The 72,089-nt window shown below is 40.5% G+C and overlaps 1 long non-coding RNA gene across 1 annotated transcript; it reads left to right on the plus strand.

Moving 5' to 3' along the window:
- The first annotated feature begins 2,128 nt into the window (after nt 1-2,128).
- LOC306936826 lies at nt 2,129-34,667 on the plus strand. The gene is made up of 3 exons (XR_013791545.1): nt 2,129-2,607; nt 33,474-33,656; nt 33,931-34,667. It is a non-coding gene; the product is annotated as an uncharacterized lncRNA (long non-coding RNA).
- The last annotated feature ends 37,422 nt before the right edge of the window (nt 34,668-72,089 follow it).

Below are 72,089 nucleotides of genomic sequence, written 5' to 3' on the forward strand. Positions count from 1 at the left end.
AGCACTGATCCATTTCCGGTCGCCCTAGCCGACTGCCGCATCCGTCGTTGCTTAAAGTCGCTATTGTCTTTCTCAAGGACACCTAAAGATGGAGTGCTGTGATCATCAGGTACTAGGATTATACTAGAAGGAAGATGTTTTTCACTAAAGTCTTCAGAAAGTGTTAAAAGTATGTTTCTATGTGGCCACACCCACCAGTTCATATAAGTACACCTGGTTTTCACCTTAGCACCGCCCACCTGGGTTATGATGTCACTAAAAAATTATGTATTTCGACTTGGCCTTTTGACTCAAAGGCTTTCAGTTTTCAGGAAGAAACCAAAAATTCACAGGGAAGACATATTTGAATATTAACCACACCTGGGGGTCCATTACTATTAGAGTAATGTTAACGCCATAGACACATACAAAACAGAAAAAGTTGAACAATCACGGCACTCCATCTTTAAGTATAAAATAATATACACCATGGGAATACAGAATGGTTGATGTGAAATAAATCTATCACTCTGTATCCTTTACATTACATGCCACGACTTTTAACTCCCTGTTTTTTGTTTAGTTTCTTTTTTTGTTGCTGTGAATCAAAGCAACAAAAATTGCTTTGATTCAGTTTTATCTCACGTTGACTTTAGCTTTGCTTGTTGTTTGTTAGCTTCTCTTCCCCAAGACCATGCAGGCAGTCAACCTTTCTGAGGGCGATGTTCAGAGCGAGACAGACAGACAGATAGACAGTCACTGCAGAGAGAGAGAGAGAGAGCAGCTTGATTTCATTTGCAGGGTACATGTGCTGTGCTGCGGGGGGGTTCTGTAGGTCAGCATCCGTCTGACAGCTTGGAGATTGATAACTGAGATCTCTCCCAGACGGAGAAGTGTTGAACAACATGAGCAGTGATCCAAGGCCCAGTGGGGCGGGGGACATGCGTATGGGTGTGTGACTGCGTGCGTGCGTGCGTGCGTGCGTGCGTGCGTGCGTGCGTGCGTGCGTGCGTGCGTGCGTGCGTGCATCCCTTGGCGGAATGCCATCATGTCACAATCCCTTTTGTCACATTGCACCATCATAGGTCAGCATGGGCAACTGTTGCCCCGGGGGCCACATGCGGCCCCCCGCCATCAAGAGCTGCCCTCAGATCAGCAAATTAACATTCTTTTATGTATAGCATTTATTTATTTAAGCTGCCCTGAGAGCAGAATTCAAAAGCTGCCCTCAGAGCAGCACATGAACATGGTTGTATGTATAGGTTTATGCTGCTCAGAGCTGCTCTGAGGGCAGCTTTTGAATGCTGCTCAGACTCAGGGCAGCTTAAACGCTATCGGCATACATAAAACCATGTTAATTTGCTGCTCTGAGGGCAGCTTTTGAATTCTGCTCTCAGGTCAGCTTAAATGCTATACATATTGATTTGGGGCCCTACGGATGAAAACTAAATGAATATCAACATTCTAATACTGTCCAATCTTCAAAAAACCTATGTGTTTTGAGTAGACACTCATGCTTTCTAAGGTGTGATTTGGGGCCCTAAGGATGAATACAAAATTAATATCAACATACTAATACTGTCCAATAATTAGATAGGGAGGAGGTGACAATTATGACAGGCAGTTTCTGCTGTCAAAATATGACTCCACAGTCAAAAACACTGTGTTTGAAATAGACACTCATGCTTTCTACGGTGTGATTTGGGGCCCTAAGGATGAATACAAAATGAATATCAACATCCCTATTATATTGTCATTTCCGGAATGATTACTTGACTCTAAGTCAAAGGACCATTTCACCAATTTTTAACATAACTTCATATGGTGGTATCATTTCCAGTGGTGGAAAAGGTACTCACATTTTGTACTCGAGTAAAAGTATCAGTGCCGCAATATAGCAATACTCTGTTACAAGTAAAAGTCCAGAATTAAATATGTACTTGAGTAAAAGTACAAAAGTATTGTTATGAAAATTTACTTTAAAACTTTAAAGTAGCATATCTTATTTCTCCATGCTGTCTAAATGGCAGCCTCTGGTGGACACATGTGTTTGCAATCACCACTTAACTCATTGGCCAATAACAGTGTGGCTGTGCCATATATAAGCAGCAACTCAGTCTCCCTCAGTGCACAGCAGTCACCACACTCTTTGCGTCACCACACTTTCCACCTCAGAGGAAAGCCTGCATGTTCATCTGGGTTCCTAAATTGCTGTGTGATCAGGTCTAGGCATGGTTTAGACCGGGTGATATTTAAAAAAAAAAAAAACTCTTGTTCCCAGCGTCGCTTTGTTTTGGTCGCCCTGTTTGTTTTTAGTCTCGCCAGTTGCCAACTTGCTACGAGTTGGAATCAAAGATGGACATACCAAACACAACTTAAAACTATACCCTCCAAGAAGTACTTGAAGAAACTGATTTCTACGCCATATCAAGGCTTTTATTGATGCCCTCGCTTGATCGCTGTGAATTATTTTGGGTAATTCTGATTCCGGTTTGGGGGTCCCGGCTTGATGACTACAAACCAGACAACATGACGTGAAGTTTTCATCCACTCCCGACCGGATCATAAACCTGAAAAAGGAATGGTATCCCAGGCTATCCCAGCACTCAATTCTCCAGCCACGAACATGTAAGCCTTTGTTAAGTTCTGTATTAACTTGAATGTATGTATGTTCTGTGCTTTGTTTGCTATATTTAATAGTACCAAAAGTAGGTATAGTAGAAGTGGTTAATGTAAAAACACATCCTATCACACCCTAGCCGCAATTTGCAATTCTTTTATAATGGGATGAATCTAGAGTTGCAATACCCTCCATTGACTCCCCACTCATCCAATTTGGGTTGCTGCCTTAAACAACTCACCAACATTGCAGCTGTAGTCCAAGCTTGAATTATCCTCTTTCAATCTGCCGAGCTTGTTTTTCATAAAAATCCACCGTTATGAGCTACTTTCTGTCAAGAAATTCTGTGCAGGTGATTCTTTTTCCAAGTGCTGGAGTTTGGAAGCACTCGTCGTATGTCACTGAACGGCCCTGCGTACCACCTGTTTTGAATTTGCACAAAATGCATGAGGCAGCAGCGCGACCCGTTAACAAAAACGAGTGCTTCCAAACTGCAACACTTAGAAAAAGAATCACCTGCAGAGGATGTCTTGGACAGAAATTAGCTCAAAACATCTCTACGGTGGATTTTTATGAAAAACAAGCTTGGCAGATTGAAAGAGGATAATTCAAGCTTGGACTACAGCTGCAATGTTGGAGAGTTTAACGTCATTTAAGACAAGCAGATCGCAAACCAAATTGGATGAGTGGGGAGTCAATGGAGGGTATTGCAACTCTAGATTCATCCCATTATAAAAAAATCTAGCGTTGCAAATTGCGGCTATGGCGACCCCACTATAGTAACTCTGTTGAAGACCCCTTGAGTAGCATTAATAAAATAAAAACAGGAAATATGAGGTGTGTATCTAATAGCAACTCCAATGGACAATATCCAGTCACAGTATGGTCAGGCACCATGAGGCTTTCGTTAATTTAATGTATTGGTCGGTAGGTCGGTCAGAACTTATATCTGGGGGTGGGGGCTGCATGCCATATAGAGAGTATGCACATGCATGATTTTCCCATCAGGACACGCCCCCCTCATCTAGACTGAGTGGCAAAACATTGAGCAGCATGGAGTGTTGTTGTTTGGAAGCGCTTGTTGGAAATCACTCAACCGTCCTGCGTACCTCCTGTTTCTAAATGTCACATAATGCAGGAGGCAGCAAAATGTTGTGTTATTGAAAACAAGCACTTCCAAACTCTGACACTTAGAAAAATATTCAAATGCAGGGCATTTCTTGACAGAAAGTAGCTCATAACGTTTCTATGGTGGATTTTTATGAAACAAAAACTTTGCAGATAGAAAGAGGGTAATTCAAGCTTTTCGTACAGCTGCAATGTTGGTGAGTTTAACATTGTTTAATGCAATCAGACAGGACTTTTCTGTGTGGATGAATGGGCTGTCAAGGCCAGAAAGTAGTTTTTTGCCACTCAATGGGCGTTCCCGCATAACTGCAGGTACGATGATGTCACACGCATACCCTCTATTGTGTCCTAGGCTCAATATTTGTCACCTTCACATTCGTGTGTGTGTGTGTGTGTGTGTGTGTGTGTGTGTGTGTGTGTGTGTGTGTGTGTGTGTGTGTGTGTGTGTGTGTGTGTGTGTGTGTGTGTGTGTGTGTGTGTGTGTGTGTGTGTGTGTGTGTGTGTGTGTGTGTGTGTGTGTGTGTGTGTGTGTGTGTGTGTGTGTGTGTGTGTGTGTGTGTGTGTGCCTCAGAACTTGAGGCCAATCCTCCATTGAACAATTGTATAGTAGTGTACTTAAACCCTACTTTGTTTACGTCAAATAAAAAAAACACCTTAAGACCATAGGGATGCGAGCGTTCATGTGAACGCGTGTGCAGAATGAATGACGTATTCCCCTTGCTGTGGTTGTTCTAGGGTTGATGAGAGGGCAGTGCAGTGACCCTTTGAGCCAACACAGCTCAACAGACTTTCTAGTGACAGCATCCTGAATGTGCTTGCAATTACAAGGGACGCCATGCATGCACAAGACTGTTGTTGTGACAGCCAGAGGCCATTCCATCAAATTAGGATAACATTGTCCGGACCTGTCAGTAAACGCACAGGCTTGTCCTCACCCGATTAACCCCTTTATACAGTATTACGCCGAAAGTTAGCATCTATGGACAATCTATGGATTATATTATAGTGAATTATTCTGGTGATACCGGCCGACACTTTGCTTTAGTTTAGAGAAAGCTATGGGTGTATTTTTATGCTCTCAGAATTAAATGAATGAAGACTCTAGTCTGCAGTGTATCTTTATGTTTTAACTTTGTGTATTGTGAAGACGGAGTGCTGACCGAAACCAACGACTTGAATTGTCCCCCTCAAAAAAAGGCTGTAGCCGTTTTAATAATGGTGTGAGACAGTTCCTGGCAAGCAAAACTGTACAGTATTGCCAGTTCGCCTCCTTTAATTTCTGTTTTCTGAATCGGTGTAGTCAAACTATAGTGCTGGTATCGTGTCTATGGGGCTGTTTGAATTTGGCATAGCCATTTTAATTAATTTTACCACTCACCTGGTCTGAGAAAAGGTGGGCGGACAGTTCCTGGCAAGCAAGCTGTAAAGTATTGCTGAAAACATTCCTGTAACCAAGGTCTCCAAGAGGTGGTTGAGGTTGAGGTATAGTAGCTGTGTGTCTTTCCGTAGCCTGGACTTCTGTTGTCTCTGTGGGGCAGGCACGTGTTCGAGAGTGTTAGAGAGACAGGAGCTGAAATAGGCACTTTTGGCCCAAAATAGCAGATCTACAAGCTCACAACGCGTCACAGCGCGACGCGTTGAGAGCTTGTAGATCAGCTATTTTCGGGGCGCAACCCTGCACTCTTTATCTACTGGACATGCGGTGTACGGCATGGATTTCGAAACAAATTAGTTCAAGAGACTGTCTCCTGGATGCTGCCTTCCGGTATGGCATGCAAAGGAGAGGAGGGCATTTGCATTTCTTTCACCATAGTAAATGCTGCATTCGTGGTCTGGAGGGCAGTTGTTTTACAGACGAGTAAAAGGGCAGCGGCTGAAGCCCCCTTTGATATCTATGTGTGCACGTCCCTGCTGTGAGAACGGACTTGAGCAGAGAGCGTCGACTCTGTATCGCTTCGTAATTGCTTTGTAGTGTATCACTCTGATAAGATTCTCTCAGTAGCCCATCTTTATGGTCAATGTGACGTCACGCTGCTGTCCGTTGTTGTGCTACAAGCTATGCTAGCTTGTAGATCTGCTTGTAGACCAGCTATTTCCCAGCTATTTTACAGAGTTTACATAGGTTGAAGTGGTTAATGTATACCGTGTGTGTATTTTGTAATAATAATTCAAATCTACAAAGTAACTAGGTAGTAGGCCTTTTTTTATTTTTTTTATCCTTTATTTATCCAGGGTAGTAGCTGAGCACAAGTGCTCATTTTCAGCAACGCCCTGCACATAGAAACAGACACACCTGGGAGCTGACCAGTACAACCACAGTCTTATACTGTTGGCCACTAAGCAGATCCAGGGGGAGCAGTTGGGGGTTCAGTGCCTTGCTCAAGGGCACTTCAGTGGTGTTGGGTGAGTGATGACAATCACTTCCCCACCCAGATTTTTCCTGCCCGTCCGGGGAATCGAACCGGCAACCTTTCGGCAACAAGGGCGCTCCTCTAACCCTTAGGCCACCGCTGCCCCAAAATTGCAGTGGAGTAAAAGTACACTATTTGCCTCTGAGATGTAGTGGAGTAAAAGTATCGAAAATTAAAGTAAAAGTATCTATAAATTGTACTCAAGTACAGTACCTTGAGTACATATATTGACTTATACTTGGTTACTTGGATACTCGGTCCACCACTGCTCTGAAAACGCTCGTGGGCCACCTATCTGACACAAGGAGTGGACAAACCAGATGTGTGTGTCAATCTATATGCATTATTTGTATTGACACATTATAGGAGCCATATTGTGCTCTGAATGAAAATGCCGCAATTCCCCAATACTATTCCAAAGGAGCAAAATGGTTGTAGAAATCATAGTTAAAAAAAATGAATGTTATGTTCATGTTATGAATCCTCTTAATCATGATGCATGGTTTCATGAGCAGAAAAGCTAATAAGAATATAAAGCCAGATGCCCTCCTAAGCTGTTCCACCATTATTTATTTACGAATGAACATTGTCTGACACTGCTAATATGTCCCAGGGCTCGCGAGAATGACCTAATGTATTTATAATTCTTGGTCTGGGTTTCTTTATTACCTGTCAAATCTATAGGAGTAATAGTGAATCATGTGTTTCATTTCTATTTCTTTCATTCCTGCCATGATTCAACGCAGAGAATCCTCTCATGAAATATGAAAAGCAGAATCTGACTATATTATGGGTAATATTTGAGCCTGTGTGCAGATGCCAGGAGCCAAATGAAGCCATTTGTTCTCGTTGTTACCTGAAGTTAATGTATTATTAATGCTAGAATAAAACTTTTTAGATGAAATGTATTTCTGTACATACACATTTCTAGCATTCAGTTCAACATTGATTTCCAAAATGTGTATCTTAACTTAAAGCACTGGTTCCCAAACAGTGGGAACAAAAGAGGGACAGTTAAGGTGGTTGCACACTGGAAGCGTTTTTCGGAAAACCGATGGAGAAACGCCGCAAAAAAAATCGTGCCCGGTGTGTAGGGACCTTTAGTGCCGGTGGAATATAAAAAATCACACCTGTGTGAACTGAGTGGTGCAAATCCCAGCCCCCCCCCCCCCCCCCCCCCCCCCCCCCCCCACTCTCTCTCTCTCACTCTCTCTCTCTCTCATTAGCAGGCAACAGCGCAGCACTATCTCTCTCTCTCTGTTTCTGGCACTTTTGGTACCAATTGGTACTGGTACTCATTAACGTCACACACAAACATAGTCACACACGTAGTTGAACACATAGTCACACACATAGTTAGTTGAACACGGACATTGCTGTTCCTTGGAGTGGTTGCACCACTCAAAAAAAAGTAACAAGCTCATTAAATACAGTACTAATTAAAATGCAAATGGCATGTGCTCTTTTTTTTAAAGATATTTTTTGGGCTTTTTGCCTAATGTATTGATAGATTATAGTAGTTTGACAGGAAAGGAGGAGATAGATGGGCGAAGACACGCAGCAAAGGTCGTCGGGATCGGGACTCGAACCCGCGACACGCTGTCAGGCTAGGATTACCAGCCTAGGTGCCTGGACCGCTCGGCCAGCCCAGGCCACATGTGCTCTTCTAAATGATGCTGCCGTTTCTTCTGCACATATTTAGATCATATCAATATCATACTGTCAATGCAACCTACAGTTGAAGGCCATCGATATTGTCCTTTTCTTTTTGCTGAGTTTTGCGTGATCTGCACAAAAGGACAGTTAACCCATTTTGGGCGGGAACCCCTTTTGGTGTTTTAAACATTATGTTATAATTTAGCTATTGAAAAATAGCAGATCTACAAGCTCATAGCGCGCCACCGAGTGGCGCGCTACGAGCTTGTAGGTCTGCTATTTTTGAAAAATCGTGAAAATATTTATTTCAGAAAACTGGAGGATTTAGAAGGATTTTTTTTAAATGTTGAGGTCAGGCCTAAATGGGTCAAATGATAAGGGACAATATCGGTGTCACCCAACTGTATAGAGCTCTGGAGGGGAGTGAAACGAATACTTTAATAAGCTGCAGGAGTGCTTTCCAAAAGGAATGCATCTGCTGTGTCCTTGCAGTGCAGTGCTGTCTACTAGGCCTATAGGGAGGATGTGTTGCTGTGTCCTTGCAGTGCAGTGCTGTCTACTAGGCCTATAGGGAGGATGTGTTGCTGTGTCCTTGCAGTGCAGTGCTGTCTACTAGGCCTATAGGGAGGATGTGTTGCTGTGTCCTTGCAGTGCAGTGCTGTCTACTAGGCCTATAGGGAGGATGTGTTGCTGTGTCCTTGCAGTGCAGTGCTGTCTACTAGGCCTATAGGGAGGATGTGTTGCTGTGTCCTTTCAGTGCAGTGCTGTCTACTAGGCCTATAGGGAGGATGTGTTGCTGTGTCCTTGCAGTGCAGTGCTGTCTACTAGGCCTATAGGGAGGATGTGTTGCTGTGTCCTTTCAGTGCAGTGCTGTCTACTAGGCCTATAGGGAGGATGTGTTGCTGTGTCCTTTCAGTGCAGTGCTGTCTACTAGGCCTATAGGGAGGATGTGTTGCTGTGTCCTTGCAGTGCAGTGCTGTCTACTAGGCCTATAGGGAGGATGTGTTGCTGTGTCCTTGCAGTGCAGTGCTGTCTACTAGGCCTATAGGGAGGATGTGTTGCTGTGTCCTTGCAGTGCAGTGCTGTCTACTAGGCCTATAGGGAGGATGTGTTGCTTCGTTGCAGTGCAGTGCTGTCTACTAGGCCTATAGGGAGGATGTGTTGCTTCGTTGCAGTGCAGTGCTGTCTACTAGGCCTATAGGGAGGATGTGTTGCTTCGTTGCAGTGCAGTGCTGTCTACTAGGCCTATAGGGAGGATGTGTTGCTTCGTATTTCTACCCTGTGCAAATAAATGTGCTCACCGATATCTTTTACGACCACACAAAATACATCAATGAGACAAAATAATCCAGAACTTTTCTTTTTTTTGAGTGGTGTAAACCACTCCAACAACTTTGTACCCGTGTCTGTTCGTACCAAAAAAATCACACCCGTGTGAACTGAGTGGTGTAAGTTCTTATATAGACTGATCAACTGTGGTCTGACGTAATGAAATCACACCTGTGTGAACTGGGTGACCATAGCAACCATGCTAATTTTTTGGTACGAACAGACACATAAACTAACAAAGCCAGTTGTAGGAGTGGTTTACACCACTCAAAAATGAGCACGGTTGCTATGGTTAGTATGTGACGTCACTATATAAGACCTTACACCACTCAGTTCACACGGGTGTGATTTTTATCCTTTACACAAGTGCTCATTTTCAGCAACGCCCTGCACATAGAAACACACAGACACACATTAAAACCTGGGAGCTGACCAGTACAACCACAGTCTTATACTGTTGGCCACTAAGCAGCTCCAGGGGGAGCAGTTGGGGGTTCGGTGCCTTGCTCAAGGGCACTTCAGCGGTGTTGGGTGAGTGATGACAATCACTTCCCCACCCAGATTTGTCCTGCCCGTCCGGGGAATCGAACCGGCAACCTTTCAGCAACAAGGGCGCTCCTCTAACCCTTAGGCCACCGCTGCCCCAGAACACTCATACATACAGGACAATCTGAGTTCTCTCTGACTCTCCAGTTAATATTATTGGTGCCATTTCTGTTTAACCATGCCGAGTGAAAATTAGCAGGTGAATAGATTGCATTTTGGTGAATCACAATCCGCAGTAACCTGCTGTAGCCCTCTTGCGTCATATCCATGATAGGGCTTTAAGCAACTAGTCGACTAGTAAATCCACTAGTCAACCTTGTTGGTACTAGTTGACTAGTTTTTTATTATTTTTTTTCTTTAGTTTTTGTAGGCCTCAAGATCAGCTAGAATGCTATATTATAGTCACCAATGTACACAGTTTTTAAATGTACAAATTATTAAAATTATTCTTTTTACATACTTGGTAGTTAAACAACTAGTCGACTAGTAAACCAGGCAACTAGTCAACTAGTAAAAATCACTAGAAGTGAAAGCCCTAATCCATGACAAGTTAAATAAGAAAGGCACAAAAAAAAAAGAGAAAAGAAATCTTCCTCTTCCCTATACTACTGTATATACCACTAATTAACAGTAGGAAGAAGCCATATGACGTTCCCCAGACTCTGCTCTTCCTGGGCTGCTAACACCGATGAGAATATTAATGAACCCATGCAGAATGAATTATAGATCATGTTTTACTCTGAGGAATAATGTGAGAGGTTGATTACATGGTGTAAGGATGTGGCGTTCATTCACTTTAAAGCTCTTTTTATCCCAGACGCATCATAATCTAACTCACTAGTGTACACACGACGGCACTGTAATGAGCATCTTAAACCTTGCTCACCCAGCTGCTGCGTGATGTGTCTGTGGAACTAGGCTTTTCACCTTCAGCATGGCCGGCCTTCAACGCTGCCTTCTCTCAACAGTAAGCAATGCCTGTTGCTCTTTAATTATAGCAATTAATACATGGGACCACAGCAGTGCCAAGGTTGCAGGGGTTTTCAGATCTTAACACTTAAGAAAAAGTAATAATCCCACAACCATATAGTAATACTCTACAAGAAGTCCTGCAGTATTCAACATTTTTTCTTGAGTAAAATTGCCCTGGGTATTACCTGGGTTACATCATCTTCTGGGGACAAATCCTGCCTAGGGCACTGCTCGACATGAAAAGGTTTGAGCATCACTGATATACAATATAGCGCCATAAGGTTTTCATAAAACTGCTTAGGATAAAGAAAACATTTATAGAATTGGTCTCAAGTCTTAATGGGTTAATTTAGAAAGGCTACCGTAGAGTTGAGACGAAGCCCCGAGGACCGAGTCCTGTGAACTCCTCCTGAGTTGAACACAATAAACGTCTGCAATGACTTTGAGGCAAATAGCCCAACTCCACCTTTATAATTACTATGAAGAAATGGAGCACATTAATGACCAAAAATATCCTCCTATACCTCCTATAAATGTAAACTTCAAACCCCCCCGCAGCACCTTGGGAGGTATTTAATGCTTTTAGTTTCCTGTATTTTTAATTGGTAGTAAAATGAGAGGGGGGGGGGGGGGGGGGGACAAATAAATGAAAGTGAACTCTGTGTGCAAAGTCTTGACGTGAATTGCGGAGGCAATTTACAGCAATTTAGCATGGCTAGAATCCAGCAGCATGCAGCCTCCTCGGGCAGCTCTTTTATTTTCATAGAAGATCCAGTGACGGTAATGAATCATAGTTAAGAGCGTACTGCAGTGTAAGCTCGGAGTTTATTAAACAGTCAGCGGCTCATTGTACTGTGATCGTTGGGAATGTCATTGGAATAGATTATAGGCCGCTATATGTTGATGCTTTCTCCAATTCATTACGTCTCTCACGTCCATCTCGTGCGTTTTACCTTTAACACAATTAACCTCTCAGACTTCATACTCCAGGAGGCCATCGGAACATTCTAAATGTTTTTTTTTGTGGCTTTCGCCTTTATTTATTTTTTTATAGAGGGACAGACAGTAGGCTGACAGGAAATGGGGAGAGAGATGGGGGGAAGACATGCAGTAAAGGCCGTCGGTATCGGGAGTCGAACCCGCGGCACACTGCCAGACTGGATTACCAGCCGATGTGCCTGGACCACTGAGCCATGGCCCAGGCCGGCCATCAGAACATTAACCTCTCAGACTTCATACTCCAGGAGGCCATCAGAACATTAACCTCTCAGACTTCATACTCCAGGAGGCCATCAGAACATTAACCTCTCAGACTGCATACTCCAGGAGGCCATCAGAACATTAACCTCTCAGACTTCATACTCCAGGAGGCCATCAGAACATTAACCTCTAGACTTCATACTCCAGGAGACCATCAGAACATTAACCTCTCAGACTTCATACTCCAGGAGGCCATCAGAACATTAACCTCTCAGACTTCATACTCCAGGAGGCCATCAGAACATTAACCTCTCAGACTGCATACTCCAGGAGGCCATCAGAACATTAACCTCTCAGACTTCATACTCCAGGAGGCCATCAGAACATTAACCTCTAGACTTCATACTCCAGGAGACCATCAGAACATTAACCTCTAGACTTCATACTGCATGAGGCCATCAGAACATTAACCTCTCAGACTTCATACTCCAGGAGGCCATCAGAACATTAACCTCTAGACGTCATACTCCAGGAGACCATCAGAACATTAACCTCTCAGACTTCATACTCCAGGAGGCCATCAGAACATTAACCTCTAGACTTCATACTGCATGAGGCCATCAGAACATTAACCTCTCAGACTTCATACTCCAGGAGGCCATCAGAACATTAACCTCTCAGACTTCATACTCCAGGAGGCCATCAGAACATTAACCTCTCAGACTTCATACTCCAGGAGGCCATCAGAACATTAACCTCTCAGACTTCATACTCCAGCTGGAGGCCATCAGAACATTAACCTCTCAGACTTCATACTGCAGGAGGCCATCAGAACATTAACCTCTCAGATGTCATACTCCAGGAGGCCATCAGAACATTAACCTATCAGACTTCATACTGCAGGAGGCCATCAGAACATTAACCTATCAGACTTCATACTGCAGGAGGCCATCAGAACATTAACCTCTCAGACTTCATACTGCAGGAGGCCATCAGAACATTAACCTCTCAGATGTCATACTCCAGGAGGCCATCAGAACATTAACCTATCAGACTTCATACTGCAGGAGGCCATCAGAACATTAACCTCTCAGACTTCATACTCCAGCTGGAGGCCATCAGAACATTAACCTCTCAGATGTCATACTCCAGGAGGCCAATAAGACAGACTTGACAGACTTGAAGGCAGTGGTGGAAAAGGAAACTCAGTGGTGGAAGTATCAAATCAATACTGCAATGTACTCCGTTACAATTAAGCTACATTACAAGTAAATGGCTGGAATTCAAAATGTAGTTTGAGTAAAATACAAAAGTATTGGTATCAAAATGAACTCATTATGCAGAATGTTACATTTCACAAGTTATACAATGTAAAAAAGTATATGTATACACACACACACACACACACACACACACACACACACACACACACACACACACACACACACACACACACCTTGGTGCATTGCAGAGAGATGAGGGCAGATGATACTCAGAAAATCAGCCATTAAAAAGAATGACAGCAGAATCCTGGCCTTACTAGTCAGCAAAGACATAGTTGCTGCATAGGGTCACTAGCACAGGTTGTGTTACCGAGAATACACAAGATGTGAACGTTTTGCAAAAGACATGGGTGATGAGACTAGTGAGGACCAAATTATTAACTTTTTTGCACATTTCTGATGTTTTGTACCATGGATGGACATGACCAACATCATAATATAACACCAGACAGACTAAATTATAATTTTGGTAGCCATACCAGGCAAAATAATGATTAATTAATTGCTAAAAAGGTTCCACGTCTCAATGTTTTTTTTTCTATAGAGCCAGCTAACCAAACCAGGTTTAGGTGGACATCACAGGTGAGTTTAACTCGGGGCAATCAAGGCACTGGGGCAGAGGGGAAAGGGACAGTAGCAGAGGAAGGTTGTCTTTTTCAGAAGAAACTCAGCACACATTAGCTAATATTGTATGTTTAAAAAAAAGAAATACTTGAGAACAAAGATATTGGCCTCCGAATAAGTTATGCTGCATAATACACTGTTCTGATGCAAACACTGAACCGCTGGTATCTCCACAAAATGTTGACTCATGGAAAACCTTACTCCAAAACACAAAGCACTTCTAGAACTGGCAGAAAATATCCCAGATGGAGATATCCCATATCATGTACCACCGAAAATGTTGCAGTATCTTTACAATGACAAGAGATTTAGAGACGCTAGACCAAAAACTGAAGAGTGTAGCAGATCGTGAACATACAGAAGATAACATGATCCGTAAGTCAGCTAGAGAGCAACCAAGTACTTCTAGAACACACTCTGCAATTTGCATATTCTGTCAGAAACAAAACAAATACAAGAAAGGTTCAGATCGATACCAGATACACCTTGGTGCATTGCAGAGAGATGAGGGCAGATGATACAATCAGAAAATCAGCCATTAAAAAGAATGACAGCAGAATCCCGGCCTTACTAGTGAGCAAAGACATAGTTGCTGCACAGGGGCACTATCACAGGTTGTGTTACCGAGAATACACAAGATGTGAAGGTGTTGCTAAAGACATCACAATGGGTGATGAGACTAGTGAGGACCAGTATACATTTGCACTGGAGAAATCGTATGAATGTCTCTTTCACTTCATCAGAACAGATTTGTTCATCAATCCCAGAGTGATCACCATGATGGAACTACATACAATGGAATCTATAGACAAAGAAGTTCTCAGAGAAACCACAAAGAAACACCTTAGAAGGAAGCTTAAGACTGAGTTTGGGGATTCACTACACATTAAGATGGATTCCAAAGGAAAATTGTTTCTCATCCCAGACCACTGGACAACGGCTCAACTGGCTGAGGAAAATCTTAGATTGAGGGCCCAGCTACACAAACTAGAAACTCTGAAAAAGGAGGACTATCTCACCAAAGCAGCATTAGAGCTGAGGACTGACATCAAAAGATATGAATTTCTTCAGTCATGGCCTCCACAAATTGACAAAGAAGTTCAGGAAAATATTATTCCAGAATCTCTAAACTACATGGCAAAGGTGACCACAGCAATTATTCTTTTGGCAGTGACATACTATACGCCATCACTGCTGGAAAGGTGAAACCTCCAAAGCACATCATTCTGCCTTTTGTTGTGACATCTTTGACAGGCAATGTTGAACTGATACAAATCCTTAACAGGCTAGGTCACAGCGTCTCCCATTCTCAACTGGCAGAAATTGACACTGCACTCCAGAAATGTCTCCAGAAATTGTCATTAGCTGGAGGAGACCTTGCTCTCCCAGCTAATATCCACCCAGGCACGTTCACAACGTTGGGATGGGACAACATTGATCGACTGGAAGAAACAATCGGCGGTGGTGGAACATCACGTAGAATCAATGGCATGGAAGTCCAGGAAAACCCAATGGAAAAGGTACCCATGAAAGCCCTGCCACCAGTGGTCAAACAGAAGAAGAGAAGCATTGAAGCACCAGTGTCAGTGCTCCCACAATGTTGGAAAACGGCCTGGCCCCCCACGAATGCAGAGTATTGAAGTCCAGACTACAGAACATACCCAATCTGCAAGAGCAAAAAACTTTATTTGGGTCATGTCCCGCCTTTCCAGTGAAGACAGTCAATCGTTAGTGGCTGGACAGGATTCAACATTCTCACAAGAGTTGGACTGCCTGTACAGAATGACAATATAGGCTACCTACCCACCATCAATGCACCCACACAATGCACCCACACAGATGTCTACAGTACATGAAATATTGACTCAGTCAGTTGCCGTAATGCAGTCATTGAAGTTGACGAAGATTGTTTGTGTCTTCGATCAATCTCTTTATGCCAAGACGAAGTCATTATTCGACTGAGAGTCTTCCATACAATTTGTATGCTATTGTCTACTATTGGAAAATGCGTTCCAAGATGCTGGTTTGCAGGACTTTTGTGTAGAATCGGGGGTGATAGCCGAAGGTTCAATAGCTGGTGTCATGGATGGGAGGAAGTACAACAGAGCTGTTAGACTTCACAAGCTGGTGTATGAGGCACTGTATACCGGCTGGAAAGGTTTCCTGCCATGGTTAGAGCTTCATCACCCAACAGATTTGGTATACCTGGAAGAAACCCTGAAGGTTGTCAATGATTTATGCAGCGATGTATCACAAAGGGCCTTTGCTGAGGTCCTCCAAAACGTCTCCTGCACTCAAATCCTGGAGCTTTTGGATGCATACCTCAGACACCTCAGGTATATAAATGGCGGTCTTTCCAAGTTCTGGATGTCATACCTGGACAATGGACATGGTAGAGATATTCTTGGGACTCATCAGAGCTTCACATGAAGGTGACTGGCTTCTACACCTAGCATCAATCCGTGCCATAATACCTTGGTGTTTTGCATACGATAGGCTGAATTATGCACGTTATCTTCCCTATTACTATGCAGAGATGACCAAACTACCAATCAACCATCCAGATGTGCATCAGAATTTCATGGAGGGTGCATTCTCAGTCCAGATTGGAACACAAAACCCTTTTGGTAGAATCCCTGTGGATCAAGCAGTTGAAGAGACAGTCAACAAAGACACCAGGGGGGACCAAGGGGTTCAGTCTGAAGCCTGAAGCCTGAATATATATATATATATATATATATATATATATATATATATATATATATATATATTCATTTGTAGCTGGTACCTGTCTGGGACCACCTCGATTGACGTGAACGAGATCCGCTACCAGCTTTTCTGTGCCAGGAAAGGGGAGGCTGATTCCAGTCAACTCCCACCATGTAGAGAAAGTAATTTCTCCATGCCCTCCGTGCCAATTACCAGACTTGAATATGGAGATGCTCTCTGCAGACTCACCCATCTGTACCAGATCCCATACAGAGTGGATGGACAACTGCTGATGGTGGACAGATAACAATTCACTGGATGCACACAGCCCCTGCATCAGATGTAGATGTAGTAAATGTGCAGGTCTATGCAAGCTTCCTAAACTGCAGTTGTCTCAGCAATGGGTTGAGATGTACAGACCTCTGCAAACTCCAGAACTGTACAAACCAAGCACCTGAGGAAGATTCAATGACTACAGTTGAACAGGACAGTTCTGAGGAAGAGGTTGCATAGTTTCCTATGAACTCATTAACTGTTTCCCTAGAACAGTCTGCACACACTGCCAACATTTTTACTAATCCTTTAAAACCCACAGAATATTTAGTTCTATGAAATCAGAAAGGTCATCCGATTAGCTTGGATACATTTCGGGTGCATTATAAAGAGATTGCGGGTCGATCCGTTAGCCGTTTGCTAACTTACGACCTGGGCTAAACTTTGCCTTAAAATAAGGACCTGACTGAAGGGGAGAACGGAGGGCAAAATACATTTGGCAGTGAATGACACTGATGTAATATTTGATTATCGTGATAATAAAAAACTAAAACGAATTGATTTTTATTTGCTACGTATTATTGAGATCAAGGTCAACATAAAAGTCAAGCCCAAGATATGCCAGTTTCGTTAACATTTTGAATCGAAAATTACCGTGACCTTCGACCTTTGAACTTGAATTGCTTCAGTCATCTCATAAATCAACTCGGCACCCCAGAAAACCTATACTTTGATAGCAGAATCATCCAAATCTGCCCATTAGTTGCCAAGTTATGCCATTCACTATGTACCAATTCCTTTCATCAGATACCAGATATAAGGGCTGAAAACAAGTAATCAGCTGCATGCCATTTTGAGATTGCTATCATTTCATAAACTACAGACGTAGCAATACAAAAATCATAATGCAACCTTTGTCCCTTTTAGTGGTACCCATATCGCAGAAATTAGTCTAGATGGAAGGGGGGTTTAGGCACATAGGGTGGATCTTTTTAACACCACCTGTTTTTTCTGAAACCTTGAAGGGTCTATTTTAAGATTCTGCCAGGTAACAAGAAAGAATAATGTCCCAAGGGCCAAGGGGTTCATTTTTAACCCTTTCTTACGCATACCCTACCTAAATATGCAAATGAAGAGACAAGAGAAAACAGCATAACTATTGACAAACAACCTACAGGGACAAATGAACACATGATTCCATACAATTAGGACCCAAGGAATTCAAAGAAATGGTTATTATGAGCACGTCTTGACTCTATTTCGGGGCAAAAACTGCACAAAAATAGCTGAAAATGTTCGGATCACATCTAGTATTGCTGAAAACGTTCAGATCAGATCTACACTTTTTGGAGTGGACTTTTTGACATAACCTGTTTTTTCTGAATCCTTGAAGGGTGTATTTTAAGATTCTGCCTGGTAACCGGCAAGAAAAATGTCCCATGGGGTTCATTTTTAACCCTGTTACACAATCCTACCCAAATCCGAAAATAGAAAAATGGAGATAACAGCATATATTGAAATAAACAACCTACAAATTAACACGTTTCGGATCCAAGGAATACATGTAAATGGTTATTAAGATGCAAGCACATCTTGATCTATACTTCTCTTTTCAGTAACTTTTTTAGGTGGAATTTTTTCTTTCCAACTGTTTTTCCTTATTCTGGGCGGGAAGCCCTTTTGATGTTTTACCCCTTCAGGCCGGGAACCCATTTTGGGGTTATTCAAAAATGTAAAAAAAAATGCTGCTGCTATATAAATGAAGTTTTTAGGGATTTAGAGGCATTTTTAGAATCAGCCTCAGGCCTAAATGGGTTAAGTGTGTATTTTAAGATTCTGCCAGGTACCAAGCTGAAATAATGTCCCATGGGGTTCCTTTTTAACCATTTTTTACATTGTTACTCAGTCTCTGGAACAGTGGAGGCAGTCACTGTGAAGGCTCTCGGTCACCTCAGTTTTTTAGGCTGGTCATTGGCACAACCAGCAGCAACTGATCGGCTGACCTCAGGGCTCTGCATGAAATGTGGTTATATACAAGTTTTGAAAGGGACAGGGGACCGGTGTACTGCATCTATAGACTACTGTCTGTACTACATCTAAAGACTACTGTATCTATCTCTGTACGAGACCACTGTACTGTATCTACAGACCACTGCACTGTCTATAGACCACTGTAAATGGTAAATGGTACATTTATATAGTGCCTTTATCCAAGGCGCTATACATAGATTGTGCATTACATTCACCCATTCACACACAACAATGGTGACGGAAACCATGCAAGGCACCAACCAGCACATCAGGAGCAATTAGGGGTTCAGAGTCTTGCTCAAGGACACTTAATTCTAGCCTGGCTAATAAGCCAGACTCAAATCTTAATTCGACACTAACACTGGGGGAGCCCAGAGTTTTTTCTTGTTACCTGGCAGAATCTTAAAATAGACCCTTCAATGATTCCGAAAAAAACAGGTGGCGTTAAAAAATCCACCCTATGCACGTGAACCCCCACGATTATGGCATGGGCTTGAAACATAGGCGTCCGGCTATAAATAATTCCCCTAAGGCCCCTAAATGCCATAGTCGTGGCATAGGACAGATGATCAGAGGAGCATGGTTTCTACGTGCACGACCGGGATCGAAGAATGGAAAGAGTTTCTCAGTGAAGGTGCAGCCGGTGAAGGAGTAGAGGTGAACTCTGGTCTCTACATCATAAAAGGAGACCGTACCCTCCTCATAGTCCACAAACACTCCCACTTTCTGGACCTTCTCTTTTACAGGGAGGTAGACATCATGGTCAGCAGCAGCGGCCACGTAGTCCTTTCCATTATTACACAACGATATAGTCCAGCATCCATTGTTGGGACTCAGTTCGATTAGAACTTTCCTGTTGATGGACTCTCTGACCACTCCTAATTTCCACTGAGACTTCCCTGTAACTTGAACTTCATAGTAAAAGCTTCCTGAGAAACCTTCTTTTCCTAACACATTGGCATAGCTAGTGAATCTCTCTGTGTTTCCAGCGAGATTGTTAACATCGTTTCCATGAGTCACTTGTTTTCCATCCTCAGACAGGATGAGTTCCCAGTTTGCTGTATGAGGGTCCAGAATTACAGTCACCCCATATTCCCGGACCATATACAGCTCAACATTACACATTTTCTTCATCGCTTGACCGAGTGTCTTCTCCAGCTGAGACATAGCTGTCCTCACTGTCCCCACATGTGAAGACTGATATTGACATTCATTGCTCTTTGTCCAGTTTTTGGTGAGTAGCGGGGATTTGTTGGATTTGAAGTTCTCGAGGAGCTGGTGGAGATGGTCTTGTTTCAGCTCAGAGCTTCGATTCTCTAATTGAGTGACTTCCTGTTGCAGAACTTTGATGAAGCCTTCAGCCTGTTTCTCTGTCTTCTCTTCAATCACACTAATGAGCTCAGCCTGGCTTCTCTCAATACAGCTGATCAGAGCAGTGAAGACATGCTGGATACAGTCTGCTATGACTGTATCTGCATCTCTCCTGCTGAGCTCTACTGAGCGTTTGACCTCCTGAATCTTCATTAGTCTCTCCTGGATCATCGGCCGAACTTCTGCCTCAGTCTTTGCTTTATATTCTTCTTTCAACTTGTGAGTCCTGAACCGATCGGCCATCTCAGAGAAGACTTTATTCACAAAGAATTCTTGGTTCTTGAAGCACGTTCTGTTACATAGTGGACACTTGCACACATCCTTAGCGTCCCAGTAGTTTGTGATGCAGGCTTTGCAGTAGTTGTGTCCACATGGGGTGCTGATTGGATCAGTGAACACGTCCATACAGATAGAACACATGAAGTGATCTTCAGACAGGAGACTGAAGGCGGAGGCCATTTCTACACCGCTGAGAATAAAAGTGGAAGTGTGTTGGAACTTGGACGACTAGAAATATAATTCAAATTGAACTTAAAAGGTGAATAACTGTCTTTAAGTATCCTGGAATGTACAGCACAATATCTCTGCTCTAATGGTATCACCTTGGTGAACAAGGGTCTCTCCTTTTTCCCTAAAGGCCCTTCCAAACTGTGGAATCCGCTTTTAAGTAAAGCTGACTAAAATATGTCATCAAATATGACATCATCGAATATGCCCAAACATGGAGTTCCACAAACTCCAGACTGACCTCCTCTTGGTAACGTTGGCAACCAGTATACACGTGTGTGTGTGTGTGTGTGTGTGTGTGTGTGTGTGTGTGTGTGTGTGTGTGTGTGTGTGTGTGTGTGTGTGTGTGTGTGTGTGTGTGTGTGTGTGTGTGTGTGTGTGTGTGTGTGTGTGTGTGTGTGTGTGTGTGTGTGTGTGTGTGTGTGTGTGTGTGTGTGTGTGTGTGTGTGTGTGTGTGTGTGTGTGTGTGTGTGTGTGTGTGTGTGTGTGTGTGGTAATCAACGTAACTCAAGAACCGTTCGCCCCACCAACTTCAAATTCGACACACGCGTTCCACATCACCACATGGATTTGCAATGTCGGTGTTGAGTCGGTCGGACCCACGGTTATCCAGAACCGCCCCAAAAAGGCCTCTGTCTGTGCTCTGGACAAGGCCCCGCCTGCCCAGTGTCCATATATGGAGTTGCCCTGTTCTGACATCATTCTGACGTCTGCATTGACTCCATATTTGTGCATGCCTGACAAAGAACTCCATATATGGGCATAAAAGGGACACAGACATATTATGTGGGTGGGGCATGCATTTCCAACTTGCATCGTTCAACGGGCACCGCTGTAGAGGCTCCAACGGGCACTGCTCTAGTATCTACAAATATTAATTTGTCATTTTCTGCTAAGGGCGTGATTGGACGCATTCATTTAATAGTCACAGATCGCCTAGGACGTGATCGGATGACCCCTTACTAAGGGGTCATCCTTAGTGTTATAATGCGATCCAGCATTGCAAAGATTACATTTACCGGTTCTTGGCGTCTCGGTCGGCGAGCAACGCTGTGCTCCCATGTTGTGACATCATTCAATATTTTGCCATCTTTAGCGACAATCTTTAGCTGCATTTTTCTCAGAATTGAAGCTCAGATTGAGGTGATCATACAGAACATACATGTTTTAGAAGTTCAATAAAATATCCCCACGACCTCGCGATAACGTTTCAGCGCTTCTGACGAAAATGAAAGTGCCCCGGAAATTGATTGTTATTTCCAGTTCATTAAATCAACTGGTAGCTCTTCAGAATAAGGGCTCTTATGAATGGCAATGACAATGAATAATATTATGGGAGACAGGCTGGGACTAAATGTGACCTTAAACGTCGACGAGGAACGTCAACCTGAGATCGGTTGTCAGCTTGACACTGGTTTCATAGCTGCTCCTCTGTGAAGCTCATATGTTAAGTACACATACTGTATGTACTTACAGTAGTTACTTTCTCAGTGGGGTTTTTTTACTCAAGTAAAAACATACAACATTTACTTAAAGTACCAAAAGTAAATGTACTCATTGTGCAGAATGTCACATTTCAAGTTTTCAAATGTATAAAAAATCTTTTGAAAATAGTAATAATCTACAAGCTCACAATGTGTCGCCTAATGGTCAAAATGTATACATGATGTATTGGAATAGAAGTAAAGGTATTGGAAATTGGAACCTCAAAATTTTAAGTACAGTACTTAAGTAAAATGTACTTAGTTATAGTTTCCACCGCTGTACCTTCCACCACTGCTCTCAACCCTATGAGTCTTGTATGGATAGGATCATTACTCAGTTTGATAATTGTTCAGCTTGTAGTAGCTTGGACTACTTTTGTCTAAGGAATGGCAGAAAATGAGTTTGGTCTTTTTTCCGTGACCTTTGACATTTCACGACCTCTCCTGGAATTTTCGTGTCACTCTCGATCCGATAATTGTTTTCCTGTAAAGTTGCCAACAAGCTGCAGGAAAACGTCCTGTTCACAGGGGGGTGTTTGGCTTTTCATGTCGAGACCCAACAAGCTGCAGGAAAACGTCCTGTTCACAGCGGGGTGTTTGGCTTTTCATGTCGAGACCCAACAAGCTGCAGGAAATCGTCCTGTTCACAGGGGGCTGTTTGGCTTTTCATGTCGAGACCCAAAACGTCCTGTTCACAGGGGGCTGTTTGGCTTTTCATGTCGAGACCCAAAAGAGACATTTTGCCCGGGACCCAAACTAGTGAATGGAATTTCTTAGACTTGTTTTTTAAAAAGATTTTTATGAAAGAAAGAAAAAGAAAGAAAGGGATTGGGATTTTTTACTCGAGTTGTAATCCATAAAAATGGTCTGTGACCCACACCTGCGTCTAACCACTCCAATGAACAGCAACGTGTGTCCCTACGGTATGTATGCCTCCATGTATGTACTGTATGTCCGCTTGAGTACGGCAATACCGCTGGTGTCACTGTTGAACAGCCTCACACACACACACACACACACATGCGCACACACATGCGCACACACACACACACACACACACACGCACGCACACGCACACACGCGCACACACACATGCGCACACACACGCACACACACACACACACACACACACACACACACACACACACACACACACACACACACACACACAGGCCTGCACCGCTCAGTTCAGACGGGTCTGATTTTTGCTCTTGCTCAAACTGGGGGAACTTGCATTTGTTGCCGTCCTTTAGTGTCCTAATGGGTTTTTGTTCTTTGATTTGATTTTTTTATGTAAAGCACTTTGCTTTACTTTGTTTCGATGCAATTAAGTGCTTTATAGATAAAGTGTTTGTTATCCTAATTATAATGTTTCATTACTCTTTAACACTTTTATCGCTCTCAGTTGCATTTAATTACTCTTTCACACTGTTCAGAGGAGCTGAAGGATTTACTCTTGCTCTAAACTGATTTTTCCCAAAGGCTTGCGCTCAAACAGCCTTCAAATACACATCAGAGAAAAAGACTCGAGCGACACTCACTCCACTATAATGTATTATCATTTCATGTAACTTATAAAACCTTTTCTATTGTAACGTTAATTACATGACATTGTTTTGGCCCAGATACAGCCGTCGTCAGATGTGAATTTTACAAAGTTACAGTGTGCAGACTTGTATTTTTGAGTGGTGCAACCACTCCAAGGAACAGCAATGTCTGTCTTAACCTATGTACCTATGTGACTATGTTTAGAGTACCAGTAGGGGCAAAAGTGGCGCTGTTGTGTCAGAAACAGAGAGAGAGATAGTGCTGCACTGTTGCCAGAGAGACAGAGACAGAGAGAGGAGTTGCACCACTCAGTTCACACGGGTGTAATTTTGTATATATATCCACTGTTGGTCCTGCACTTACCGTGCCAGCCCAGTTCTATTCTTTCGTTTATATTAGGCAGACTGGGTAACCGTTGATACAGTGGTTTTCAACCAGTGGTCCTTGAGGGGATTCTATATATATACTATGTGTTTTGTGTAGTTGAACCATGGTCATACATAACATTTTCTGTTGACTTAATGACAAAGTTTGGTCATAGGGGGAGCTGTGGGGAAATGTATGTGAGCAATAGTTCTAGGAATAGTTCCAATTCCAGGAAGTGAACTATCAGGAAGCTATAGTTAGAAGAGTGTTTGCTGTGGTTGTTATTTGTTAGTCAAACACACTCTTTTCAAGCCAATACTAAGCAAAAATCTGAATTGAACTCAAACGGATATGCAGTTTGACCGAAGAACTTTGGGTGTGGAAAGAAGTAAAGTTTGGTCGGACATTTCTGAGGCTTGGTAGCCTACTCTGAACAAACAAATCAGAGCTTGTGATCAACAAAGGAACCAGCGGAGGACTCCTCTTAAAGGTTGGGTGAGAAGGATATACTTTTCTTTTTTTCAGTGAGCAATGCATTGCCTTTCTGTTTTATAACTTTAAGGGCTACTTTTATTTAACAAAAGAGAAGATCTACAACGCTTGGATTACTTTTTGGGGATTACTTTGGGATACTTTGACCCTGGGACACCTTTTAAAGGGACATTACGGGAAAAACTAATCTGAAGTGAACATTTTCAGTTACATTTTGAAGAGACTTTGTTTGATCAACTTTACTCAAGATAAAGACATTGCAATTTAAGTTAAAAATAAATAGTTTGTGTTTTCCTTTTGCTCTGCGATACAGTTCATTTACAGTATAAAGATTCACTGTGGCAAGTACAGGACCTGCTTTATTTCTTTACTTTGTTTAATATAACTCAGACATACAACTTTATGGTTCTGATTGTTATAAATGGACCCTTATAGATCTTTAACTCTTGAGTGGAAAATGAAACCAAATGGACCCTTATAGATCTTTAACTCTTGACCTTTAACTTGATCTTTAACCTAATGAAAGGTCCATTTGGTTTAATTTGGGTCCATTTGGTTTCATTTTGATCAACACCTGTTGTATCTCCTATGGTACCACTTCAATTCAGCATGGAATTAATGTGGACAGAATCCTATCCGACGACAACAAAATATAGCCCAAGTCTTGGGTCTGAGAGGCTATGCCATCAAATGGTGGTCCGTACGTGGCTCAAATGTCGAATAAATAATGGACCTTGAAATGAAAAGGGTTGAAAGCCCCTGCGTTAATACATCAATGCGCCGCAGATGCGAACCACTGTACGACAAAGTATAAATGTGGCTTTATAGTTGTCGAGTAAAATAGGAGAGAGAGTGAGTGGCCTTTTGAATAGCTCAAGATGCTGTCATGCATCCTTGCACTGTCTGGAGAGAGAGAGAGAGAGAGAGAGAGAGCTGAAACACTCCTCAGATAAAGATTCCCCGAGACAAAGCGGCGTGTCAGGGATCTGGCCCTCTGTGCTTCATCATGAAAAGGTCACACATATTACTCTGTGGAAGAGGCTCGATAAGGATCTAGAGGGAGAGAGCATGGTTAAAAGGAGCGGGGCTCCTCAGCAGCACGGGGCTCCTCAGCAGCACAGGGCTCCTCAGCAGCACAGGGCTCCTCAGCAGCACGGGGCTCCTCAGCAGCACAGGGCTCCTCAGCGGGGCTCCTCAGCAGCACTTGGGTCATTATATAACACTAGTCACTTTCACAGTCAAGAGGCACGTTCACCACACCATCGTTGTGTATTCTAGGTTCCTCCGTAGATGCTTTATTTGCTCGATTCATTTGTTGACCGTGATCTCTGCAGTCACAGGCAAGACATTACAGTGGTCGAATTTAGCCTGATGGGTCACATAATATTGACAGCGTAATTTGTTCATTAATATGCACCCATACAAGATATGATATAAAATATTGAGACAAAATGTGTAATTCTGACATGATACTGGCCATGACACTGACATGATACTGGCCATGATACTGGCCATGATACTGACCAAGATACTGACCATGATACTGACATGATACTGATCATGATACTGACATGATACTGACCAAGACACTGACCATGATACTGTCGTAATTCACATTCAAAATAACTTTTAGGTAGGTAGGTAGGTAGGTAGGTAGGTAGGTACAGTAGGTACTAAAGGTAGTTAGACAGGAAGGTAGGTAGGTAGGTAGGTAGGTAGGAAGGTAAGAAGGTACGTAGGTAGATTGATTTCATCGGCAGGGTCAGCCAGGCACAGCTAAGGACGCACACATGAACACACTGAGTGCACGTTACATAACTGCACATCAAACACAACAACCTTCTGCTTTCAAGGTGGTCTCTTCATCTAGCCTAGCGGCTCTGCCCTGTCAGCTGAAAACGCGCCCCCAATGTACTTTCTCCTGGCATTCGCTGACAAAACGTCTCGATGTCTTATCTTCATGCATAACCGCTGTGAACTTTGTTGTGTTCAATGTAATATAATGGTTCTCTTTAGCTATATCACTCAAAGTAGATTGGACAGTGACAGGGCACTGCTTCATAGGTTAAGCAAATGTCACTGATTCAGCAATGATGGAAATCAGGACATTCTGCGGAATTGCTTTTTATACTTCAAAGGAATCATGCCACAACACTGTAGTTTTTGATCACCGCAGACAATTGATCTTTGGTCTTCAAAGAATATTTATGCTTCAGGCCATCCTATGTATTTCAAACAACCTGCAATGGAGTATGTGATTGTGTTATGAATGAAAGGGATGATGGAAATCGTACACTCTCTACCTCCATGTGTTCGTCAGGTGTTGGGGCTACAGTACATTTCCAGCTCATGTTTGTGATACGTCCCATATGACAAAGTATTGTACAGTAACTAACACACTCCATATCTGACTGCCATGATGGCAGGCATTAACCCATTTTGGCCTGACGTCGACATTTAAAAAATGTCTTCTAAATCCTGACAGTTTTCTGAAATACCTATGTTTAGTGGTGCTCAATATTTCATGTCAAGGAACCCAAAAAATGTATGTAAGAGGCCGCTGAACTCCATCTAAAAATATGTTCCAGGAACCCCCCAGAAGCAAAGATTTCAGTAAAAAATGTTCGTTCTGAAAAAAATATATATTCCAATTTTGCGCCACATTTTCACGATTTAATAATATATATATATAATTTTTTTCAGCACAGTATAAAAACTATAGGCCTACAGTGAACATACAAAATTACAAATATAAGAAGGGTAAAGTGCTAGGCTGAGGCAAAAAGCCCAAGGGGCTTATACGAGGCCTCTATGTAAAACACATTGAAACATTGTACAAGAAATATAGAATATCCAGAATACATAATTGCCGTATAAAAAACAAACGAAACAAAAAACAACAACATGATTAGAATACATGGTTATCTACATGATTGATACATATCATGGGCACCAAGTTTTTTTCATAAACTGATTTCTGAGAAACATGCATCCATAGATGCTGTACTGGTAGGACTATGTAAACATGATATATCAAAATATGTGTTAAAATGTATAATTTCATCCAACAATTTGAGTTTCTATCATGTTCCATTTTAGAGATATTGGCAGTTTTAGATGGATTGATCAGACAAAATACTGCATTTTCATGACGGACCATGCTACTTTTAGATGGCAATATATCGACAATTGTGAGAAACTTTTATTTTTTTTAATTGAACTAGACAAGCCACTCTTTAAAATGATATATGGCATGGGTATGTATGCCCATTTATCTCAGAACTAATCCTAGAAACAGTAAAAAACTGAAAACACAGGCCAGTACACAATTCATTCCATGTTGATCTGAACCCCATGCCGAAGCGCCAGCGCTTGCCCAGCAGTCTGCCGTCAACGAGGCGGATGCGTGCATGCTTCTCGCCCTCAGGCGTCTTACTGGTCATAACTAACTAACTAACTAACTAACTATAACTAACTATAATTAAAGGCTTTTGAAATTCAATACAAATTTTACTTGTCAGGATTCCAATTCAAGAATAGCAAAAAATAATTCAGGATTTCAATTCAAATAATAGCAAAGAATAGCTGATCTTGAGCTTGTAGATCGGCTATTTTTGCTACAACAGTACAGTATATGGCTATATGCAATGTGGCCCTCTGGAGTTAGTGTGGAATTATAGCGGCCGTCTCCATCGTCAAAGTTGCCCACCCCTCGCCTAGGAAATCCGCACAGCATCTTTTACTGTCCATGCATGCCTGTTTGTGAGAAATGTCAATAGAATGGGATTGGTACACTCTCTGGCTCTGAAAGCAGATTCACACTATGGTCCCGGGTGTGCACTCGGGGCCACTTGGCAGTCTGGCAGATGTGGGGGGGGGGGGGGGGGGGGGTAGTGTAAATGCTGAGTACCATTCCCCGGAGCGGATCACCCAACTATTCCCGGGACCATAAGTCACCACATGGAGGTAGTCTCGGGACTGATTGAAGTGTATACTCGGATACGGATCGCTGCAATGTGAAAGCATTGAATACAGTTGAATGAAGTGTACTTGGGTGCGGAAGAATCAAGACCAATGTGAATCATGGCCAGCGGGGACCAGTTTGAATCAAACAGACTCGGTGCGAATCTGTTCTAAAAGTTCATGGACTCTCCATCGTCTTGCCCCCTGTTTGAACCTGTTCAAACCGCGAAAGCATCTGTCATTTTAACATTCATCATTGCCTAAAAACAGCAGATATTCAAGCTTGCTTGTACATTTACTGCTATTTTTGAACATTGGAGAAAAACCCTGAAAGTGTGAAAACTACTGATTTAGAAAGCATTTGTAGAGTAGATTTGTAGTTCACCCAAAAAGATGAATTTTCTTTCTTTGTTTTTGTCTCATTCCTGAGCCAATAATTTGATGAGCAGGTCATTGGTCAGTAGGAGACACGTTGACTCCATGCACTGGTCATCACATTGCCTCAGGAATGCGACAAAATCTCCATGAGTTCAAGCCAAGGCTTCAATTATTACGTAATTTTTTAGGTGAACTACCTTTACATATCCAGATCCATTTGGTTCCATTTGTAGAGTTACATTAGCAATGGATTTTACAGTGTCGATTGGAGTCCTAGAGATCCAAAAGACTCAAACTAATACAAACTAAAATATAGCTGCAAGCAGCGATAAGACGGGACCAAGAAAGAAGACAATACGCAATAAGAACAATATGCACAAATACGAATCACATGCTGAGTTGTCGCTACCTGGATTTGAACCAGTGACCCTGTGGTCCAAAGGTGAGAGCTCTACCAACTGAGCTATGCAGACAGTCAGTTGACTCATTCTAAAAAGTAACATCATCCAGTATTTTTGGTAACAACTGTCCTGGTCTTTATCCATTACTACAGTGTGTTTTCATGTAACAGTGCTATTTGGCATGACCCTCTACCATACTGTACAGTTGCAAAAGCATATGACGCTGCATGTATGTATTGGGGACAAAAGAAGAATTTTCACAAACCAGAAATTTTCATTGGCTCATTTTTTGACTTAAAAGAAATGTACTACGTTTATTTGTCCGTATAGGTCCAAAGTTCACGTGTAGACGTTTTTGTGCATTTTTATCAAAGAACCTGGGAGGAGATACATTTTAACTGTTTTTCATATAATTACAAATGGCGGGTGATCTAAAGGTCAGAGGTCAAAAGTCAGAACACGAAAGTTGTTCGGCATGATGAGACACATATGTGTATCAAAGTGTCATTGCCAACGGTCAAACGGTTCATGAGATATGCACGTTCAAAGTTTGCATTTTCAATTGAGTGCTATAGCGCCACCATTTGGCCAATCATCATGGAGGGCCATGCCGTTTCCTCTACCAGACTACCGACTAGAAAACCGACTGCACGGTTCAGTCAGAACAGCTATTTTTGGCGGAAGGAGGAGGAGAAGAAGGAGAAGAAAAATAAACACAAAAGCAATAAGTGATCAAAGTCACTTTGTGACTTCTTGGTCCCTTAATAAAACAATGTTGATGCTGTCCCTCACTACACCAGGTTGCACGCACACGCACGCACACACACACACACACACACACACACACACACACGTTTTACAAGATACGTGAACATGTATATGGGCTTTTTATTAAGCTTTATGCTGCATGCAAATGAGAGCACAACACATATACAGACTAGCAGTGATAGTGGTTTATGTTACTTGTCAAAGTCAGAGATAGGTTGTGCAGTCCATAAAGTTAAATATCCTGACAAAGACATTGTACATCTTCACTTGTGCTATGAGTATATGTGTTTCAGAAGCTAGTATTTATTAACCTTTTAGTAATAACCAGTAAGACTCCTAAGGTCAAGAAGCAGAGGTCGCGTGCACGCATCTACCTCGTTGATGGCAGACTGCAGTGCTGGACGAGCGCTGGCACTTTGGCATGGGGGGTCAGATCAACATGGAATGGATTCTGAATGGAATTAATTATTTGAGTGATACACTGAAAAGGATTGCACGTCTAACATATTTAAAACGTTTAAGTAGGTTAGACAGCCTTTCTTCCCCCTATCATAGGGTAGATGATTATCCTCCTCTTAGACGACATTTACACCTGAATTATGATACGACACTTTTGATCACCCAGGATGCAAATGGTGAACCGGCCCATCGACACCTAGGATGTATTGAAACGCTAAGTATGACCAGGTCTATGAAGACGGATGACTGTTCTGTACAACACAACAGTCTTGTACAGAAACCACACCACTGTCTTCTAGGTACTAATTAAGGTGAAATCAATTTAAAGATTGAACTTACACTGTAAATTAATTCTAAACATGTACAGGGGATATAAATCCAGATGTGAAGGAGTACTGTGTGTTCATGGATTGAGTAATTTGGAAAACAAATAAATGACTCATTGCACTTTACTTGTTTTGTGTCCTCCTTGGTTTTAATAAATGTTCAAAGTCAATAGTTTTTTGTATATGTGGCTTGTAGGAGTGTGTTGTGTTCATGACAATTTCAACCAGTAACATACATATAGAGAGGCAATAGAAAACATTATCATATTAAAGCAACTAACATTTTTAAAGATAAATTAAGATACTGGGATGTAAATCACAGTATAATGACTTGAGTCATTTCTTCTACTTAATGGCTCTGCTTCAGTAACAATTAATTACTATTTAATTATATTATTCCATAGTGTTAGACTGTACATATATTGTCCAGATACTCACTGTATGATTGTGCCTAATGTCCATACATATATGTATTGGATATAAATACATTAATATCTTCCTTCCTTCACTACAATAGGTTGTATTGTCCAGGAGGAATTTGGAGCAATCATGTACAAATTAAGTTTCTATGGGAACTTGAAAGACCTTGAAAGTGTCTCAGTCGCTCTGGTCGAATAACAAGAGGGACTCATTCACACACATGGAAAAGGACATGAATGGTGTTTTTTATTTTACGTAAATGACAGCAGGACGTGCATAGTAGATAGCAGCAACCTTATAGGAGGAATGTCTGTTTGTACAAAGAAATAAACATAAAATAATGTGTCACTACATAGATCAAGTGTCATTGAGTGGAAAATAAGGAAATTAATCGAATTAATTTAAAAGTATAAAAAAAAGAAGGAAAAAGAAAAGACACACACACACACACAGCAGTGGACATGCAGTTATCTCAAATGGCAAACCTTAAAAGCCACCAGATAATTCACACTGGGGAGAAGCCATATGGATGTGGTCAATGTGGGCAACACTTCAAGGTGAACTACATTTAAAGATTGAACTTGCACTGCAAATACTTCTAAACATGTTACTTGTCACTTTCACCTGTCATTCTGAATGTCTTTCTTTCTTTAGATTTGCCTCTTGTTTCATTGTAATTTGATTTAGATTTGACTTTTCATTGTCTCACAGTGAATATGTGAATAGAAGTGCTTGAAGTATACTCTGCTATATTTATTGTATCATTATTTACTAATAATTTATTTAAAAGCACATCAAAATTGTGCATTTCTCAACCAGTAACATAATGATTTCGAAAAAGAGAGGCAATAGTAAACATTATCACATTAAAGCAAGTAACATTTTTGCAAGATAAATATGCTGGGATGTAAATCACAGTATAATGAGCAGCTGTTTCTTCTACTTATGGCTCTGCTTCAGTAACACTGAAGCAGTATTTTATTATAGTATTCAATATTGTTAGACTGTACATATATTGTCACTCACAATGTGCATAATGTCCATACATATATGTATTGGATATAAATAGATTCATATGGTACATATTAAGTTTACAAAGCAATCTCACAGTTACCAGTTTCTTTCTAGATTCTAGAAGGTTGCATATAGCATGACTGGGGGAGGAGGGAGGGGCGGAGCATGCAACAGTTTGTTAGGTTGTGATTGGTTGAGATATGGCTCTATTGTTCTCCTCTTTGGCATTGTCCAGATTTATAGCTATTTCTTTGCTAAGTTGATAACATATCGTTTTGGCTACTCCCTCTGGAAGGAAAATTAGCTGTCTTTACTCGAACCCCCAGCCTAAATTAACATAACTCAAGTGTCTTTTATAGTTTTATTGTCATTTTAACACAAACATACATTTAACACATGAACTAGCTATTAGGGTTCGGTTAGTTGGTGATTGGTTAGGTAAATAACCTGCATGAGACAGAAATATACATAATACATTCGTCAATTACAGGCAGGTTTACAACACATGGATAACACATTATTCATTGATTATTAATAGTTTGCATTAACATACCATTGGTCAATGTGAGCTGTGTTGTTCATCATGTAGTTACATGAGGTGTGGACTCTTCTTAGTTGGTTTGAATCTGAGCCTCTGTTTCCCTACACGCTTCCTAAATCTGCCAATGGCTAAGTCCCTCCTTTGGTTTGAGGGTACAGCCATTGGCTGTTGAAAGACCAGGAAGTATTTTACCCACTGACATGTGGTTTGACAGTGGAGATCATGACTAGCACATGGCCGGAGCACCCTGCTGTGAGGTTTACTCACTGTAGCCATGAGTGTATGGTAATTACATGGGCTGGTGGAATGGTCTATTTTCCCACTAGCTACTCTCAACTGGTTTATGAGAGTTTAGGGTTTAACACATTAATCATTTACATTCCTTTTAGGCACTGGGATTACATATCCACCTTTAAATAAATGCAAGCATAATGTCTTATAGTTAAACAGTTGTTGGTTTAGTAAATGCTGTTCTGTTGTTCCTTCACCAGCAGTGGGACAGTCTTTACTACCCTTGCATGGTGTCGTAATTCACACTCTTATCTCGTTCCTCCAGCAACTGCCAGGGGTCTGACAGGGGTCCTGGGCAGTTTTGAGCTTAGGTGCATGTTCTGTTACTCCACAACATATTTATTAAACATTAACACATCCCAATATCCTGGATATTTCCACAGGCATCCAAGCAGTTAGTGGCTCCACCTCAGGCTCTCTAGTATAAGAAGAGTTGGTCTGTGTCAGTTCTCCACAACTGCTCCAGGATCATTTCTGATCAGATCTGACTGTGGACTCCAGACTTCAGGCGAAGATGAACTCTATCAACCTCAACTCTGCTGAACAGGAGGAACCCAAAGACCATGGTATGTTACTTGCCACTTTCACCTGTCATTTTGAATGTCTCAATCATTTTGTTTCATTGTAAATCTTTAGATTTGCCTCTTGTTTCATTGTAATTTGATTTAGATTTGACTTTTCATTGTCTAACAGTGAATATGTGAATAGAAGTGCTTGTAGTATTACTTAACATGTATACTCTGCTATATTTATTGTATCATTATTTACTATTAATTTATTTAAAAGCATATACAAATTGTGCATTTCTTTATTAACAAATGTATCTTTGTTCCAATCCAGTGTTGCATCATCAGTCTGGCCTCCCTGTCTTGCCAAAAGTAAAGGAACACAAACCAAACATGCATGGCTGTGACCAGTGTGGACAACGCTACCATTACATGTCCAGCCTTAAAAAGCACCAAAGAATACACACTGGAGAGAAACCCTATGGATGTGATCAGTGTGGAGAACACTTCTCTCAAATGTCCAACCTTAAAACCCATCAGAGAATTCACACTGGAGAGAAACCCTATGGATGTGATCAGTGTGGACAACACTTCTCTCTAATGTCCAACCTTAAAACGCACCAGAGAAGCCACACAGGAGAGAAACCCTACGGATGTGATCAGTGTGGACAACACTTCTCTGAAATGACCAGCCTTAAAAAGCACCAGATAATTCACACAGGAGAGAAACCATATGGATGTGATCAGTGTGGACAACACTTCTCTCGAATGTCCAGCCTTAAAAAGCACCAGAAAATTCACACTGGAGAGAAACCCTATGGATGTGATCAGTGTGGAGAACACTTCTCTCAAATGTCCAGCCTTAAAACGCACCAGAGAATTCACACTGGAGAGAAACCCTATGGATGTGATCAGTGTGGACAACACTTCTCTAAAATGTCCAACCTTAAAATACACCAGAGAATTCACACTGGAGAGAAACCCTATGGATGTGATCATTGTGGACAACACTTCTCTCTAATGTCCAGCCTTAAAACGCACCAGAGAATTCACACTGGAGAGAAACCCTATGGATGTGATCAGTGTGGACAACACTTCTCTAAAATGTCCAACCTTAAAACACACCAGAGAATTCACACTGGAGAGAAACCCTATGGATGTGATCAGTGTGGACAACACTTCTCCCTAATGTCCAACCTTAAAACGCACCAGAGAATCCACACTGGAGAGAAACCCTATGGATGTGATCAGTGTGGACAACACTTCTCTGAAATGTCCAGCCTTAAAAAGCACCAGATAATTCACACAGGAGAGAAACCCTATGGATGTGATCAGTGTGGACAACACTTCTCTGAAATGTCCAGCCTTAAAAAGCACCAGATAATTCACACAGGAGAGAAGCCATATGGATGTGATCAGTGTGGACAACACTTCTCTCGAATGGATAGCCTTAAAAAGCACCAGAGAATTCACACTGGAGAGAAACCTTATGGATGTGATCAGTGTGGACAACACTTCTCTGAAATGTCCAGCCTTAAAAAGCACCATAGAATTCACACTGGATAGTAACCCTATGGATGTGAACAGTGTGGACAACACTTCTCCCAAAAGAGCAACCTTTAAACACACCAGATAATTCACACTGGAGATAAATCCTATGGATGTGATTAGTGTGGACAACACTTCTCTCAAATGTCCAGCCTTAAAACACACCAGAGAATACACTGGGGAGAAACCCTATGGATGTGATCAGTGTGGACAACACTTATCCCAAAAGAGCAACCTTAAAACACACCAGATAAAACATACTGTTTAAATTAACTGTTATTTTTGTATTTCTTATTCACTGAGTCAAGAGTCAGGGTCAGTTGATCAGTTGTTGGTGGCTTGTTTCTTTTTTTTTAATTATTAGCATCCTATTGTTATACTATATAATGTCCAGCTACATTTTGCTGAAGATAGAGAAAAACAATATTATCCATTACCAATATTCATTTATTCTCAATCTTTGTCAATGTAATTGACATAGATTTATGTTTTTTTTCCTCCCATGGGTTGTCCATGCTTTATATGAAAAGTTATTTCACTGTTAGCAATGACTAAAACAAACTACCTATATAGTATTATGATGAATATTGAATAATGCTATTATGAATTTATTTTCTCCAAATTGCCATTTCTTATCATAGTAATTGATCTATGTAGTGACAGATTATTCTCTTTTTATTTCGTTGTTACAGTATGTTAGGTGCAGTCACAAATAAACGTAAAAAAGTCAAGATGAGCATTTGTTTAGATTTTGTTTATATGAGTACTGCATGTGGCAATCACAGCCGCAGTGACATGAAATACACTTTGGAAGACAATAACACACATTGTAATGTAGGAGCGCATAACAGTTTTGCCAGAGAACATTTAAAACAAAATAAATGTTGAAATGTTGATACACCAATGAAAGAAAATCACACTGCATCACACAGACACAACTTGTCCATGTAGATCATCTAACTGTCCCCATTAGGCCTAGTGATCATAAACCATTTCAGTGCTAAATGAACCATTATGACATCAATATTGCCACCATGGGGAGAACAAAAAACTTGGTAAATTATGTCCGGATATCTTTTCTCAAAGCATGCTAGAGGCCATTGTCCATCGATCTGCCCTATACTGTTACTGTCTGGATGTCCATTACCTGCTACTGGAGCAGGTAATGGACAGATGCTTTGCCACAATGATGCCATCACTGCCCAGGTGTTTGTGGGTTTCTATGATGCATTCAGACAGTGGTGAGGTTAAACAAGAGAGACTCATTCATACACATGGACAAGGACATGAATGGTGTTGTTTATTTTACATGTAAAATGACAGCAGGACATGCATAATAGATACAAATAAATTAACTGTTCTTTTTGTATTTCTTATTCACTGAGTCAAGAGTCAGGGTCAGTTGATCAGTTGTTGGTGGCTTGTTTCTTTTTTAATTATTAGCATCCTATATAATGTCCAGCTACATTTTGCTGAAGATAGAGAAAAACAATATTATCCATTACCAATATTCATTTATTCTCAATCTTTGTCAATGTAATTGACATAGATTTATGTTTTAGCAGCAACCTTTAGAGAAATGTTTGTACTTTACTTTTCGTTTTTTGCCACCATGCTTGTAGGAAAAGCTCCATTGTGCTTATGTTGAAATAAAACAATGTTGATGCTGTCCCTCACTACACCAGGTTGTGTGTGTGTGTGTGTGTGTGTGTGTGTGTGTGTGTGTGTGTGTGTGTGTGTGTGCGCACGCGCACACACACACACACACACACACACACACACATACATACATACATACATACATACATACACATAGTATAATGAGCAGTGATTTCTTCTACTTAATGGCTCTGCTTCAGTAAAAATGAATTAATATTCACTTGTATTATTCAATAGTATTTGACTGTACATATATTGCCAAGATACTCACTGTATGTTTATAATGTCCTATTTGTATTGGATATAAATAGATTATGTTACATATTAGGTTTACGTAGCAATCTCACAGTTACCAGTTTCTTTCTAGATTCTAGAAGGTTGCATATATCATGACTGGGGGAGGAGGGAGGGGCGGAGCATGCAGCAGTTTGAGGAGGGAGGGATTTTGTTATAGGTTGTGATTGGTTGAGATATGGCTCTATTGTTCTCTTCCTTGGCCTATCAATCCAAGCAGTTAGTGGCTCCACCTCAGGCTCTCTAGTATAAAGAGTTGGTCTGTGTCAGTTCTCCACAACTGCTCCAGGATATCAATAATTTCTGATCAGATCTGACTGTGGACTCCAGACTTCAGGTGAAGATGAACTCTATCAAACTCAACTCTGATGAACAGGAGGAACCCAAAGACCATGGTATGTTACTTGCCCCTTTCACCTGTCATATTTTGAATAGTATTCTCAATCTTCCATTTTGTATCATTGTAATTCGATTTAGATTTGGCTTTTTATTGTCTCACAGTGAATTTGTGAATAGAAAGGCTTGTATAATTATTTGCTATATTTTCTTATAGTTACTTACTATTCATTTCTTAAAATGCACAGCGACATTTTGTATTTATTTACTAACGGCACAACATTTTTCTTTTCCTTTTATCTTTTTTTTCCAATCTAGTGTTGCATCAGCAGTCTGGCCTCCCTGTCTTACCAACAGTAAGTGAACATAGAAGCTTGGCTAAACCAAAACAGCATGGCTGTGACCAGTGTGGACAACGCTACCATTACATGTCTGCCCTTAAAAGGCACCAGCTGATTCACACAGGAGAGAAGCCCTATGGATGTGATCAATGTGGACAACACTTCTCCCTAATGTCCAACCTTAAAACGCACCAGAGAATCCACACAGGAGTGAAACCCTATGGATGTGATCAGTGTGGACAACACTTCTCTGAAATGTCCAGCCTTAAAACACACCAGAGAATCCACACTGGAGAGAAACCCTATGGATGTGATCAGTGTGGACAACACTTCTCTACAAGGTCCAACCTTAAAACGCACCAGAGAATCCACACAGGAGAGAAACCCTATGGATGTGATCAGTGTGGACAACACTTCTCTGAAATGTCCAGCCTTAAAACGCACCAGATAATTCACACAGGAGAGAAACCATATGGATGTGATCAGTGTGGACAACACTTCTCTCGAATGTCCAGCCTTAAAAAGCACCAGAGAATTCACACAGGGGAGAAACCCTATGGATGTGATCAGTGTGAACTACACTTCTCTCAAATATCTAACCTTAAAACACACCAGAGAATTCACACAGGGGAGAAACCCTATGGATGCGATCAGTGTGGACAACACTTCTCTCGAATGGATAGCCTTAAAAAGCACCAGAGAATTCACACTGGAGAGAAACCTTATGGATGTGATCAGTGTGGACAACACTTCTCTGAAATGTCCAGCCTTAAAAAGCACCATAGAATTCACACTGGATAGTAACCCTATGGATGTGAACAGTGTGGACAACACTTCTCCCAAAAGAGCAACCTTTAAACACACCAGATAATTCACACTGGAGATAAATCCTATGGATGTGATTAGTGTGGACAACACTTCTCTCAAATGTCCAGCCTTAAAACACACCAGAGAATACACTGGGGAGAAACCCTATGGATGTGATCAGTGTGGACAACACTTATCCCAAAAGAGCAACCTTAAAACACACCAGATAAAACATACTGTTTAAATTAACTGTTATTTTTGTATTTCTTATTCACTGAGTCAAGAGTCAGGGTCAGTTGATCAGTTGTTGGTGGCTTGTTTCTTTTTTTTTAATTATTAGCATCCTATTGTTATACTATATAATGTCCAGCTACATTTTGCTGAAGATAGAGAAAAACAATATTATCCATTACCAATATTCATTTATTCTCAATCTTTGTCAATGTAATTGACATAGATTTATGTTTTTTTTCCTCCCATGGGTTGTCCATGCTTTATATGAAAAGTTATTTCACTGTTAGCAATGACTAAAACAAACTACCTATATAGTATTATGATGAATATTGAATAATGCTATTATGAATTTATTTTCTCCAAATTGCCATTTCTTATCATAGTAATTGATCTATGTAGTGACAGATTATTCTCTTTTTATTTCGTTGTTACAGTATGTTAGGTGCAGTCACAAATAAACGTAAAAAAGTCAAGATGAGCATTTGTTTAGATTTTGTTTATATGAGTACTGCATGTGGCAATCACAGCCGCAGTGACATGAAATACACTTTGGAAGACAATAACACACATTGTAATGTAGGAGCACATAACAGTTTTGCCAGAGAACATTTAAAACAAAATAAATGTTGAAATGTTGATACACCAATGAAAGAAAATCACACTGCATCACACAGACACAACTTGTCCATGTAGATCATCTAACTGTCCCCATTAGGCCTAGTGATCATAAACCATTTCGACATCAATATTGCCACCATGGGGAGAACAAAAAACTTGGTAAATTATGTCCGGATATCTTTTCTCAAAGCATGCTAGAGGCCATTGTCCATCGATCTGCCCTATACTGTTACTGTCTGGATGTCCATTACCTGCTACTGGAGCAGGTAATGGACAGATGCTTTGCCACAATGATGCCATCACTGCCCAGGTGTTTGTGGGTTTCTATGATGCATTCAGACAGTGGTGAGGTTAAACAAGAGAGACTCATTCATACACATGGACAAGGACATGAATGGTGTTGTTTATTTTACATGTAAAATGACAGCAGGACATGCATAATAGATACAAATAAATTAACTGTTCTTTTTGTATTTCTTATTCACTGAGTCAAGAGTCCGGGTCAGTTGATCAGTTGTTGGTGGCTTGTTTCTTTTTTAATTATTAGCATCCTATATAATGTCCAGCTACATTTTGCTGAAGATAGAGAAAAACAATATTATCCATTACCAATATTCATTTATTCTCAATCTTTGTCAATGTAATTGACATAGATTTATGTTTTAGCAGCAACCTTTAGAGAAATGTTTGTACTTTACTTTTCGTTTTTTGCCACCATGCTTTTAGGAAAAGCTCCATTGTGCTTATGTTGAAATAAAACAATGTTGATGCTGTCCCTCACTACACCAGGTTGTAGTGTGTGTGTGTGCGCGCGCACACACACACACACACACACACACATACATACATACATACATACATACACATAGTATAATGAGCAGTGATTTCTTCTACTTAATGGCTCTGCTTCAGTAAAAATGAATTAATATTCACTTGTATTATTCAATAGTATTTGACTGTACATATATTGCCAAGATACTCACTGTATGTTTATAATGTCCTATTTGTATTGGATATAAATAGATTATGTTACATATTAGGTTTACGTAGCAATCTCACAGTTACCAGTTTCTTTCTAGATTCTAGAAGGTTGCATATATCATGACTGGGGGAGGAGGGAGGGGCGGAGCATGCAGCAGTTTGAGGAGGGAGGGATTTTGTTATAGGTTGTGATTGGTTGAGATATGGCTCTATTGTTCTCTTCCTTGGCCTATCAATCCAAGCAGTTAGTGGCTCCACCTCAGGCTCTCTAGTATAAGAAGAGTTGGTCTGTGTCAGTTCTCCACAACTGCTCCAGGATATCAATAATTTCTGATCAGATCTGACTGTGGACTCCAGACTGCAGGTGAAGATGAACTCTATCAAACTCAACTCTGATGAACAGGAGGAACCCAAAGACCATGGTATGTTACTTGCCCCTTTCACCTGTCATATTTTGAATAGTATTCTCAATCTTCCATTTTGTATCATTGTAATTCAATTTAGATTTGGCTTTTTATTGTCTCACAGTGAATGTGTGAATAGAAAGGCTTGTATAATTATTTGCTATATTTTCTTATAGTTACTTACTATTCATTATTTAAAATGCACAGCGACATTTTGTATTTATTTACTAACGGCACAACATTTTTCTTTTCCTTTTATCTTTTTTTTCCAATCTAGTGTTGCATCAGCAGTCTGGCCTCCCTGTCTTACCAACAGTAAGTGAACATAGAAGCTTGGCTAAACCAAAACAGCATGGCTGTGACCAGTGTGGACAACGCTACCATTACATGTCTGCCCTTAAAAGGCACCAGCTGATTCACACAGGAGAGAAGCCCTATGGATGTGATCAATGTGGACAACACTTCTCCCTAATGTCCAACCTTAAAACGCACCAGAGAATCCACACAGGAGTGAAACCCTATGGATGTGATCAGTGTGGACAACACTTCTCTGAAATGTCCAGCCTTAAAACACACCAGAGAATCCACACTGGAGAGAAACCCTATGGATGTGATCAGTGTGGACAACACTTCTCTACAAGGTCCAACCTTAAAACGCACCAGAGAATCCACACAGGAGAGAAACCCTATGGATGTGATCAGTGTGGACAACACTTCTCTGAAATGTCCAGCCTTAAAACGCACCAGATAATTCACACAGGAGAGAAACCATATGGATGTGATCAGTGTGGACAACACTTCTCTCGAATGTCCAGCCTTAAAAAGCACCAGAGAATTCACACAGGGGAGAAACCCTATGGATGTGATCAGTGTGAACTACACTTCTCTCAAATATCTAACCTTAAAACACACCAGAGAATTCACACAGGGGAGAAACCCTATGGATGCGATCAGTGTGGACAACACTTCTCTACAAGGTCCAACTTTAAAACACACCAGAGAATACACACCGGACAGAAACCCTATGGATGTGATCAGTGTGGAGAACACTTCTCTCAAATGTCCAACCTTAAAAAGCACCAAAGAATTCACACTGGAGAAAAACCCTATGGATGTGATCAGTGTGGAGAACACTTCTCTCAAATGTCCAACCTTAAAACCCATCAGAAGTCACACTGGAGAGAAACCCTATGGATGTGATCAGTGTGGACAACACTTCTCTCAAATGTCCCACCTTAATACACACCAGAGAATCCACACAGGGGAGAAACCCTATGGATGTGATCAGTGTGGCCAACACTTCTCTGAAATGTCCAGCCTTAAAAGTCACCAGAGAATTCACACAGGAGTGAAACCCTATGGATGTGATCAGTGTGGCCAACACTTCTCTGAAATGTCCAGCCTTAAAAGTCACCAGAGAATTCACACAGGAGAGAAACCCTATGGATGTGATCAGTGTGGACAACACTTCTCTACAAGTTCCAACCTTAAAACACACCAGAGAATACACACTGGAGAGAAACCTTATGGATGTGATCAGTGTGGACAACACTTCTCTACAAGTTCCAACCTTAAAACACACCAGAGAATACACACCGGACAGAAACCCTATGGATGTGATCAGTGTGGACAACACTTCTCTCGAATGTCCAGCCTTAAAAAGCACCATAGAATTCACACTGGATAGTAACCCTATGGATGTGAACAGTGTGGACAACACTTCTCTCAAATGTCCAGCCTTATAACACACCAGAGAATACACTGGGGAGAAACCCTATGGATGTGATCAGTGTGGACAACACTTCTCCCAAAAGAGCAACCTTAAAACACACCAGATAAAACATACTGTTTAAATTAACTGTTATTTTTGTATTTCTTATTCACTGAGTCAGGGTCAGTTGATCAGTTGTTGGTGGCTTGTTTCTTTTTTAATTATTAGCATCCTATTGTTATACTATATAATGTCCAGCTACATTTTGCTGAAGATAGAGAAAAACAATATTATCCATTACCAATATTCATTTATTCTCAATCTTTGTCAATGTAATTGACATAGATTTATGTTTTTTTTCCTCCCATGGGTTGTCCATGCTTTATATGAAAAGTTATTTCACTGTTAGCAATGACTAAAACAAACTACCTATATAGTATTATGATGAATATTGAATAATGCTATTATGAATTTATTTTCTCTAAATTGCCATTTCTTATCATAGTAATTGATCTATGTAGTGACAGATTATTCTCTTTTTATTTCGTTGTTACAGTATGTTAGGTGCAGTCACAAATAAACGTAAAAAAGTCAAGATGAGCATTTGTTTAGATTTTGTTTATATGAGTACTGCATGTGGTAATCACAGCCGCAGTGACATGAATTACACTTTGGAAGACAATGACACACATTGTAATGTAGGAGCACATAACAGTTTTGCCAGAGAACATTTAAAACAAAATAAATGTTGTCGAAAAACACATTTCAGAATGATATACCAATGAAAGAAAATCACACTGCATCCCACAGACACAACTTGTCCATGTAGATCATCTAACTGTCCCCATTAGGCCTAGTGATCATAAACCATTTCAGTGCTAAATGAACCATTATGACATCAATATTGCCACCATGGGGAGAACAAAAAACTTGGTAAATTATGTCAGGATATCTTTTCTCAAAGCATGCTAGAGGCCATTGTCCATCGATCTGCCCTATACTGTTACTGTCTGGATGTCCATTACCTGCTCCAGTGACAGATGCTTTGCCACAATGATGTCATCACTGCCCAGGTGTTTGTGGGTTTCTATGATGCATTCAGACAGTGTTGAGGTTAAACAAGAGAGACTCATTCACACACATGGACGGTGTTGTTTATTTTACATGTAAAATGACAGCAGGACATGCATAATAGATCAAAATAAATTAACTGTTTTTGTATTTCTTATTCACTGAGTCAAGAGTCAGGGTCAGTTGATCAGTTGTTGGTGGCTTGTTCCTTTTTTAATTACTAGCATCCTATATAATGTCCAGCTACATTTTGCTGGACATTGTTTTACAAGATACATTAACGTGTATATGGGCTTTACATTAAGCTTTATGCTGCTGCTGTTTGTTTATAGGAGCACAGTGCACTAATGTCAGTCAATCCAATGAATTATGCTTTGGAAGGAAATACAAAACACCAGTTTTACAAGATACATTAACATGTATATGGGCTTTACATTACGCTTTATGCTGCATGCAAATGAGAGCACAACACATATAAGAATAGCAATGATACTGGTTTATGTTACTTGTCAAAGTCAGAGATAGGTTGTGCAGTCCATACAGTGAAATGTCCTTGTGACAAAGACATTGTACATCTTCACTTGTGCTATGAGTATATGTGTTTCAGAAGCTAGTATATTCATTAGCCTTTTAGTAATAACCAGTAAGACTCCTAAGGGCAAGAAGCAGAGGTCGCGTGCACGCATCCGCCTCGTTGATGGCAGACTGCAGTGCTGGGCGAGCGCTGGCACTTTGGCATGGGGGAACAGATCAAGATGGAATGAATTCTGCATGGAATTCATTATTTAAACTATACATGCATTACAAGTATATATGCTGACTGTAAATTAATAGGAGGAGGATGAATTGAATGTTGATTTGTTGCTTGATGTCATGTCCCACTAGAAAACATTCTATAGGTGTCACAAATAAAGACAATACAAATAAGATGCTGTTCCTTCACTACAAAAGGTTGTATTGTCCAGGAGGAATTTGGAGTCAATCATGTACACATTAAGTTTCTATGGGAACTTGAAAGACCTTGAAAGTGTCTCAATGGCTCTCGTCGAATAACAAGAGAGACTCATTCACACACAAGGACATGAATGGTGTTGTTTAGTTTACATGTAAAATGACAGCAGGACATGCATAATAGATCAAAATAAATTAACTGTTCTTTTTGTATTTCTTATTCACTGAGTCAAGAGTCAGGGTCAGTTGATCAGTTGTTGGTGGCTTGTTCCTTTTTTAATTATTAGCATCCTATATAATGTCCAGCTACATTTTGCTGGACATTGTTTTACAAGATACATTAACATGTATATGGGCTTTACATTAAGCTTTATGCTGCTGTTGTTTGTTTATAGGAGCACAGTGCACTAATGTCAGTCAATCCAATGAATTATGCTTTGGAAGGAAATACAAAACACCAGTTTTACAAGATACATTAACATGTATATGGGCTTTACATTAAGCTTTATGCTGCATGCAAATGAGAGCACAACACATATAAGAATAGCAATGATACTGGTTTATGTTACTTGTCAAAGTCAGAGATAGGTTGTGCAGTCCATACAGTGAAATGTCCTTGTGACAAAGACATTGTACATCTTCACTTGTGCTATGAGTATATGTGTTTCAGAAGCTAGTATATTCATTAGCCTTTTAGTAATAACCAGTAAGACTCCTAAGGGCAAGAAGCAGAGGTCGCGTGCACGCATCCGCCTCGTTGATGGCAGACTGCAGTGCTGGGCGAGCGCTGGCACTTTGGCATGGGGGGTCAGATCAAGATGGAATGAATTCTGCATGGAATTAATTATTTAAACTATACATGCATTACAAGTATATATGCTGACTGTAGATTAATAGGAGGAGGATGAATTGAATGTTGATTTGTTGCTTGATGTCATGTCCCACTAGAAAACATTCTATTAGTGTCACAAATAAAGACAATACAAATAAGATGCTGTTCCTTCACTACAAAAGGTTGTATTGTCCAGGAGGAATTTGGAGTCAATCATGTACACATTAAGTTTCTATGGGAACTTGAAAGACCTTGAAAGTGTCTCAATGGCTCTGGTCGAATAACAAGAGAGACTCATTCACACACAAGGACATGAATGGTGTTGTTTAGTTTACATGTAAATGAGAGCAGGACATGCATATAGATAGCAGCAACCTTTAGAGAAATGTGCTTTACTTTTCAGCTTTTTTGCCACTATGCCTGTAGGAAAAGCTTATATTATGCAATATTGTTAGACTGTACATACAGACATGCCCAGACAAGCCCATTAGGCTTACTGATCATAAACCCTCATTCACACATACATGGACAAGGACATGAATGGTGTTGTTTATTTTACATGTAAATGACAGCAGGACATGCATAATAGATAGCAGCAACCTTTAGAGAAATGTTTGTTTGTACTTTACTTTTCAAAGTCAGAGATAGTTTGTGCTGTGATGCCTCGTGTTTTACTCAAACAAGCTACACGTTTTTCCACCATGCCTGTAGGAAAAGCTCCAGTGTGCCTTTGTTGACTTTGTTGATTTCATTGCAAAGGTATCACTGTATAACCAACCTTAAGTTGTAGCACTACAGAACAGAGAACACACACACACACACACACACACACACACACACACACACACACATACATACACATAGTATAATGAGCAGTGATTTCTTCTACTTAATGGCTCTGCTTCAGTAAAAATGAATTAATATTCACTTGTATTATTCAATAGTATTTGACTGTACATATATTGCCAAGATACTCACTGTATGTTTATAATGTCCTATTTGTATTGGATATCAATAGATTAATATGTTACATATTAGGTTTACGTAGCAATCTCACAGTTACCAGTTTCTTTCTAGATTCTAGAAGGTTGCATATATCATGACTGGGGGAGGAGGGAGGGGCGGAGCATGCAGCAGTTTGAGGAGGGAGGGAGTTTGTTATAGGTTGTGATTGGTTGAGATATGGCTCTATTGTTCTCTTCCTTGGCCTATCAATCCAAGCAGTTAGTGGCTCCACCTCAGGCTCTCTAGTATAAGAAGAGTTGGTCTGTGTCAGTTCTCCACAACTGCTCCAGGATATCAATAATTTCTGATCAGATCTGACTGTGGACTCCAGACTTCAGGTGAAGATGAACTCTATCAAACTCAACTCTGATGAACAGGAGGAACCCAAAGACCATGGTATGTTACTTGCCCCTTTCACCTGTCATATTTTGAATAGTATTCTCAATCTTCCATTTTGTATCATTGTAATTCGATTTAGATTTGGCTTTTTATTGTCTCACAGTGAATTTGTGAATAGAAAGGCTTGTATAATTATTTGCTATATTTTCTTATAGTTACTTACTATTCATTTCTTAAAATGCACAGCGACATTTTGTATTTATTTACTAACGGCACAACATTTTTCTTTTCCTTTTATCTTTTTTTTCCAATCTAGTGTTGCATCAGCAGTCTGGCCTCCCTGTCTTACCAACAGTAAGTGAACATAGAAGCTTGGCTAAACCAAAACAGCATGGCTGTGACCAGTGTGGACAACGCTACCATTACATGTCTGCCCTTAAAAGGCACCAGCTGATTCACACAGGAGAGAAGCCCTATGGATGTGATCAATGTGGACAACACTTCTCCCTAATGTCCAACCTTAAAACGCACCAGAGAATCCACACAGGAGAGAAACCCTATGGATGTGATCAGTGTGGACAACACTTCTCTGAAATGTCCAGCCTTAAAACACACCAGAGAATCCACACTGGAGAGAAACCCTATGGATGTGATCAGTGTGGACAACACTTCTCTACAAGGTCCAACCTTAAAACGCACCAGAGAATCCACACAGGAGAGAAACCCTATGGATGTGATCAGTGTGGACAACACTTCTCTGAAATGTCCAGCCTTAAAACGCACCAGATAATTCACACAGGAGAGAAACCATATGGATGTGATCAGTGTGGACAACACTTCTCTCGAATGTCCAGCCTTAAAAAGCACCAGAGAATTCACACAGGGGAGAAACCCTATGGATGTGATCAGTGTGAACTACACTTCTCTCAAATATCTAACCTTAAAACACACCAGAGAATTCACACAGGGGAGAAACCCTATGGATGCGATCAGTGTGGACAACACTTCTCTACAAGGTCCAACTTTAAAACACACCAGAGAATACACACCGGACAGAAACCCTATGGATGTGATCAGTGTGGAGAACACTTCTCTCAAATGTCCAACCTTAAAAAGCACCAAAGAATTCACACTGGAGAAAAACCCTATGGATGTGATCAGTGTGGAGAACACTTCTCTCAAATGTCCAACCTTAAAACCCATCAGAGAAGTCACACTGGAGAGAAACCCTATGGATGTGATCAGTGTGGACAACACTTCTCTCAAATGTCCCACCTTAATACACACCAGAGAATCCACACAGGGGAGAAACCCTATGGATGTGATCAGTGTGGCCAACACTTCTCTGAAATGTCCAGCCTTAAAAGTCACCAGAGAATTCACACAGGAGAGAAACCCTATGGATGTGATCAGTGTGGACAACACTTCTCTACAAGTTCCAACCTTAAAACACACCAGAGAATACACACTGGAGAGAAACCTTATGGATGTGATCAGTGTGGACAACACTTCTCTACAAGTTCCAACCTTAAAACACACAAGAGAATACACACCGGACAGAAACCCTATGGATGTGATCAGTGTGGACAACACTTCTCTCGAATGTCCAGCCTTAAAACACACCAGAGAATACACTGGGGAGAAACCCTATGGATGTGATCAGTGTGGACAACACTTCTCCCAAAAGAGCAACCTTAAAACACACCAGATAAAACATACTGTTTAAATTAACTGTTATTTTTGTATTTCTTATTCACTGAGTCAGGGTCAGTTGATCAGTTGTTGGTGGCTTGTTTCTTTTTTAATTATTAGCATCCTATTGTTATACTATATAATGTCCAGCTACATTTTGCTGAAGATAGAGAAAAACAATATTATCCATTACCAATATTCATTTATTCTCAATCTTTGTCAATGTAATTGACATAGATTTATGTTTTTTTTCCTCCCATGGGTTGTCCATGCTTTATATGAAAAGTTATTTCACTGTTAGCAATGACTAAAACAAACTACCTATATAGTATTATGATGAATATTGAATAATGCTATTATGAATTTATTTTCTCTAAATTGTCTATTTCTTATCATAGTAATTGATCTATGTAGTGACAGATTATTCTCTTTTTATTTCGTTGTTACAGTATGTTAGGTGCAGTCACAAATAAACGTAAAAAAGTCAAGATGAGCATTTGTTTAGATTTTGTTTATATGAGTACTGCATGTGGTAATCACAGCCGCAGTGACATGAATTACACTTTGGAAGACAATGACACACATTGTAATGTAGGAGCACATAACAGTTTTGCCAGAGAACATTTAAAACAAAATAAATGTTGTCGAAAAACACATTTCAGAATGATACACCAATGAAAGAAAATCACACTGCATCACACAGACACAACTTGTCCATGTTGTAGATCATCTAACTGTCCCCATTAGGCCTAGTGATCATAAACCATTTCAGTGCTAAATGAACCATTATGATATCAATATTGCCACCATGGGGAGAACAAAAAACTTGGTAAATTATGTCAGGATATCTTTTCTCAAAGCATGCTAGAGGCCATTGTCCATCGATCTGCCCTATACTGTTACTGTCTGGATGTCCATTACCTGCTCCAGTGACAGATGCTTTGCCACAATGATGCCATCACTGCCCAGGTGTTTGTGGGTTTCTATGATGCATTCAGACAGTGGTGAGGTTAAACAAGAGAGACTCATTCACACACATGGACAAGGACATGAATGGTGTTGTTTATTTTACATGTAAAATGACAGCAGGACATGCATAATAGATACAAATAAATTAACTGTTCTTTTTGTATTTCTTATTCACTAAGTCAAGAGTCAGGGTCAGTTGATCAGTTGTTGGTGGCTTGTTTCTTTTTTAATTATTAGCATCCTATATAATGTCCAGCTACATTTTGCTGAAGATAGAGAAAAACAATATTATCCATTACCAATATTCATTTATTCTCAATCTTTGTCAATGTAATTGACATAGATTTATGTTTTAGCAGCAACCTTTAGATAAATGTTTGTACTTTACTTTTCGTTTTTTGCCACCATGCCTGTAGGAAAAGCTCCATTGTGCTTATGTTGCAAAGGTATCACTGCATAACCAACCTTGTACCACTACAGAACATAACATTCGTGCCAAAAATAAAGACAATAAAACAATGTTGATGCTGTCCCTCACTACACCAGGTTGTGTGCGCGCACACACACACACACACACACACACACACACACACACACACGCACGCACGCGCGCACAGCTTTTCCTAGCTGTCCTGTCCACTGGGCGGTTGCAGTTACATGAACTACCTGTAACTCCCTATTATATTTTCTTATTTTAAAGTGCACTAATGTCAGTCAATCCAATGAATTATGCTTTGGAAGGAAATACAAAACACCAGTTTTACAAGATACATTAACATGTATATGGGCTTTACATTAAGCTTTATGCTGCATGCAAATGAGAGCACAACACATATAAGAATAGCAATGATACTGGTTTATGTTACTTGTCAAAGTCAGAGATAGGTTGTGCAGTCCATACAGTGAAATGTCCTTGTGACAAAGACATTGTACATCTTCACTTGTGCTATGAGTATATGTGTTTCAGAAGCTAGTATATTCATTAGCCTTTTAGTAATAACCATTAAGACTCCTAAGGGCAAGAAGCAGAGGTCGCGTGCACGCATCCGCCTCGTTGATGGCAGACTGCAGTGCTGGGCGAGCGGTGGCACTTTGGCATGGGGGGTCAGATCAAGATGGAATGAATTCTGCATGGAATTAATTATTTAAACTATACATGCATTACAAGTATATATGCTGACTGTAGATTAATAGGAGGAGGATGAATTGAATGTTGATTTGTTGCTTGATGTCATGTCCCACTAGAAAACATTCTACTAGTGTCACAAATAAAGACAATACAAATAAGATGCTGTTCCTTCACTACAAAAGGTTGTATTGTCCAGGAGGAATTTGGAGTCAATCATGTACACATTAAGTTTCTATGGGAACTTGAAAGACCTTGAAAGTGTCTCAATGGCTCTGGTCGAATAACAAGAGAGACTCATTCACACACAAGGACATGAATGGTGTTGTTTAGTTTACATGTAAATGACAGCAGGACATGCATATAGATAGCAGCAACCTTTAGAGAAATGTGCTTTACTTTTCAGCTTTTTTGCCACTATGCCTGTAGGAAAAGCTTATATTATGCAATATTGTTAGACTGTACATACAGACATGCCCAACCTTGTAGCACTACAGAACAGAGAACACACACACACACACACACACACACACACACACACACACACACACACACACACACACACACACACACACACACACACACACACACACACACACACACATAGTATAATGAGCAGTGATTTCTTCTACTTAATGGCTCTCTTTCAGTCAAAATGAATTAATATTCACTTGTATTATTCAATAGTATTTGACTGTACATATATTGCCAAGATATTATTATTTTTGTATTTCTTATTCACTGAGTCAAGAGTCAGGGTCAGTTGATCAGTTGTTGGTGGCTTGTTTCTTTTTTAATTATTAGCATCATATTGTTATACTATATAATGTCCAGCTACATTTTGCTGAAGATAGAGAAAAACAATATTATCCATTAACAATATTAATTTATTCTCAATCTTTGTCAATGTAATTGACATAGATTTATGTTTTTTTTCCTCCCATGGGTTGTCCATGCTTTATATAAAAAGTTATTTCACTGTTAGCAATGACTCAAATTTTTCACTTAACAAAAATGTGCTACGATTATTTGTCCGTATAGGTTTAAAGTTAAAGTGTAGAAGTTTTCGTGCATTTTTATCAAAGATCCTGGGAGCAGATACATTTTAACTGTTTTTCATATAATTCAAAATGGTCGGGTGATCTAAAGGTCAGAAGTCAAAAGTCAGAGCACGAAAGTTGTTCGGCATGAGACACATACAGTATGTGTATCAAAGTGTCATTGCCAACGGTCAAACAGTTCATGGGCTATGCACGTTCAAAGTTAGCATTTTCAATTGAGCGCTATAGCGCCACCATTTGGCCAATCGTCATGGGCTTCGCATAGTCACCGTTTGGCATGGCCCTCTACCAAACTACCGCGTTTCGCAAAAAACGACTGCACGGTTCAGTCAGAACAGCTATTTTTGGCGGAAGCAGGAGAAGGAGGAGAAGGAGAAGAAGAAAAATAAACACAAAAACAATAAGTGACCAAAGTCACTGCGTGACTTATTGGTCCCTTAATTAAAACAAAGATTTTTTTTTCAAAAAAAAATAATCTAAACTCGACTGAACTGAAAACAATATAGACTAAACCAATGCTTGCTGACAAATTGCTTAGTAGTCTATTTAGAATCCCCCAGAAATGTAATAGTAAAATGTAAAGTACATTAATTTAGTCTAAACATTGTTTAGACGGTGGCAAGCGCAGTTGTTGCCGCTATGCTAACAATTTTGATGTCTATTCATTCAATGCAAATACGGTCCAGCTGGATTTAACTCTCCAACAATTTACCAAATACCAAGCGAGTGAATTAATTAATTAGCAAGCGTCGGGAAGAATACTGAAACATTTAGCAAAGTGTCTGAGGTGCAAAACAGTGGGTGCACACACCTCAGACAGTATTTAATAAGATTTTGATTGGATTTAAGACATTTGGACAGTCAAATTGGACAGATGGGAAGGCGAAAATAAAACATTATAAATGAGAAGTGGTGGGACTCGTGTGGAGTTCTCGATAAGCCCTAACAGCTGACCCATCTGAATAAACTGGAGCTAATGCGGGACTATAAGTGCACTGAACTCATTTAGGATACAGAGGCGGTTGCTCAGGGGTAGAGTGGCTGGATGGCAACAGCAAGGTTGCCAGTTCGAACCTGAGCTCCCCCAGAGTTAGTGTCGAAGTGTCCCTGAGCAAGGCACTGAACCCCTAATTGCTCCTGATGTGCTGGTTGGTGCCTTGCATGGTTTCTTCCGCCATCGGTGTATGAATGTGTGTGTGAATGGGTGAATGTAATGCATGTAATGCACAATCTATGTAAAGCGCCATGGATAAAGGCGCTATATAAATGCACCATTTTTAAATGCACCATTTACAGAGAGGACCATAGAGTTCATATTTATGAGTCTGACACCTTTCCCTCACTAGAGCACAGACCTCTGAAATAGCATTCACCCAGTTCCACTTAATAGTTTATAGGTAGCAAAACGTTGTTTTCACTGCAAAAAATAAATAAAAGCCATTCCTACTTATTAAATTGGACTTCTTGCTTCGGCGTTAAATTACAGAATTATTAGCCCATTTTGACTGCAGGCATATTGACCCGTTGGTTATGGTTAACCACGTTTCATTGTCTCAAATTAAAGGCTGAAATATGACTATGGCCAGGAAATAAATTGTGAAGCCTGTAGGTCCAAATGCCTGTGCATGTCCTAGAGCTCTTATTTAGTGTGCAGCAGAAGCATTAGCTCATGATTGGATGTAATTATGAGCAGTTGAATTATTGTCAGTTTCCTGGCACTATAGGCCGCATATACCCTGGCAGGATGCTATGATAACAACACGGCAGCAAATCATTTGGTGGGCCACAGTGGTGTGGAAAAAGTACTCGGATGTTTTACTTATAAGTATAAGCAGCGATACCACATTATATTATAAAAATCCCACCCGTGTGAACTGAGTGGTGTAAGGTCTTATATAGACTGATCAGCTGTGGTCTGACGTAATGTCTGACGTAATGAACTGGGTGACCAGTCGAGTACTACAACATAACATGCACACACTCGTTACACACTCCTGGACTTTGCGAGAAGCCGAGTGATATACACAACATACATACACTTCACATTCGTGGACTTTGAATCAAGCCGAATGCTCTTACACACACACACACACACTACTCGTGAACTGTTGTTGAAACAACCGAGTGCCTTTCGTACATTCATGGACTTTTGATTAAGCCAGAAGAAAAACTGCTTGAAAAAAGAAATGTTTATGGTACATTATTGCTGTTCTAATGTCGCGGACGACATTTATTTTGAAGGGGAGTGTGTAGTAGATTGAACTTTTGTTAATTTATTATAAGGCACATCTCTAAGCTATTTCTGTCCAAAGTGCTTTGAACTAGGCTTTTATTTTGAGTAGCAGCTATTTTGTATTTGGAGCATATTCTTTATTTTGTACAACGTTGTGGGTCCATGTAAAACAGTTTGACATTATTATATTGCTTACAGCATCACAGAGATCGATAGTTCTAGGATCGACTATTGTGTTTTGGTGAATCTGTGATTGATTGGTTTGGTCTGTCTCAGTTGTTGCTGTATGGGAACTGGCGCCGTTTCCTCTTCAGTAGCGTTTGTGCTCGGAAGAGAGACACTGCGTCGTGTGTTTGTTTGATTCACACATTGCTCCTTTTACAGGTAAAACTGCCGTCAGACGGCTCAAAGTATGAACCGAACGTATTGAGAATTGTGTATGACGTTGTGAACTGTATTTCCGTTTGTTTATAGTCACTTTAAGAGCTTAATACAGACCAAATACTTTATGAAGTTTATTGTGGTTTCAGAGACGCATGGTGTACACTAGGCTCCGCCATCTTATGTAGCTATACACTGTGGTTGGCGTCGCAAGCACGTTGTGTATAATGTTTACATTTATTTCTGAACCATTTCGTTTATAGAACAGTGCAATACATTGGTGCATGTTTAAAACATGGTGCATTTATAATTTAATTTGTCATAGCTAAAATAATATGGACAACTGAGTTCATGAAAGAGCAAAAGGGTCATTTGAAAAGTAAAAAAGAATAACATGGTTAAAAAGGGATAAAAGAGTACAATGAGAAATGCATTTATATACTAATTAGTTAAAAACTGAACAACAGTGTATTTCATGTCATGTTTACAGACTGCATTGGTCATAATTGCATTTAAGCACTTTGATGCACTTCTAGTGGTAATGGTATATGCTTAAGCATACAAGGTGCCTTTCTGGATTAATGTGTTATTGTGCCTTTTATTTATTACAGAATGTAATTCATGTGAAGTGTGATTATATTAGGGGTTCATCTGAACATTTACTGATGCTACAGTCATCTTGTTTAATTCATGAAGAAATGATAACAGAGTATGGTATTTGAATTCATGGGAACTATACCTATTGTGCACATACTGAGACTGTTATTTTGTTATGATTCAGGGTTAAAGGTCACATGAGTACTCGTGATATAATACTGCTGCTATTGTAAGATGATGAGACAATGTATTCATGATTGTATGTGTTTGATTATTGCTGATTTTGAGATAAAAGTAGCGTTTGTGCTCGGAAGAGAGACACTGCGTTGTGTGTTTGTTTGATTCACACATTGCTCCTTTTACAGGGGTACTACAGCTCCACCTCAGGCTCTCTAGTATAAGAAGAGTTGGTCTGTGTCAGTTCTCCACAACTGCTCCAGGATATCAATAATTTCTGATCAGATCTGACTGTGGACTCCAGACTTCAGGTGAAGATGAACTCTATCAACCTCAACTCTGCTGAACAGGAGGAACCCAAAGACCATGGTATGTTACTTGCCCCTTTCACCTGTCATATTTTGAATAGTATTCTCAATCTTCCATTTTGTATCATTGTAATTCGATTTAGATTTGGCTTTTTATTGTCTCACAGTGAATTTGTGAATATAAATGCTTGTATAATTATTTGCTATATTTTCTTATAGTTACTTACTATTCATTTCTTAAAATGCACAGCGACATTTTGTATGTCTTTACTAACGGCACAACATTTTTCTTTTCCTTTTATATATTTTTTTCCAATCCAGTGTTGCATCAGCAGTCTCGCCTCCCTGTCTTACCAACAGTAAGTGAACATAGAAGCTTGGCTAAACCAAAACAGCATGGCTGTGACCAGTGTGGACAACGCTACCATTACATGTCTGCCCTTAAAAGGCACCAGCTGATTCACACAGGAGAGAAGCCCTATATATGTGATCAATGTGGACAACACTTCTCCCTAATGTCCAACCTTAAAACCCATCAGAGAATTCACACTGGAGAGAAACCCTATGGATGTGATCAGTGTGGACAACACTTCTCTCTAATGTCCACCCTTAAAACGCACCTGCTGATTCACACAGGAGAGAAGCCCTATATATGTGATCAATGTGGACAACACTTCTCCCTAATGTCCAACCTTAAAACCCATCAGAGAATTCACACTGGAGAGAAACCCTATGGATGTGATCACTGTGGAGATCACTTCTCTCGAATGGATAGCCTTAAAACGCACCAGAGAATTCACACTGGAGAGAAACCCTATGGATGTGATCAGTGTGGACAACACTTCTCTGACATGTCCGGTCTTAAAAAGCACCAGAGGATTCACACTGGAGAGAAACCCTATGGATGTGATCAGTGTGGACAACACTTCTCTCTAATGTCCACCCTTAAAACGCACCAGATAATTCACACTGGAGAGAAACCCTATGGATGTGATCAGTGTGGACAACACTTCTCTGACATGTCCGGTCTTAAAAAGCACCAGACGATTCACACTGGAGAGAAACCCTATGGATGTGATCACTGTGGAGAACACTTCTCTCGAATGGATAGCCTTAAAAAGCACCAGATAATTCACACAGGGGAGAAACCCTATGGATGTGATCAGTGTGAACTACACTTCTCTCAAATAGCTAACCTTAAAACACACCAGAGAATTCACAAAGGGGAGAAACCCTATGGATGTGATCAGTGTGGACAACACTTCTCTACAAGGTCCAACCTTAAAACTTTTTTAATTATTAGCATCCTATTGTTATACTATATAATGTCCAGCTACATTTTGCTGAAGATAGAGAAAAACAATATTATCCATTACCAATATTCATTTATTCTCAATCTTTGTCAATGTAATTGACATAGATTTATGGTTTTTTTCTTCCCATGGGTTGTCCATGCTTTATATGAAAAGTTATTTCACTGTTAGCAATGACTAAAACAAACTACCTATATAGTATTATGATGACTATTGAATAATGCTATTATGAATTTATTTTCTCCAAATTGCCATTTCTTATCATAGTAATTGATCTATGTTAGTGACAGATTATTCTCTTTTTATTTCGTTGTTACAGTACATTAGGTGCAGTCACAAATAAACGTAAAAAAGTCAAGATGAGCAATTGTTTAGATTTTGTTTATATGAGTACTGCATGTGGCAATCACAGCCGCAGTGACATGAAATGCACTTTGGAAGACAATAACACACATTGTAATGTAGGAGCACATAACAGTTTTGCCAGAGAACATTTAAAACAAAATAAATATTGTCGAAAAACACATTTCAGAATGATACACCAATGAAAGAAAATCACACTGCATCACACAGACACAACTTGTCCATGTAGATCTAACTGTCCGCATTAGGCCTAGTGATCATAAACCATTTCAGTGCTAAATGAACCATTATGATATCAATATTGCCACCATGGGGAGAACAAAAAACTTGGTACATTATGTCAGGATATCTTTTCTCAAAGCATGCTAGAGGCCATTGTCCATCGATCTGCCCTATACTGTTACTGTCTGGATGTCCATTACCTGCTCCAGTGACAGATGCTTTGCCACAATGATGCCATCACTGCCCAGGTGTTTGTGGGTTTCTATGATGCATTCAGACAGTGGTGAGGTTAAACAAGAGAGACTCATTCAACACACATGGACAAGGACATGAATGGTGTTGTTTATTTTACATGTAAAATGACAGCAGGACATGCATAATAGATACAAATAAATTAACTGTTATTTTTGTATTTCTTATTCACTGAGTCAAGAGTCAGGGTCAGTTGATCAGTTGTTGGTGGCTTGTTTCTTTTTTAATTATTAGCATCCTATAAAATGTCCAGCTACATTTTGCTGAAGATAGAGAAAAACAATATTATCCATTACCAATATTAATTTATTCTCAATCTTTGTCAATGTAATTGACATAGATTTATGTTTTAGCAGCAACCTTTAGAGAAATGTTTGTACTTTACTTGTTTTTTGCCACCATGCCTATAGGAAAAACTCCATTGTGCTTATGTTGCAAAGGTATCACTGCATAACCAACCTTGTACCACTACAGAACAGAACATTTGTGCCAAAAATAAAGACAATAAAACAATGTTGATGCTGTCCCTCACTACACCAGGTTGTGTTTGTGTGTGTGTGTGCGCGCACACACACACACACACAGCTTTTCCTAGCTGTCCTGTCCACTGGGCGGTTGCAGCCCAGTTACATGAACTACCTGTAACTCCTATTATATTTTCTTATTTTAAATAAACATTCAACATCAACAGTTGTTTGTTTATAGGAGCACAGTGCACTAATGTCAGTCAATCCAATGAATTATGCTTTGGAAGGAAATACAAAACACCAGTTTTACAAGATACATTAACATGTATATGGGCTTTACATTAAGCTTTATGCTGCATGCAATTGAGAGCACAACACATATAAGAATAGCAATGATACTGGTTTATGTTACTTGTCAAAGTCAGAGATAGGTTGTGCAGTCCATACAGTGAAATGTCCTTGTGACAAAGACATTGTACATATTCACTTGTGCTATGAGTATATGTGTTTCAGAAGCTAGTATATTCATTAGCCTTTTAGTAATAACCAGTAAGACTCCTAAGGGCAAGAAGCAGAGGTTGCGTGCACGCATCCGCCTCGTTGATGGCAGACTGCAGTGCTGGGCGAGCGCTGGCACTTTGGCATGGGGGGTCAGATCAAGATGGAATGAATTCTGCATGGAATTAATTATTTAAACTATACATGCATTACAAGTATATATGCTGACTGTAGATTTATAGGAGGAGGATGAATTGAATGTTGATTTGTTGCTTGATGTCATGTCCCACTAGAAAACATTCTATTAGTGTCACAAATAAAGACAATACAAATAAGATGCTGTTCCTTCACTACAAAAGGATGTATTGTCCAGGAGGAATTTGGAGTCAATCATGTACACATTAAGTTTCTATGGGAACTTGAAAGACCTTGAAAGTGTCTCTGGCTCTGGTCGAATAACAAGAGAGACTCATTCACACACAAGGACATGAATGGTGTTAGTTTACACGTAAATGACAGCAGGACATGCATATAGATAGCAGCAACCTTTAGAGAAATGTGCTTTACTTTTCAGCTTTTTTGCCACTATGCCTGTAGGAAAAGCTTATATTATGCAATATTGTTAGACTGTACATACAGACATGCCCAGACAAGCCCATTAGGCTTACTGATCATAAACCCTCATTCACACATACATGGACAAGGACATGAATGGTGTTGTTTATTTTACATGTAAATGACAGCAGGACATGCATAATAGATAGCAGCAACCTTTAGAGAAATGTTTGTTTGTACTTTACTTTTCAAAGTCAGAGATAGTTTGTGCTGTGATGCCTCGTGTTTTACTCAAACAAGCTACACGTTTTTCCACCATGCCTGTAGGAAAAGCTCCAGTGTGCCTTTGTTGACTTTGTTGATTTCATTGCAAAGGTATCACTGTATAACCAACCTTGTAGCACTACAGAACAGAGAACGCACACACACACACACACACACACACACACACACACACACACACACACACACACACACACACACACACACACACATACACATACACATAGTATAATGAGCAGTGATGTCTTCTACTTAATGGCTCTGCTTCAGTAAAAATGAATTAATATTCACTTGTATTATTCAATAGTATTTGACTGTACATATATTGCCAAGATACTCACTGTATGTGCATAATGTCCTATATGTATTGGATATAAATAGATTAATATGTCACATATTAGGTTTACGTAGCAATCTCACAGTTACCAGTTTCTTTCTAGATTCTAGAAGGTTGCATATATCATGACTGGGGGAGGAGGGAGGGGCGGAGCATGCACTAGTTTGAGGAGGGAGGGAGTTTGTTATAGGTTGTGATTGGTTGAGATATGGCTCTATTGTTCTCCTCCTTGGCCTATCAATCCAAGCAGTTAGTGGCTCCACCTCAGGCTCTCTAGTATAAGAAGAGTTGGTCTGTGTCAGTTCTCCACAACTGCTCCATGCAGGATATCAATAATTTCTGATCAGATCTGACTGTGGACTCCAGACTTCAGGTGAAGATGAACTCTATCAACCTCAACTCTGCTGAACAGGAGGAACCCAAAGACCATGGTATGTTACTTGCCCCTTTCACCTGTCATATTTTGAATAGTATTCTCAATCTTCCATTTTGTCTCATTGTAATTCGATTTAGATTTGGCTTTTTATTGTCTCACGGTGAATTTGTGAATAGAAATGCTTGTATAATTATTTGCTATATTTTCTTATAGTTACTTACTATTCATTTCTTAAAATGCACAGCGACATTTTGTATTTCTTTACTAACGGCACAACATTTTTCTTTTCCTTTTATCTTTTTTTTCCAATCCAGTGTTGCATCAGCAGTCTGGCCTCCCTGTCTTACCAACAGTAAGTGAACATAGAAGCTTGGCTAAACCAAAACAGCATGGCTGTGACCAGTGTGGACAACGCTACCATTACATGTCTGCCCAGGCACCAGCTGATTCACACAGGAGAGAAGCCCTATGGATGTGATCAATGTGGACAACACTTCTCCCTAATGTCCAACCTTAAAAAGCACCAGAGAATCCACACAGGAGAGAAACCCTATGGATGTGATCAGTGTGGACAACACTTCTCTGAAATGTCCAGCCTTAAAACGCACCAGATAATTCACACAGGAGAGAAACCATATGGATGTGATCAGTGTGGACAACACTTCTCTCAAATGTCCAGCCTTAAAAAGCACCAGAGAATTCACACTGGAGAGAAACCCTATGGATGTGATCAGTGTGGACATAGATTCTCTTTAATGGTCAGCCTTAAAACGCACCAGAGAATTCACACTGGAGAGAAACCCTATGGATGTGATCACTGTGGAGAACACTTCACAGTTTATTTGTATTGTCTTTATTTGTGACACTAATAGAATGTTTTCTAGTGGGACATGACATCAAGCAACAAATCAACATTCAATTCATCCTCCTCCTATTAATCTACAGTCAGCATATATACTTGTAATGCATGTATAGTTTAAATAATTAATTCCATGCAGAATTCATTCCATCTTGATCTGACCCCCCATGCCAAAGTGCCAGCGCTCGCCCAGCACTGCAGTCTGCCATCAACGAGGCGGATCACATAACATTTGTGCCAAAAATAAAACAATGTTGATGCTGTCCCTCACTACACCAGGTTGTGTGTGTGTGCACGCACACACACACACACACACACACACACACACACACACACACACACACACACACACACACACACACACACACACACACACACACACACACACACACACACAGCTTTTCCTAGCTGTCCTGTCCACTGGACGGTTGCAGTTACATGAACTACCTGTAACTCCTATTATATTTTCTTATTTTTAATAAACATTCAACAGTTTGTTTATAGGAGCACAGTGCACTAATGTCAGTCAATCCAATGAATTATGCTTTGGAAGGAAATACAAAACACCAGTTTTACAAGATACATTAACATGTATATGGGCTTTACATTAAGCTTTATGCTGCATGCAAATGAGAGCACAACACATATAAGAATAGCAATGATACTGGTTTATGTTACTTGTCAAAGTCAGAGATAGGTTGTGCAGTCCATACAGTGAAATGTCCTTGTGACAAAGACATTGTACATATTCACTTGTGCTATGAGTATATGTGTTTCAGAAGCTAGTATATTCATTAGCCTTTTAGTAATAACCAGTAAGACTCCTAAGACCTCTGCAGAAAGACCAGCAGAGGTCGCGTGCACGCATCCGCCTCGTTGATGGCAGACTGCAGTGCTGGGCGAGCGCTGGCACTTTGGCATGGGGGGTCAGATCAAGATGGAATGAATTCTGCATGGAATTAATTATTTAAACTATACATGCATTACAAGTATATATGCTGACTGTAGATTAATAGGAGGAGGATGAATTTAATGTTGATTTGTTGCTTGATGTCATGTCCCACTAGAAAACATTCTATTAGTGTCACAAATAAAGACAATACAAATAAGATGCTGTTCCTTCACTACAAAAGGTTGTATTGTCCAGGAGGAATTTGGAGTCAATCATGTACACATTAAGTTTCTATGGGAACTTGAAAGACCTTGAAAGTGTCTCAATGGCTCTGGTCGAATAACAAGAGAGACCCATTCACACACAAGGACATGAATGGTGTTGTTTAGTTTACATGTAAATGACAGCAGGACATGCATATAGATAGCAGCAACCTTTAGAGAAATGTGCTTTACTTTTCGGCTTTTTTGCCACTATGCCTGTAGGAAAAGCTTATATTATGCAATATTGTTAGACTGTACATACAGACATGCCCAGACAAGCCCATTAGGCTTACTGATCATAAACCCTCATTCACACATACATGGACAAGGACATGAATGGTGTTGTTTATTTTACATGTAAATGACAGCAGGACATGCATAATAGATAGCAGCAACCTAGCGGATCTAGGCATCGGCGGGACAGCACTAAAGTGGTTCTCTTCCTATCTCACCGACCGGACCTACCAGGTTTCCTGGAAAGGTCTGCTATCATCCCCCCGAACCCTCCAAACTGGGGTCCCACAGGGATCTGTACTTGGTCCCCTCCTTTTCTCACTGTACACCAAATCCCTTGGCACTATCATCTCTGCTCACAATATATCCTATCACTGCTATGCCGATGACACACAACTGTTTCTATCCTTCCCCCCCTCTGCCACTCAGGTGGAATAGCGCATCACTGCATGCCTGGCTGACATCTCACAGTGGATGTCCCTCCAACCACCTCAAGCTGAACCCAGACAAGACTGAGCTTCTCTTCTTCCCAGCTAAGTCCTGCCCTATGCGGGAGCTAACTATTTCCGTAGACAACGCCCTGGTAACGTCTGTCCCAACAGCCAGGAACCTTGGTGTTGTCCTGGACAGTCAGCTCTTGTTTAAAACTCACATCACAGCTGTCACTCAATCCTGTAGGTTCACACTCTATAACATACGACGAATTAGACCGTTCCTCACCCAGGAATCAGCCCAGCTCCTAATCCAGACAACAGTCTTGTCAAAACTTGACTATTGTAATTCGCTCCTTACTGGCCTACCGGCATGTGCACTTAAGCCTCTCCAACTGATCCAAAATGCCGCAGCTCGTCTGGTCTTCAACCAGCCAAAATTCTCACATGCCCTGCTCCGCTCCCTGCACTGGCTCCCAGTCGCTGCCCGCACAGAATACAAAACTCTGATGCTGGCATTCAAAGCAACCAAAGGTATGGCTCCCCCATATCTTGCAACCATGATTGAACCCTACAAACCCTCCCGCGCACTCAGATCAGCCAACGCAGGAAAGCTGGAAGTACCCTCACTAAAAACGCCGGGACAACGCTCCACACGTCCCAAACTCTTCTCCCTTCTGGCCCCAAAACTGTGGAATGCACTCCCCGTTGCAATCAGAACTGCAGCACACTCCCAATCTTCCGCCGTAGTCTGAAGACCCACCTTTTCAGACTCCATCATGGCCCATAGCACTTATCCTACCCGCTTAGATAGCACTTTTTAGACTTAGATAGCATTTGAAACAGACTTATAGCATGTCATGTAGACAGCACAATAATTGCATTGTATGTAGTCATAGCACATCATAGAACATATGTATAGCATAGTATATATGTATAGTTAATATGTATAGCGTCATTATATAGATATGTTCTAGTTACGTTCTTAGCTTACGCATGTTTCTTGATAAATGCATTTTATATATGTGATGTATTCCCATACTTTTGTTCTTGCCTAATGTAAATCGCTCTGGATTAAGAGCGTCTGCTAAATGCCTAAATTGTAAATTAGAGAAATGTTTGTTTGTACTTTACTTTTCAAAGTCAGAGATAGTTTGTGCTGTGATGCCTCGTGTTTTACTCAAACAAGCTACACGTTTTTCCACCATGCCTGTAGGAAAAGCTCCAGTGTGCCTTTGTTGACTTTGTTGATTTCATTGCAAAGGTATCACTGTATAACCAACCTTGTAGCACTACAGAACAGAGAACACACACACGCACACACACACACACACACACACACACACACACACACACACACACACACACACACACACATACACATACACATAGTATAATGAGCAGTGATGTCTTCTACTTAATGGCTCTGCTTCAGTAAAAATGAATTAATATTCACTTGTATTATTCAATAGTATTTGACTGTACATATATTGCCAAGATACTCACTGTATGTGCATAATGTCCTATATGTATTGGATATAAATAGATTAATATGTCACATATTAGGTTTACGTAGCAATCTCACAGTTACCAGTTTCTTTCTAGATTCTAGAAGGTTGCATATATCATGACTGGGGGAGGAGGGAGGGGCGGAGCATGCACTAGTTTGAGGAGGGAGGGAGTTTGTTATAGGTTGTGATTGGTTGAGATATGGCTCTATTGTTCTCCTCCTTGGCCTATCAATCCAAGCAGTTAGTGGCTCCACCTCAGGCTCTCTATTATAAGAAGAGTTGGTCTGTGTCAGTTCTCCACAACTGCTCCATGCAGGATATCAATAATTTCTGATCAGATCTGACTGTGGACTCCAGACTTCAGGTGAAGATGAACTCTATCAACCTCAACTCTGCTGAACAGGAGGAACCCAAAGACCATGGTATGTTACTTGCCCCTTTCACCTGTCATATTTTGAATAGTATTCTCAATCTTCCATTTTGTCTCATTGTAATTCGATTTAGATTTGGCTTTTTATTGTCTCACGGTGAATTTGTGAATAGAAATGCTTGTATAATTATTTGCTATATTTTCTTATAGTTACTTACTATTCATTTCTTAAAATGCACAGCGACATTTTGTATTTCTTTACTAACGGCACAACATTTTTCTTTTCCTTTTATCTTTTTTTTCCAATCCAGTGTTGCATCAGCAGTCTGGCCTCCCTGTCTTACCAACAGTAAGTGAACATAGAAGCTTGGCTAAACCAAAACAGCATGGCTGTGACCAGTGTGGACAACGCTACCATTACATGTCTGCCCAGGCACCAGCTGATTCACACAGGAGAGAAGCCCTATGGATGTGATCAATGTGGACAACACTTCTCCCTAATGTCCAACCTTAAAAAGCACCAGAGAATCCACACAGGAGAGAAACCCTATGGATGTGATCAGTGTGGACAACACTTCTCTGAAATGTCCAGCCTTAAAACGCACCAGATAATTCACACAGGAGAGAAACCATATGGATGTGATCAGTGTGGACAACACTTCTCTCAAATGTCCAGCCTTAAAAAGCACCAGAGAATTCACACTGGAGAGAAACCCTATGGATGTGATCAGTGTGGACATAGATTCTCTTTAATGGTCAGCCTTAAAACGCACCAGAGAATTCACACTGGAGAGAAACCCTATGGATGTGATCACTGTGGAGAACACTTCACAGTTTATTTGTATTGTCTTTATTTGTGACACTAATAGAATGTTTTCTAGTGGGACATGACATCAAGCAACAAATCAACATTCAATTCATCCTCCTCCTATTAATCTACAGTCAGCATATATACTTGTAATGCATGTATAGTTTAAATAATTAATTCCATGCAGAATTCATTCCATCTTGATCTGACCCCCCATGCCAAAGTGCCAGCGCTCGCCCAGCACTGCAGTCTGCCATCAACGAGGCGGATCACATAACATTTGTGCCAAAAATAAAACAATGTTGATGCTGTCCCTCACTACACCAGGTTGTGTGTGTGTGCACGCACACACACACACACACACACACACACACACACACACACACACACACACACACACACACACACACACACACACACACACACACACACACACAGCTTTTCCTAGCTGTCCTGTCCACTGGACGGTTGCAGTTACATGAACTACCTGTAACTCCTATTATATTTTCTTATTTTTAATAAACATTCAACAGTTTGTTTATAGGAGCACAGTGCACTAATGTCAGTCAATCCAATGAATTATGCTTTGGAAGGAAATACAAAACACCAGTTTTACAAGATACATTAACATGTATATGGGCTTTACATTAAGCTTTATGCTGCATGCAAATGAGAGCACAACACATATAAGAATAGCAATGATACTGGTTTATGTTACTTGTCAAAGTCAGAGATAGGTTGTGCAGTCCATACAGTGAAATGTCCTTGTGACAAAGACATTGTACATATTCACTTGTGCTATGAGTATATGTGTTTCAGAAGCTAGTATATTCATTAGCCTTTTAGTAATAACCAGTAAGACTCCTAAGACCTCTGCAGAAAGACCAGCAGAGGTCGCGTGCACGCATCCGCCTCGTTGATGGCAGACTGCAGTGCTGGGCGAGCGCTGGCACTTTGGCATGGGGGGTCAGATCAAGATGGAATGAATTCTGCATGGAATTAATTATTTAAACTATACATGCATTACAAGTATATATGCTGACTGTAGATTAATAGGAGGAGGATGAATTTAATGTTGATTTGTTGCTTGATGTCATGTCCCACTAGAAAACATTCTATTAGTGTCACAAATAAAGACAATACAAATAAGATGCTGTTCCTTCACTACAAAAGGTTGTATTGTCCAGGAGGAATTTGGAGTCAATCATGTACACATTAAGTTTCTATGGGAACTTGAAAGACCTTGAAAGTGTCTCAATGGCTCTGGTCGAATAACAAGAGAGACCCATTCACACACAAGGACATGAATGGTGTTGTTTAGTTTACATGTAAATGACAGCAGGACATGCATATAGATAGCAGCAACCTTTAGAGAAATGTGCTTTACTTTTCGGCTTTTTTGCCACTATGCCTGTAGGAAAAGCTTATATTATGCAATATTGTTAGACTGTACATACAGACATGCCCAGACAAGCCCATTAGGCTTACTGATCATAAACCCTCATTCACACATACATGGACAAGGACATGAATGGTGTTGTTTATTTTACATGTAAATGACAGCAGGACATGCATAATAGATAGCAGCAACCTAGCGGATCTAGGCATCGGCGGGACAGCACTAAAGTGGTTCTCTTCCTATCTCACCGACCGGACCTACCAGGTTTCCTGGAAAGGTCTGCTATCATCCCCCCGAACCCTCCAAACTGGGGTCCCACAGGGATCTGTACTTGGTCCCCTCCTTTTCTCACTGTACACCAAATCCCTTGGCACTATCATCTCTGCTCACAATATATCCTATCACTGCTATGCCGATGACACACAACTGTTTCTATCCTTCCCCCCCTCTGCCACTCAGGTGGAATAGCGCATCACTGCATGCCTGGCTGACATCTCACAGTGGATGTCCCTCCAACCACCTCAAGCTGAACCCAGACAAGACTGAGCTTCTCTTCTTCCCAGCTAAGTCCTGCCCTATGCGGGAGCTAACTATTTCCGTAGACAACGCCCTGGTAACGTCTGTCCCAACAGCCAGGAACCTTGGTGTTGTCCTGGACAGTCAGCTCTTGTTTAAAACTCACATCACAGCTGTCACTCAATCCTGTAGGTTCACACTCTATAACATACGACGAATTAGACCGTTCCTCACCCAGGAATCAGCCCAGCTCCTAATCCAGACAACAGTCTTGTCAAAACTTGACTATTGTAATTCGCTCCTTACTGGCCTACCGGCATGTGCACTTAAGCCTCTCCAACTGATCCAAAATGCCGCAGCTCGTCTGGTCTTCAACCAGCCAAAATTCTCACATGCCCTGCTCCGCTCCCTGCACTGGCTCCCAGTCGCTGCCCGCACAGAATACAAAACTCTGATGCTGGCATTCAAAGCAACCAAAGGTATGGCTCCCCCATATCTTGCAACCATGATTGAACCCTACAAACCCTCCCGCGCACTCAGATCAGCCAACGCAGGAAAGCTGGAAGTACCCTCACTAAAAACGCCGGGACAACGCTCCACACGTCCCAAACTCTTCTCCCTTCTGGCCCCAAAACTGTGGAATGCACTCCCCGTTGCAATCAGAACTGCAGCACACTCCCAATCTTCCGCCGTAGTCTGAAGACCCACCTTTTCAGACTCCATCATGGCCCATAGCACTTATCCTACCCGCTTAGATAGCACTTTTTAGACTTAGATAGCATTTGAAACAGACTTATAGCATGTCATGTAGACAGCACAATAATTGCATTGTATGTAGTCATAGCACATCATAGAACATATGTATAGCATAGTATATATGTATAGTTAATATGTATAGCGTCATTATATAGATATGTTCTAGTTACGTTCTTAGCTTACGCATGTTTCTTGATAAATGCATTTTATATATGTGATGTATTCCCATACTTTTGTTCTTGCCTAATGTAAATCGCTCTGGATTAAGAGCGTCTGCTAAATGCCTAAATTGTAAATTAGAGAAATGTTTGTTTGTACTTTACTTTTCAAAGTCAGAGATAGTTTGTGCTGTGATGCCTCGTGTTTTACTCACACAAGCTACACGTTTTTCCACCATGCCTGTAGGAAAAGCTTCAGTGTGCCTTTGTTGACTTTGTTGATTTCATTGCAAAGGTATCACTGTATAACCAACGTTGTAGCACTACAGAACAGAGAACACACACACACACACACACACACACACACACACACACACACACACACACACACACACACACACACACACACACACACACACACATACACATAGTATAATGAGCAGTGATTTATTCTACTTAATGGCTCTGCTTCAGTAAAAATGAATTCATATTCACTTGTATTATTCAATCGTATTTGACTGTACATATATTGCCAAGATATTATTATTTTTGTATTTCTTATTCACTGAGTCAAGAGTCAGCGTCATTTGATCAGTTGTTGGTGGCTTGTTTCTTTTTTAATTATTAGCATCCTATTGTTATACTATATAATGTCCAGCTACATTTTGCTGAAGATAGAGAAAAACAATATTATCCATTAACAATATTAATTTATTCTCAATCTTTGTCAATGTAATTGACATAGATTTATGTTTTTTTTCCTCCCATGGGTTGTCCATGCTTTATATGAAAAGTTATTTCACTGTTAGCAATGACTCAAATTTTCACAAACCAGCAATTTTCATTGGCTCATAAAAACTTAATTTTTTCACTTAACAAAAATGTGCTACGATTATTTGTCCGTATAGGTCCAAAGTTCAAGTGTAGAAGTTTTCGTGCATTTTTATCAAAGATCCTGGGAGCAGATACATTTTAACTGTTTTTCATATAATTCAAAATGGTCGGGTGATCTAAAGGTCAGAAGTCAAAAGTCAGAGCACGAAAGTTGTTCGGCATGAGGAGACACATACAGTATGTGTATCAAAGTGTCATTGCCAACGGTCAAACGGTTCATGAGCTATGCATGTTCAAAGTTAGCATTTTCAATTGAGCGCTATAGCGCCACCATTTGGCCAATCGTCATGGGCTTCGCATAGTCACCGTTTGGCATGGCCCTCTACCAAACTACCGCGTTTCGCAAAAAACGACTGCACGGTTCAGTCAGAACAGCTAAACAGCAATTTTCATTGGCTCATAAAAACTTCATTTTTTCACTTAACAAAAATGTGCTACGATTATTTGTCCGTATAGGTCCAAAGTTCACGTGTAGAAGTTTTCGTGCATTTTCATCAAAGATCCTGGGAGCAGATACACTTTAACTGTTTTTCATATAATTCAAAATGGCGGGTGATCTAAAGGTCAGAGGTCAAAAGTCAGAACACGAAGGTTGTTCGGCATGAGGAGACACATATGTCTATCAAAGTGTCATTGCTAACGGTCAAACGGTTCATGAGATATTTACGTTCAAAGTTTGCATTTTCAATTGAGTGCTATAGCGCCACCATTTGGCCAATCGTCATGGGCTTCGCATAGTCACCGTTTGGCATGGCCCTCTACCAGATTACCGCGTTTCGCAAAAAACGACTTTACGTTTCAGTCAGAACAGCTATTTTTGGCGGAAGAAGGAGAAGGAGGAGAAGGAGAAGAAGAAAAATAAACACAAAAACAATAAGTGACCAAAGTCACTGCGTGACTTATTGGTCCCTTAATTAAAACAAAGATTTTTTTTTCAAAAAACTCGACTGAACTGAAAACAATATAGACTTCACTAAACCAATGCTTGCTGACAAATTGCTTAGTAGTCTATTTAGAATCCCCCAGAAATCTAATAGTAAAATGTAAAGTACATTAATTTAGTCTAAACATTGTTTAGACGGTGGCAAGCGCAGTTGTTGCCGCTATGCTAACAATTTTGATGTCTATTCATTCAATGCAAATACGGTCCAGCTGGATTTAACTCTCCAACAATTTACCAACTACCAAGCAAGTGAATTAATTAATTAGCAAGCGTCGGGAAGAATACTGAAACATTTAGCAAAGTGTCTGAGGTGCAAAACAGTGGGTGCACACACCTCAGACAGTATTTAATAAGATTTTGATTGGATTTAAGACATTTGGACAGTCAAATTGGACAGATGGGAAGGCGAAAATAAAACATTATAAATGAGAAGTGGTGGGACTCGTGTGGAGTTCTCGATAAGCCCTAACAGCTGACCCATCTGAATAAACTGGAGCTAATGCGGGACTGTAAGTGCACTGAACTCATTTAGGATACAGAGGCGGTGGCTCAGGGGTAGAGTGGCTGGATGGCAACAGCAAGGTTGCCAGTTCGAACCTGAGCTCCCCCAGAGTTAGTGTCGAAGTGTCCCTGAGCAAGGCACTGAACCCCTAATTGCTCCTGATGTGCTGGTTGGTGCCTTGCATGGTTTCTGCCGCCATCGGTGTATGAATGTATGTGTGAATGGGTGAATGTAATGCATGTAATGCACAATCTATGTAAAGCGCCATGGATAAAGGCGCTATATAAATGCACCATTTTTAAATGCACCATTTACAGAGAGGACCATAGAGTTCATATTTATGAGTCTGACACCTTTCCCTCACTAGAGCACAGACCTCTGAAATAGCATTCACCCAGTTCCACTTAATAGTTTATAGGTAGCAAAACGTTGTTTTCACTGCAAAAAATAAATAAAAGCCATTCCTACTTATTAAATTGGACTTCTTGCTTCGGCGTTAAATTACAGAATTATTAGCCCATTTTGACTGCAGGCATATTGACCCGTTGGTTATGGTTAACCACGTTTCATTGTCTCAAATTAAAGGCTGAAATATGACTATGGCCAGGAAATAAATTGTTGAAGCCTGTAGGTCCAAATGCCTGTGCATGTCCTAGAGCTCTTATTTAGTGTGCAGCAGAAGCATTAGCTCATGATTGGATGTAATTATGAGCAGTTGAATTATTGTCAGTTTCCTGGCACTATAGGCCGCATATACCCTGGCAGGATGCTATGATAACAACACGGCAGCAAATCATTTGGTGGGCCACAGTGGTGTGGAAAAAGTACTCGGATGTTTTACTTATAAGTATAAGCAGCGATACCACATATTATAAAAATCCCACCCGTGTGAACTGAGTGGTGTAAGGTCTTATATAGACTGATCAGCTGTGGTCTGACGTAATGTCTGACGTAATGAACTGGGTGACCAGTCGAGTACTACAACATAACATGCACACACTCGTTACACACTCCTGGACTTTGCGAGAAGCCGAGTGATATACACAACATACATACACTTCACATTCGTGGACTTTGAATCAAGCCGAATGCTCTTACACACACACACACTACTCGTGAACTGTTGTTGAAACAACCGAGTGCCTTTCGTACATTCATGGACTTTTGATTAAGCCAGAAGAAAAACTGCTTGAAAAAAGAAATGTTGATGGTACATTATTGCTGTTCTAATGTCGCGGACAACATTTATTTTGAAGGGGAGTGTGTAGTAGATTGAACTTTTGTTGATTTATTATAAGGCACATCTCTAAGCTATTTCTGTCCAAAGTGCTTTGAACTAGGCTTTTATTTTGAGTAGCAGCTATTTTGTATTTGGAGCATATTCTTTATTTTGTACAACGTTGTGGGTCCATGTAAAACAGTTTGACATTATTATATTGCTTACAGCATCACAGAGATCGATAGTTCTAGGATCGACTATTGTGTTTTGGTGAATCTGTGATTGATTGGTTTGGTCTGTCTCAGTTGTTGCTGTATGGGAACTGGCGCCGTTTCCTCTTCAGTAGCGTTTGTGCTCGGAAGAGAGACACTGCGTCGTGTGTTTGTTTGATTCACACA

Source organism: Electrona antarctica (assembly GCF_951216825.1).
Source record: "Electrona antarctica genome assembly, chromosome: 14".
In the NCBI taxonomy this organism is placed as follows: Eukaryota; Metazoa; Chordata; class Actinopteri; order Myctophiformes; family Myctophidae; genus Electrona; species Electrona antarctica.